Source organism: Ruditapes philippinarum, unplaced genomic scaffold (assembly GCF_026571515.1).
Source record: "Ruditapes philippinarum isolate M1 unplaced genomic scaffold, ASM2657151v2 ctg397_1_1_1_1, whole genome shotgun sequence".
Lineage (NCBI taxonomy): Eukaryota > Metazoa > Mollusca > Bivalvia > Venerida > Veneridae > Ruditapes > Ruditapes philippinarum.
Genome location: NW_026857638.1, coordinates 87832 through 159920, shown reverse-complemented (window position 1 = coordinate 159920; position 72089 = coordinate 87832). Strand labels below are relative to the sequence as shown.

The window sequence follows — 72089 nt, the reverse complement described above, 5'->3', positions numbered from 1 at the left end:
TTTGCGACCAGCATGGATCCAGACCAGCCTGCGCATCCGCGCAGTCTGATCAGGATCCATGCTGTTCGCTATCAGTTTCTCTACTTGTAATAGGGTTTGTAAGCGAACAGCATGGATCCTGATCAGACTGCGCGGATGCGCAGGCTGGTCTGGATCCATGCTGGTCGCAAACCCATTATGTTGGTTTTGTCGTGACGCGGCTCATATATAATTACAATGTATATTAGAATCTGAATAATTAACTTTGAAAAAGTGAGTAAAAGGCTGAATTCTCAGGCAGAAATGTTGAATTTACAGAACTATTTGTTGAAACAAATATTTACACATTATTCCTATTCCATATATAAATTTGAGCATGTATTGGACATAATTTGTACACACATTTAAGTTTCTGTGTTTAACACTAAGGTAGTGTTTCTAAATTTGAGAAATAATTTGAGGTAGTGTTTGGTTACTGAAATAACTTAAGTTTTTATTTTATAGAATATAGTACTGTACGTAATTTTGTCATAATAAGTGTGGTCGGTGGTATAAGGTTATGAGGAATGTTACGTTTCTGATTGTAGGAGACGTCTACGATATTAAGACGGTATGTTGAGCTGTGTAACTATGTTCTCCTCAACACTTTCGCTGCTTCACAATCAAGTCATTCATATACGCTTAAAACTTCTTACACATTACATAATCTGATCTATATCTCATGTTAATTTCTTGTTTACTGTTAAACCTTTTAAATTTGTGTAATGAATTTGCGTAATTTTGAATTTTTGAATTTGATACAGTTCATTGAAAGTTTAAAGGAATATAATAACAAAATATAAAAAGAAACACTGTATAGAGTTTTGTTAGGCCACACAGATGTGCAGGCTTCTGAATTTTTCCCAGTGTCACAATGGGTGAGAATATCAGACCCATTCCCAATGGCAAATATGCTTATTTTTTTCCCAATCTTTGGAAGAAATTCCTAATCAAACTGAAAGTCCTAATATCCAAACGAAGTTCATTGTGGTATCTAACCAACAGTTATGCTATTATTGATATTTGTGTTATTTAGAATAAACATTGTGCCACAATTCAAACACTGCACCAAAAGAGCCTGAATGGAGGTTTCAAATGGTACCAAACATGTTCCCAATTAAGCAATTTGTAACACAAAATTTCCCAAATGGGGCTAGGTACTTTTCCCCCAAAAGAGCTAGGAAAAAGGCCTTCAGACTTGAATGGCTCTGAACTGGGGGGCAAAATGCTAAATCACGTTCCAACAGAATAGGGATTAAAAATGGAAAATAATTTCACTTTCATTGCTTGTACATTCATTAGTGTATTTAACACATTATCTTCTAAAATTTGTGTGAGGAAAGACAATTTATATTCTCTTTATTTTTTTTGCTGGTACTTGCTAATCTATTAATAAGTTAATAGCATCAGATCATTATTATAATCATTCTAATTAATGTGATTTGATTTTATCTTGATGAGAAATGGTTTTTACTATGTGTGGCAGTGGGTAGGACGTGTTCTGAAACATATTTTTTATAATATCAGGTTGTCTTCTTTTTGTGTGATCTCTTACATGACAACATTCCATAAGAAATTAGATGCACTTTTACTTGTGGCTTTAGATTTCACTTGGTAGAAGGTTAAATCTGATGTGTAGTGATTGAATTATGGAAGAACATTGCAATATTAAGCCTGCTTCAGCTAAGACATAAATTATAGTATTTTTGAAATGTCAATTTTTATGCCACCGCAGCATCTGCGATGCGGTGGCATATAGCGATTCACCTGTGTGTTTGTTTGTGTGTATGTGTGTGTGTTATATAGATTATATAGTGAACTTAAAAAATCTTCTTGTGAAAAACCACTAGTCCAATTTCAACCAAACTTGGCAGGATTGTTCCTTGGGTGAAGACCTTCCAAAGTTGTTCAAAGAATTTCATTCCATGCAGAATTCTGGTTGCCATGGCAACCAAAAGGAATTATAAGAATAAATTAAAAAAATCTTCTTGTAAAGACCCAAAAGGCCTAGAGCTTAGATATTTTGCATAAGGCATTGTCTGGTAGACCACTACCAAGATTGTTCAAATTATATCCCTGGGGTCCAAATCGGCCCCGCCCCGGGGGTCATTGATTTTCACTTTATGTACATATAGTTAAAAATTAAAATACCTTCTTGTCTGAAGGTGCCAGGCTTAGAGGTTTGATATTTGGTATGTGTTATTATCTATAGGTACTCTACCAAAGTTGTTCAAATTTTGCCTCTAGTGTCAAAATTAGCCCTGCCCCGGGGGTCATAGGTTTTCCTCATATGTATATAGTAAAAACTTAAAAAATGATCTTCTCTAAATTGACAAAGGCTAGAGGTTAGATATTTTGCGTGAAACATTGTGTAGTGAACCTCTAGCAAGATTGAACAAATTATAGCCCTGGGGTCAAAATTGGCCCCACCCCCGGGGGTCATTGATTTTCACTATGTACATATAGTAAAAAATTAAAAAATCTTATTGTCCGAAGGTACAAGGCTTAGAGCTTTGATATTTGGTATATGATATCATCTATAGGTACTGTACCAAAATTGTTCAAATTTTGCCTCTAGTGTCAAAACTAGCCCTGCCCCGGGGTCATAGGTTTTCCTTACATGTATATAGTACAAACTTTAAAAAATCACCTTCTCGAATTGACAAAGGCTAGAGGTGAGACATTTTGCAGTTAACATTGTGTAGTGAACCTTTAGCAAGATTATTCAAATTAAAGCCCTTGGGTCAAAACAAAAAAATGTGTTCCTACATTACTATTTTAGTGTTGTATTTATGCGGTGGCATAGCATTTTTTACAAATGCAATCTTTTTTTATCAGTATTAGTAATACAGATTTTTGACATGTTATATGGCCCTTTTAAAAATATAAACTGTTGTTTGGAGGGTTATATCACAACCAGCAGTTACAATTTGGCCAAAATCTGAAGAACAAATCTATGATACAGTAAATTTTCTTGAAGAAAAAATGAAATTACCTAAACAATTGACAGTTGCCATGTATAAAGTCTATAGAAACATCAAGATTATTCAATGGAAAGCAACATAACAAACATGCAGTGTTATATGGTATGAAAATGGTATAAAAATATTGAACATAATCTTTCTGTATATTATTAAGAAGAACCGAAAGTGTGTGTTATTATGCTATAAAATCACTGTTTGACGTTCTATATTTAGACATGTGACGTAATCATTATACACGTGACGTAACCACTAAAAATGTGACGCGCTGACAATAAGTACGGAAACAAATCAGACGCAATTTAGCTAATTATCATGTACGGTAGCATTTATTTGTTGATGTCGTGTTAGAATCGAAATAATATATCCAAATCGATGATTTTATTGCTTGATAACATCACTGTTTGTCGTTCGGATGCGCATCATTATATCACGAGTTCCCCGCATCCGAACTCCAAACAGTGATGTTATTGAGCAATAAAATCACAATTTGGGATATATTATTTCTTAAATATATAATCGCATATATTTTCAAATGAGTCAAATTTCTTGTTGTAAACAAAGGAAATATAAACAGACTACTGTTATAAATGTTTTCTGAATCTGATACTCTCTTTATTTTTTGCATTCAGATATTCTTAGTGTTTTGTTTCAAATTGGTTATAATATGGTAAAGGGCATTATGCGTTGAAAGAACATCATGTCCCTGTCATATTAAAAAAGCTATTTTCACAACTAGCTGATTTTTAGATTTTATGTTTTTGCTAGAAGTAGAAAACAGAACATCTTTGTTTGATCAAGCCTTCATTGAAGCTTTATTGTTAATGACATGGTTAGATCCCTATAGAAGATTGTCATATTGAAAGGAAAGCTCTGACATTCTATGCATACAAGTTTTTCATGTAGTATTATAAAGTCTTTACACTTACTTAACACTGGTAGTAAATTGTTTGATTTGTTTAATTTATATGAATGGGAATTAATTACAAATTCAGCTAGCTTACGGAACGTCGGTGGTTCTACTCAGGTGCCCGTTCGTGCCTGCAATAATGCACGGAAGGGCACCTGAGGTCTTCCTCCACCAGTAAAGCTGGAACGTCGCGAATTAACCTATGTGACGTAAAACCCAAAACAAAAAAACAAAAAAAATTACAAATTATCCATGATGTAACAAACGTAAAGCCAGCAAAGTTTTTAGAGTGATCATACAAATCTTTGGTTTACTCTTGCATATTTTTTACACATTTGTTTCTTTGCAAAAGTCTTGGTTATTATGATCAAAGTGTGGTCAACATTTTCAACATACAAATACTTGCTTATCATGACTAGGCTTAGTTGTAAATTAAAGGGCAGTATTCTGAGACATATATATTTGGAGTTATACCCCTTTTTACCTAAAATGTCAAATTGCTTGCTAAGCACATGTTTACGATTGGTTTCAACTTTCAAAGCTATGAGAGTTATCAACATGAAACTAGGAATCCTCGATTATCATGACGAGTCACAGTTGTAAATAAAGGGGCATAAGAGTTATGCCCCCTTTTAACTTAGAATGTTTGTTGGCAGATGGCACATCTGTAGAACAATGCACATAACTAAATCACAGTAAATGATCAATATATGTTATGATCCCTTTTTATGTGGAACATACTTAAACTTCTCTATAAGTATCAATATCTTGAACAATCATAATGACAAAGAAATTCCTTTCATGGAGAAGTGAAGTGCAGGGTTGTCATTAAGAGGCGGCAGGAGGCCAAAATGCCTGTCTCAAATGCATTATGGGCCGCCTCAAAATTAAGAAAACACTCTTTGTTATGCATGATAAAGACAGAAATGACCGCCTCAAGTTCAAAACAAACCTTCTGCAAAAAATGTTAATGACAACCTTGGAAGTGCATAACAGTTATTAACACTCTTCACTATCGGACAAGCATTAACAATGCATGTGGTGCTCTTGTTATATGCTTTACTTCAAGAAGATATAAAATTATGTCAGATGTTTAAAAATTATATCAGATTATTTTCTTGTTATTGTCAATATGATTATGATGTCGCCTTTAACATCTTGAAAGTAGAATAACATATGAATGAAATTTGTGTTTGATTGTGTAGTACTAGTAGTACAGTGTACATGTACATGCTTTACTGAAATAACTTATAACTTAAATATAAGCATAATTTGTCTTTCCATTTCAGTGATCAAGAGATGGAGTAACAGACATACTTAATGAGGAATTTCCTGCATTCCCTTTGTACATAGTTTACTGTTTATCATATGTTTGTAAATGTCACATGTTTGCTTGTTTAAAAACTATACTCAACGATACTCGACATGGAAAACATCACATTGATCTGAGAGATATTATACAAAGAAAAACTACACATTCTGTTTGGTGCATATGTGTATTGTATTTTATGACAAGACATCTGGTTCCATCCCTTCCCGGGCATCATTTTTTAGTTTTTCATTTACTTGAATACTTATGTTACAAGCATCATGCTACATTAAAAAAAAAACAGTTATGAGAATCTTGGTGCACATACGGCATTGTATTTTATGACAATACATCTGGTTCCCAGCCTTCCAGGACATCATGTTTTTTAGTTAAGATACTTGTATAAAGTTTGTGACAAACATCTCACTGGATTGAAAAAAGAACAGTAACAAGAAACTCTTTCCTTCTTGCTTGACATTGAGGAAATGCGGGAAAATTATACATGCATGTAACTTGGAGAAGACGAAGAGTGGAAGTGTCTTGAAATTGACACATGTTTAGTGTATAGTGTATACATTTGTGTAAAAGCAGCAAGTTAGATATTATTATCTTTAACATTATTTTGTGTTTATATTCTTTTCTTGAAGTTTTAATATATCGCAAAATGGCATGTGTATATTTTTGTGTTTATACAGTGAAATATAAACTGTATTTCTCAGTTATGTAACTGATTTTTATTTTTTTGTGACTGTTAATAGGTTCAGCCAAAAACCTTGAAATAATTGTAGATTGTTTTCTTTTTTCATTATGTTTTGCTAGAATTGAATACTGTGATAGTTAATATTGAACAAATGTAAAGGCATGAGTTGCAAATAATGGTTATTTAGCTTAAATACACATGTACAGGTACAGTTTTACTGCTCATGTATTTTAATATTTTTACCCCATATGATTATAATTAATATTACAACATTTTTTCTTGTCTATATGTTTAATGAAACAACCAAACTGAATGATACCTTATTTTCTTTAAATGATTTTATACCATTACAAATTATGAAGTAAATTTCAAAAGAAGTAAACAGACATTTTTACTTGGATGACCTTCATCTTTAATTGAAACATTTTTTTGCTTTGTTTGTTATCATTATTTAAATAGACTGAGTAAAGGTATAATCTGTTTTTAATTTTGGTGTGCATGAAAGCATCTAAAAATCTGCCATTGGACAGCCAGGTGTATATTGTGTTTCAAGATGATGATATGATTATGTAATAATTAGACCCTAATAAACAATTAAACAATTTAAACAGCTCGAAAGGAATGACATAGGAGTAACTGTGGCTGTTTAAGAAGTATATATTTTTTTCTTATTAGCGGCTGTATCTAACATACTTAGTTATTGACCTACTTTTCATAGGCGTAGATTTTTTTCAAGTAGACATTTAATTATATATTTTAATAAACTCTGTTGAAGACAATTTTTTGCAAAATAGTCTGTTTTAGGCCTTTTCATTGGAGGAAAAATTATGGCAAAAACTAGAGCACCAGTTATTGTACGGTTTAAGTGTATTGATATTATATATGATTCCAAGGGTAGTTTTCTTCCTGTAGAAAGAAAATTGTGTCCAGCAAAGTCGCAACTTTAGATATTTGCTGTAAACTGTAGAAAAAGTGGGCTGTTTTTTTCAGTTATAAAACTATCCAGTTTGAAATCCTTTCCAGATATTAGCCACATCGATTGCTCATACACCTAATGTTGATATGTTTTATTTTAAGAATTATTTTACAACTTTCATGTCCATTTATAACAGTTTTAGATATATGTTACAGTTTTATAACTATTATTGCAATATTTGACCTTCTGTACTTATGCAGATATAAACTTTATTCTACGAAAAAAAATTTTTTGTAACATGAAAGTGCAGAACTATTTTTTCATAACCATTGTTTGTTAACCAGGTTTTCAATTTTGAAAATCCTGGTTATTAGATTGGGGTATGGCGGGCGGATGGGCGGATGGGCAGATGGGCGGATGGGCGGATGGGCGTCAAACGAAATTGTGTCCGCTCTGTAACTCTTCAACCCTTTGAAGAATTTTGATGAAACTTCAGACAAATGTTTACCACATCAAGATGACGTGCAGAACGCATGTTCCGCATGGCTGGCTCCAAGGTCAAGGTCACAGTGACATTAACATTGAAAATCCTGTCCGCTCTGTAACTCTTCAACCCTTTGAAGAATTTTGATGAAACTTCAGACAAATGTTTACCACATCAAGATGACGTGCAGAACGCATGTTCCGCATGGCTGGCTCCAAGGTCAAGGTCACAGTGACATTAACATTGAAAATCCTGTCCGCTCTGTAACTCTTCAACCCTTTGAAGAATTTTGATGAAACTTCAGACAAATGTTTACCACATCAAGATGATGTGCAGAACGCATGTTCCGCATGGCTGGCTCCAAGGTCAAGGTCACAGTGACATTAACATTGAAAATCCTGTCCGCTCTGTAACTCTTCAACCCTTTGAAGAATTTTGATGAAACTTCAGACAAATGTTTACCACATCAAGATGACGTGCAGAACGCATGTTCCGCATGGCTGGCTCCAAGGTCAAGGTCACAGTGACATTAACATTGAAAATCCTGTCCGCTCTGTAACTCTTCAACCCTTTGAAGAATTTTGATGAAACTTCAGACAAATGTTTACCACATCAAGATGACGTGCAGAACGCATGTTCCGCATGGCTGGCTCCAAGGTCAAGGTCACAGTGACATTAACATTGAAAATCCTGTTTACATGATTTTAACTTGATTTGGCAGTCAAAGGTCATATCATCTTTGGAGGTAATTTAAAAAAGATATGATATATAATTTCATGTCTTCTTTGTAACTTGTTTTTCATTATACAGAATTATCAATATAATTATAGTGAACAAATTCTTCTGTGCTGAACTCGTCCTACATTTCTCAACGGATTTTGTTCAAACTTTCACAGAAGCTTTGTCATCAAGCACCCTGGCACATATTGTCGGGGTTTTGTGATTGGATAGTTTTTGACCTAATTATGGCCCTTTGTTTTTTTCCTTATACATAATATTATAGTGAACACTTCTTCAGTGGCAATTCCTCCTACATTATTCATGTTTTACATTGCACATAGTTACATTGTTTGTTGCTTGTATTTGTATTTCAAATACAACATATTTATCTACAATGGTGATAATTGAAAACCTGGTTTCATGGCATTGCCATGTTTCTTGTTTATAGTATTGTTTGATTTAGATACATGAAAAAATTGCTAAATCAAATGATACTTTAAGTGTAAGCAATTGATTGAAATATAGTTCAGTTACTCCGTAACATGAACATGTACTTCTTAACAACTGTTTAAATTTACATTTCAGTGTATCATATATTTTGTTTGCTTACCTATGTTTACTTGAATTGTGTCATGATTTTGTCTTGCCATATTACTATGATTTCTTACTATTTTGTTAATCAAGCGATGGGAGTAAATTTTTTGTTAACTGTTCTACATAACTGTATTGCTAAGACAAATGATCTTAAGTTTGTTTGTGGGCTATTGTTTTTCAATGCTGCTTTACCTTACTTTTTGGAAATTAGTTAGGGTTCGTTTTTAAGGCGTTTTTTTTAGAACTTACTTTGCAAAGTTTAGTAATTAAGGGAAAACTGACACTTATTAAATGCAAAATTAAGTGATTTAGGGCAAAAATGAGTTGTGACAACAGTCTATCTGTGTAAATTTTCTTTTATTTTATATTTATTTACACCAATTTGGAAAAAAGGAGATTTCTTTTGACTGGGGACAGGTCTGTTTACTGGATCGGAAAGTCTAGAGAAAGTAAATAAATGTATAAATAAAATGTAAAATACCTTCAGGCATATATTGTGGTTGCATTTTTGCCACTTAATATTCATACATAAAGATGAGTTTATTTTTTGTTGATAACTTGATAAATAAATCTTTACTGATGAGTGATATACAAAGAATTATATCAATATATTTCAGCATTTTATTGGTTGCATTAAGTGTCCGCTATTTGTTTCAGTACTTGCCGGTACTTTGTTACAATTCAATGGTACTTTATGACCAGAAAAGTCTTACTTCAGAAGTTCTTTGTAGATCCCTTCTTTGTATTACAGTTTGATTCACGATGTAGATTAGTGTATACTGTTAACTAGGGTTATAGAAAGCAAAGTATGTAACAAAGTTTTTATAGTTTTTACTGTAGAAGTGCTGTTCCAAGTTGATTTTTTAATGTACATGTATTTACATAATGGAACATGTATATATGGTATACTTGGACATGTTTCAAATCTGTGGAAATAATGTAAGATAGTTGCTTGTGTCAAAAATATCCATTATACAAAAAGTAACATTTTTAGTAGATAAAAACACAGAAAATATCATTCTTTGGTTACCAACACATGTTTGCTATTACTTCTGTTTACTGTATTAGGTTATGCAGATATGTTCATTTTGCTTCATGGAAGTGCAAAAAATAGTGTACCAGACTATCATTATATCACATAGCAGAATAACAGACTCTCCCCAGATTTAGTACTATTCATCATTAAAGGTACATTATGCCTCAGCAACAAATAATTTTTAATTTCTTTAGAAAGGTAAAATATGAATTTTGTAATGTTGAAATAATGGTTTTACAGAATGTTAGATGCTTGTTGTCCCTCGCCTTTTCGAAGAAAAAGGGGGGATATAGAAATAGGCTCCGTCCGTCCGTCTGTCCATCCGCACTCACAGGAGAGTAACTATGTGGCTAGAGGGACAATAGGTAACTGTTCTTTCTCTTTGATGTCATTCATTCCGTAATGCTTTTTTGTGGCTCTTTTCTTTTGTGTGGCTAAAAAGAATTATATAGAGAACACTAGAGTAGCCACATTATTACTGTCCCGTGAGAATGTCCGTTCGTCCGTCCGTCCGTCACATTTTCGTGTCTGGTCCATAACTATGTCATTTATCAAAGGAATTTTAAATAACTTGGCACAAATGTTTGTTATAATAAGACGATGTGTCATGCGCAACAACCAGACCCCTACCTCCAGGGTCAAGGTCGCACTTGCTCATTCAAGGTCAACATTGTCTATTTGATGGTATATGTCGTGTCCGGTCCATAACTTTCTTATCTTTGAAGGGATTTTGTAAATACTTGCCACAATTGTTCACAATAATGAGACGATGTGTCATGCGCAACAACCAGTCACCTACCTCCAAGGTCAAGGTCACACTTGGAGGTCAAAGATTAACATAGTCTTTTACAGGGTATATTTTGTGTCCAGTCCATAACTTTTTCATAGATCAAAGTATTTTGTAAATACTTGCCACAAATAGTCACTATAATAAGACAATGTGTCATGCGCAACACCTGCATCCCTACCTTCAAGTTCAAGGTCACACTTAGAGGTCAAAAGTTAACATAGTCCGTTTTAGGGTATATTTTGTGTCTGATCTAGAACTTCTTCAGGATTTTGAAATAACTAGGCACAAATAGTCACAATAATAAGACAATATGTCAGGTACAACACCTGCACCCCTACCGGCAAGGTCAAGGTCACACTTAGAGGTCAAAGGTTAACACTGAGTCTGTTATATGGTTTATTTTGTGTCCCGTTTATAACTTCTACATAGTTCAAGGGATTTTGAAAATACTTGGCACAAATAGTAATATTAATAAGACAATATGTCATGCACAACACCTGTACGCCTACCTCCAAGGTCAAGGTCACACTTAGAGGTCAAAGGTTAACATGATAGAATTTTAAATTCTGTGTTTCATTTTCCTAGTATTTCTTTCATAAATTTATTGTTGCATTAGAAGATCTAACATTGATCAAAATTTTGGACTGAAAGCCCAAAAATCCATACCTCAATCTTTTGAAATACGATTAAATGTTGCACAATTTTATGCTTCATATAAAACTTCCCCGAGGCGGGGGATGTTGGTAACTCTGTTACAAATTCTTGTTACCTAAAGGAAGTAGCAATAAACATGAAATATTTTGTCATAATAGTACCAAAAGTAGTACCATACAAAAAACTAATTCACTGTAACTCTACTTAGCCAAAAAGCAACAGATGGAAAAGTTGATTCAGAAATTGGCTGATGTGTAACTTTTTGGATACACCAAAATTAAAAAGCTTTTGACAAATAAAAAGAAAAGCATTTCTGAAGCATAATGGGCCTTTAATATCGAGGGTAACAAGGTAAAAAAAGGTCAAATTGACCTGTTAACAGTATAGAGGGTGTGGTCTTACTACATGGAGGGTGGGGTCTGGGGTAAAGTGGGTGTGGTTTGAATGCACAGACATGTGGACTGGTCTTGTTTATATGCTGGTGGTATTGACATGTCATTATTCCCCAAAACTGCTAAAAATAGATGTACATTTAGTAGTTTAGAAGTACATTCAGAATCTCGCTTGGCACCAAGCAGTTGTTAATCATTGTTTCATATCATGTTTTTTGTGATCTCAGTTTTTCACATTGTCATTTTCTTTTATACTTTTGACTAATTCTCTTTCTACTGGCTGTAAATTTCTGCTTGATTCTGCTATATCTTTAAAAATTCATCTATCCACCTGTTCTTTATACTGTGACGAAAACAAATGAGCCGCGTCACGACAAAACTAACATAGTGTGTTTTCGACCAGCATGGATCCAGACCAGCCTGCGCATCCGTGCAGTCTGATCAGGATCAATGCTGTTCGCTATCAGTTTCTCTACATGTAATAGGGTTGGTAAGCGAACAGCATGGATCCTGATCAGACTGCGCGGATGCGCAGGCTGGTCTGGATCCATGCTGGTCGCAAACCCATTATGTTGGTTTTATCATGGCACGGCTCAAATTATGGATTGAAAATGTTTCAATTTTGTTTTTGTTTATTGCTTATGTTTAATCTACGTATCAATTAGAATACTTTGTCAGTGTCTTAATTATTGTTTATTTTCATTATTGTAAGATTTGTTCTGGTAACAAACAGAAAAGTTGAATTTTTAACTGTAAATACATGTACTTATTTTGTTTATTTGTTTTTTTTTTCCCATACATATGTTGTTAATTAAATTGAAATAGGAGGATAGAACTTAAAAGTGGGTCAAACAGATATTGTAGTGAATTGGGTAATTTCTAGTACATTTAGCTTTTTACTTCCTTACTGTAAGTTAAATAAATACATTGTACATGTACATTGTACTAAAAAAAATCCAAAATTTATATAATCCCAATGTTGTCATACCATAGGAATCACAGTAATATTATGCCAATAACTAACAAACATTTTTTTTCTCAGTTTACATACATTACCATAAGTAGAATAGAATATTTCCGAACTAAATATCGCATTACTATATCAAGTGGGTTTAGCGATGTTTTTCCGGCATGAAATTCTTGCTCCACAAGACTTAACAAGCAATAGTCTTTCCAATTAAGTAAGATTGTTACTGCAATTCCAACTATTATCATGCCATTTTCAGACAGCCCAAAAACTGTGAGTTGTTTAATTTGTTGGCATGAAAACATTTTTTTATGTCAAAAATTACATTTTTTGTGGGTTCTTTAATTCACGGATTGTTTTTGCAAAAAAGTGTAAATTATATCATAAAAATGTTCGTACAGCAAACAGAATAAAATTTCATGGGATCATAAATTTATGGATTGGCCTATTCATGAAAGCCCAGTGCCACAAATAATGATGATTTTGCAGTATAGCTTAATGCCCTTTAAACAATGAAGCTATTAAACTGCAGAAGTCTAGGTTTTTGTACATGTATATGATATGGAATGCTTAAAAGTTGTGACAAGTATTCCAACTTGGAAACTTTTTCATGGCCTAATCTTAAATGCTTTGTTTTATTTTTTTCTATAACATTGGGAACATAACTACATATTTTGTTGTTGTTATTACATTTAGTTTTTAGACATTATGTTGTTTTAACTTTGCTGTTTGTATATTTGCAATGTATTTAGCAAAGTGATGTAAGGATTTTTACTGGATGATAAAATTTTTATGTGTAAATATTGGAAATATTTGTATCCTTTTGACATTTCACTCCAGTGTAATCAAAATAAAGTTGTTTTTCTGACATGAAAGTTTGTCTCTTATTTTATGGATTTGCCTGAGAACTATACTTCTTATCAATTCACAGGATGTTTTAATTCTGCATGATTGTAAATTTGCTTTTCAGTGCATAGTCACGACGTTTATATAATTTTATATACATGGTTGCTGTCAATTTATGATAAAATCTCACTTTCCTCGCTAAAAAATGATGCTTGCTGCACAAAATGGTCACCAGATGTAAAAATAGAAAATCCTTGTCCAGCTTTCACTGGTCAAACTGCAGGCGGAATTTTGACGAAACGTCACAGTACCAAATAAATACCAAATCTAGTTGTGCATATTACCAGAATGTTTGGCTTGGCTGCACAAAATGACTGCCAGAGCTAGAAAATCCTTGTCTGGCTTTAACATATCAAACTACTGCCAGGATTTCAATGAAACTTCACAGGAGTTATCAGTACCAACCCTTTTAATGAATATTCAATGGGGGATCTAAAGTATCCTTAAGTTCATCAAAATTAGCAAAATTTATTGTCATATAAATATAGATTTTGCATTGAAGGTCAAGATCATACTAGGGAGTAAAAATAATCTCATATCATGTGACATCATTACGCCTGCAGATCAGACTTTATTATGTAAACATCAAACACCATGAACCAGCCAGTTAGCTAGATAGGTCAATAAGCATTGGACTGTAATTCAGGCGACCTGGGGTTTGAATGCCGGATGGTGCAAGTCACTTTTGTTGTGATTGATCATGAAATCCTTTCTTCGCACATTCACACTGGACCTTTGCTCTAACATGTACAGAAGTTATCATGTCCTTGAGAAAGTGAAGGCAACTAATTCTAGTAAACTGTTTGGCAGTCTGCCTAAGAATGATGCGGTGACTGAAATGTGCTCTTGTAAATTATATGTGGCTTTCTGCCTTGTTCTGGAGAGTAAACTTAAACACCACAACAATTAAACTTCATAACATTGACTTGATGTGTGATAAATCTCATAATAAACACTTCAACAAAGATTTAATTTTCTCTTTTATTTCTTTAAACATTTTACAATTATACAAAGCTTTTATAAATAAAATTTTACATCAAAGTCATTTGAAGTTCCTAAAGAATTAACATGTAAAATGAAGGCAAATTTCATTAATTTTCACATGAAACATTGCAAATGTGCAAACTTATATGACACACCTAGTGTATAAAAAAATTCATAAACTGTGTATGAAACATTCATTAACACTCTTATATACACATCATGTGCAATAGAATAATCAAGAAATCGGAAAATGTTGGTTTGTTCCAAATCTATTCCGGAAGTATAAACAAACTTTTACTGGTATTTAATGATTATTATCGCAGCCGCATTGAAAACTCTTTTTTTGAATGGTTAAACACAATGAAGCTATAATGGTAAAAGTTTGTTTGTGTCACACCAGATTGGTGGAGACCAACCCACATTTGTTGAGTTACGGATAACAATTACTTACTACACACATTCAGATTTTAATGATTTTCATATGGATTTCAATGTATATAAAATGATTCATGCATAATTCTCCACAGCACAAATATTGAAAACTAACAAAATGGATGAAATGACAATTATACTTACTTTCTATACCTATTTTAATTATCCAATCACATGTTTCCTTTACAACATGTGACCAAATATATGACAGTATTAACTGTATACAGGTGCATATGAAGTCCAGTATATTGGTATTTTTAATACAAAAATTTTTAAGGTTAAGCACTCTTTTGCAACTGTTCAACTGTTATGATACGTAGCAAATCTTGTGAAAAGGTTCCTTAATCAGACTCAAATTATAAGATAACCTTTGCATATCATTTGATGAAACAAGTTGATTAAAGTGACATTATGCCCATCCAAGGGTATATATAGTGAGTGAACAAGTGAAAGTCAAAATAAGTTTTCATTTTGCGATAATTCCTTTCAGTTTTAAAGTTTTCTTCTGATGGACGATAAAAAAATTCATGTGGTCCAAGGAAAGTTCTATAAACATTTATTTGATTTTACCTTATGTTACATTCAAATTAATAAAAGAGTGAGTCAGTCTTTTTATATTTTAAGTAGCATGCTAATTTTCATGAAAATTTTGAAAATGTATTTAAAGTAAAATATTGTGAAGTGAATAAAGAAAGTAATTTACTTATTGCAAATGGTACTTACAATCCAGTTAATTACCAAAAAGAGATAAAAAAAATACATAAATACCTTTTTCTGTGTTAGTAATGCAGTAGAATTATAGTGATTGATATGGCAAAATCAGTCACTAATCGCTCATAACATGTAAATAATTAAGTGATATTGAATCTTTTTACTTTTCTTAAGATCTTAATACATTTTTCTAAAGATTGAATTTCTTGAAATATTTTGGCTATCTGGAGACGTGCAGCTTTAAGGCAGATTCATATTTTATCCTATACATTTTTCAATATCAACCATTGGTCAATCACTGTTAAAACAGTCAATCTTTTGTAATATATTGTGAATTCAGCTCAACTTGACTATGAAAATATGGGTATAATGTCACTTTAACGTGTGAATACCTTCAATAAAATAGGTATAGTATAATAACTGTTATAACACAATGTTCAGTACAACACAGGAATACATCTACAGAATCACGAGACTAGCCTTGCAGCTTGTTTATTATCACAGCAAGGTATTTGTCCAACAGAACATATTAACCAACCCAATATTATTTTTTCTGTATCTGTAACATTCTGTTTTCTCTCTGACTTTGTTCACATGTAACGAGTTTAACAATACCGTATAAAGCAACACTCACTGAACGTGATTCATACACCCACCAATGTCTTTGATAGAAGGTGACGTTGGTAGTTGGAAAGGGGATATAACTTTTGTAGTATAACAGCACATAAAAAGGAACAGTCTCTGGTGCAATAAATAAATCATTCTTCAGCTAAAAGTACCAACAGATTTTAAACCTTCAAACAAAGTTTGAAACAGGACACCTTAGACTGTGCCAATTAATTGAAACAAGCAAAAACAGTGAAGTAATATAACTGAATAAGTTCATTTAATAACATTTAAAATTTGAAGTGAATATCTATTTTGGTTTCAGTGATATTCAAATTTTATGGTCAATTCTCTAATGAGTTGTAACATAGAATGTCTCTGTTATTCAACATGCATGAATTTTATATGTAAACAGAATAAAATGTTCAAGGGATAAAATATTATTCTACTATTTTAAGTAGGGTTTCATATGTTTAGCAATCATATCTTGCATGCACCGTTTGCTTTTAATGCAATTACTACCATATTTGTTTCATACAAGCATTTTCAAAATTAAAACAATACTTCCAATAGTTTTTGCAGCAGACTATACACTTATCTTTTAAATACTAGTTATCACCCTTACTTGTCTTAGAGATACTCAAATAAAAACTAATTTCTTAAAGAGGGTACAATTTATGTCAAAAAGCAATAAAGGATTTTGTAACTCGGCCTACTGAACATTTTTGTGACCCTCTTAATATAATAATAAGTTCAAACTTAATAGCTGAAGTGCTTAAAAAAATATTAAAGAAAAACATTTGTTATGCAACAAGACAAAGTGATTCCAATATAGCACCCACCACACTTTGTGTAGTGGGGGTGTATTTAGTCAAGTTAAACAAGATAATTACATTTATAGAAGATATCTTCAAGCATTATATTCCAGTTTGACTTTACCCATTTTTTCCTCTGAATACTCTTGTTGCTCTACTCTTCTTCTTTTTAGGAAGATAATGTATGTGTGACTTTGCATTGCTTAACACTGTTAACTATTAAATATTTGCAAACTGCCCCTTTGTGATTGAAAATATACTTTCCCAGCATTACAATAACTAAGCCGAGTAGATAAATGTACGAACATTGTACTTCTATTGTCAAGTTGTATAACTTGCTGTATCTGACATGTATCCTTTATTTATTTTTTATTAGGCACTGTTTTCATTATGTGTTTCTTCCGAAACTTCAAAAATTCAAGAATGCTCTATAAATAATATTTGTAAAAAGAAATAACGCAAATTCAAGCTTATTTAAACATCATAACTTGAGGACTTTGGTACATGCAGATATAAGCGTCACAAAAAAGTCGTCTCATATGTTCCGGTAGCGTTTTATCTTCCGGGTACTTCATAATGTCACTGTAACATTCGTCGGATAACCAGCGCGGGATATCGCTGCATTCGCGAACTTCCGGTATATTATAGCCACTTTGTTCACCTGTAATATACAAGTTGATTCTGTATAAAGTCATTGTAAAGAAAATTTTAAACATGGAAGATGGTTAAACGCGTATGAGTGTGAAATATGAACAAATAGTGAAAAATCCACAGCATATAGTCTTTACATTGTTTAAATATTGACCCTGCATTGCTTTGTTAATAAGAGAATAACACACATGTTTTTACTTTATCAACCACCAACAATGCATAACCCTTATTCCACACAATAAAGTATGTCTCAGACCAATAAACTGTTGTCAGGCTTCCATATATAGGAGGCATTCTGATTGGCTAATGATAGTCAGCAGCCGGGAAATTAAACCAAATATGGGCGTTTACAAATCTCTAATAATCGCTTGGGACTAAATACTTTTTTGGTAAAATTGATTTTCCTTTGATCTATCAAGAGCGAATTGGGGATATAATGCAGAAAATGTTTGCTAACTCCTTCGCAGTCTTGACAGTCAAAAATGTTTGCTAACTCCTTCGCAGTCTTGACAGACGTACCATTAAACTTCAGGATTTCATCATAATCAAGTTAAAATAAGTATGTTTGATCTACGTCATCACAATCTTGTGTAAATAAAATTAATGAGCCATGCCATGACAAAACCAGCAAAGTGTGTTTGCGACAATTATGGATCCAGTCCAGCTTGTGCATCCGCCCAGTCTGATCAGGATCCATGATGTTTCTCTACTTTTTATAAAGTTTGTAAGCGAACAGCATGGATCTTTGATCAGGCTGCGCAGATGCGCAGGCTGGTCTGGATCCATGCTGGTTGCAAACGCAGTATTTTGGTTTTGTCATGCCGTGGCTCAAATATGTTCAAACTAGGTAACAGATTTCAGAGAAAGAAAAATAATATACCCATTCTATCCGCCATGGAGTCAAAGAAGATCCATTTAGCATCCCGACCTTTCCCAGTTTTTACAAAAGAGACATAGTGACTGGTCTGTATACAGATCACTGCAAAAAGTTCCATTTTTTCACGCGGTATAGGTACAGGTTTTCCCTCGTCCTTTTTCCTCATGTAATAATCATGGTAGGCTGGAGGTACACTTATCTTCCTACAGCTATGATTAACTCGCAATTTATGTTGATGACTCTATCGGAAACAGAAATACAAGAAAGTAAAAGATCTGTCATAAACATGGCCTATCAAAGCACAATTTTTTTTGCTGGGACAGAAAAGTACCAATATACCTCTTTATTGATGTGTGTGTTTTTTTTCTATCAGGAATCTGTGTAACAAATCTGTTAAATCACAACCACATAAGGCTTTGATACCAAAATTGAGCAAAGTGTCAAAAAATCAATCTTTTAAAAAAGGAAATTAAGAGTTTGAGAAATGAGAATTTTCACCAACTGTGATTTTTTTATAGGCTTTCTACAAAATATGACTTTTAATATTTACTATTTTCAATACCCTGTTTCTACCTTGCTGTGAATGTAGTTATGAAGTTTTTGCATTATTGGGTACATATTCAGTAAATTTTGTAGATTTCTAGTTTTTAATCACTTAATTTATTCACTTTTAAGGCTTTTTCTATTTAAGATAACAACACTTTCTAAATTTTCTTTAAAATTTGCATGCTGTTTTAAGGCTGTATCAAACTGGTTGATGATGACAGAAAACTTTCCTCAGAAGTGCATTACTACAAGATCAGCAATTACCAACATGTAAGTAAAATCATAAACAATATATTAGCAAGATGGAGAGCTTCCTAACATTCAACCTCAATAGCAGTATCTTAACCAGCAGTTGTTAGGAAATAAATTTTTCAAAGGCATCAGTTGCACTAATATCATATGATATAATAAGTATAATGTATTAATGCATAAATTCATGTTTATGTTAAATTGTTAATCATTTAAGTTTGTTTCACTGGAGGTGTCAGGAGAAAATCATTAACTTACATAATATATTAATACAATAATGCTTTCATCTTTACATAGTTTGAAAAAAAAGGCAGATTTTGCTTTGCAAATTGGTTAAGTACTAAAGCGGAATCAAGAGAAACTGGAAATAGGTAATGTCTTGCCAGTAAATGTCTAACATGCTTCACTTATACAAAACAAAACAAAGTTGGAAGACAGCAATATCTATACTAACCGTTCTCTTGCAACCATCACAAAAAGCTATAGTGTTAAGTCCTGCACCATGGACCTGGTAACATTCTTTACATTCATATGCAGCTAAATCTCCACATATAATACACTCTCTTGGTGCTGCAAGAAATCAACAGTTTTATATAATATACATAGAATTTAAATCGAAGTTAAAACATTACAGCACTAAGTGACGATTAGTGCCTTAAGTTTCAACCCTTCAGTTGTTTTGGAGATACCAATGCAAAAATGGATACAAATTTTGACAGCGACACCAATGCCAGGGTGAGTACAGTAACTCTCCTTTTCAAATAAGTTGAGCTTAGGAAAATAAACAGTTTCTGTAGAGCAACCCATTGTAGAGAACTTATCTCTAGACTTTACAAAATAAACATAACAAAATACTGTAAAACTGTTCGGACTTGACCAAAAGGCCGGTTTTCAGAGGATTACGGTTTTCAGAGGTTTTATACATTTATTGATAAGTGTCATGTGTTTAAACAATGACTTTGTTCAATCATTTTGTATTTACTTTTCAACCCTTTTGTCTCAGTCATATTTTAATTTCTTTTTGAAGGTGTGGGGTTTTGTCCACTGTATAAAATTTAGGTGTGGGGTTTTGTCCACTCTATAAAATTTAAAGGTGTGGGGTTTTGATGTGTAGGGTTTTGTCTGTCTTCCGCATTAGAAGCCATAATTCAAAGGTTCCCGTATTCAGAGGATTTTTGTCAATGAACATATAGGGAGAAAATACAGGACTTTTAAAATGGTCCAGTTTTCAGAGGATTCCGGTTTTCAGAGATTTTACTGTACAATAAATTTTACTTCTCAGAGCAACAACTCTCACCAAAATCTTTTGCTCCCAAAATGATTTTGCTCTGCTGAAGCTGTACTGTACCTTTGATCAAGTGTTATATTTCAAAAAAAATTACTTATAAAAAATAGCAGATGATAAATTTGTGAATTAACATATGTATATAACTTATCTAAACATTGAAAAAAAATAAAAAAATTTTGCCCCGGTAAACACACAATTTTAAATACTTTGTGTTGACATGAATCAGATAAAAAAAATCAGTTTACATAAATCATGCTGAACAAGTTTTAACAGCTTTGAAAGAAATAAAACTCAATCTACTGTTGTTTCCGGATTTGTATACAATAAAATTGTCAGAGATATTCAAAATAATCATACCATTTTCTAACACATCTGTAATATCAAGCTCAAGACTAGGAAGAATTCGTTTGTACATTTTATAATCCTTTCCAAACCTTGGCATCTGTATAATTAAACAAGACGGTACCTGAAATATAAAACAGAAAGAGATGAAGTTTTCCTAAATAAGTAAACGTAATTTTCTAGCATATAGTTAATAATTAAAAGTTTTCAATGGTATGTTTGTTTTGGTTTGTTTTATGACACACCAGCACAGTATAAGTCAAGTGGCACCTGAATAGGAAAGGTGATGTTGGACAAATTCAGGTGTAACAAACTTCAAAACAACACCAGGGGTCAAAACTGCAGTAGCTCAGAGTTGCATAGGCTCCAGTTTTTTTACCCCATTTAGTCGCCTCTCTTTTAAGATCACGCAGAAATAAAGGTAGTTTAATTCTTATGTCTTTACCATTAGAAGCAACCCCACCGCCACAAGGGACTTAAAGGTAGGTAAGCTCCTATAATGCTGTTATTATTTAATAAGTGTATGAAGTTTCAAGCCATCCCATTCAGTATTTTTGGAGATACCAACTAACACAAAAACTTAACCAAAGTATGACACACGCTTACACCTGGGTGAGTACAATAGGCTCTCTCTACTCTTTGTATAGGCAAGCTAAAAATTGGAGGAAAGATTGTCTCTCTTAGTTCAAATGCATGAATATTGTAAAGTTAACAGAATAAAATATTCCGTAATAAAATATTCCATTACAAATTTATAACAAGGGTATAGCATAATTATGCTAATAGCATTCACAAAACTTAACAAATATCATTCATTCATATTAAGGAATTTAGTTCAATCCTTATCCCTATTCAAACAATTACAATGCCAATATCAGATAACCAAAATATACGTTAACACCCTTGGTATTATTATGAACTAGTGATGGAAATCGGATGAAATTTGTTCCAATCGATCATCGGTTCAGTTGGATGGGACATAATCGATAACTTTTCGAATAAAGTCGCGTTAAAAAGAAATAGGGAAGTAACATTTCTTCCCAAGGCAGGTAATTATAGTCAGTAATATGAACTTCATTTAGCCCTTTTCAACACAGTTTTAACGTTATATATTCATAAATTTACGAAATAGATTTTATTTTTCAATTGATGACAAATAATAACGTTCACATCACATTAAATTACTTTTGTTCACATCACGTATTGATCCTGTTCAACTCCAAATTGTCTCTGAGATGATTGTTTTGCGATCGGCGAGGTGTTCATAAAAGAAAATTACCGTCAGAATTAATTCTCTTTGATAGTTTAAACATATTCGACGACGTCGCGGAACAAATTTTTGTGAATCGATTATTGTCGATTAACATAACAGTAACTGATTATCGGCGACTTGCGACAATCGGAACATCACTATTATGAACTAACAAAGAACACACAAACAAACCTCTTTTAACTTGATACCAATCTGTAGAAATGAAAGTTCAAATAATTGTTGTGTGGTTGGTAGAACTAGTCTTTCATCTTTCTCCATTATCAACTGATAGAAATATGTATGCTGAGTCTCCTGATTGTCTTCAGCACTGAAATAATGATATATCAATTGTTAAATCATGTTGTATTTCTATATTCTATTTATATTTTATGTTCTACAAACAAATGCTAATTGCCCCCCCCCCCCCCATCCCAAATGCTATTATTCATAATTCTCAAAACCTATTTATATTTGGAGTCCTGTAATAATTTTGAAACAAAAAAACAACAACAACCTAATATCGGCCAAAACGCTTAACCATCATTAAATTATTTTGATCTAGGGATAATCACTTAAAAAATTTTGTTGTCCATTATCGAAACTGTAACAATTTGGATATATTCAGACGAACTGCAAGGGGAATTTTATCAATCTAAATATATTTACAACTTTAGACAAATTAACATTAATTAACATTTAATAGTATAACATTTCATATTTCAAAATGTTTAACTTTTTAAGATATAAATATGGCAATCTCATCTATATGCCTTTTCACGTACTTTTCATAGTACTTCAATAATTGTAATGAAATAACATTTCATCTGTATCATTCACTGTGTTTAAACATAAATACTGCTTCAGTAAGTATCCAATCCCAATGACACTGAGTCATTTACTATGCTTTAACAAAAATATTGCCTTAGTAAAAGTGCATTAACACTCATACTATTTCAGTGATAATGAAATTGATTTAATACAGTGTATACATAATATTAATATCGCTTTAATCATTGGGCTAAAACATAAATTCTGCTTTTACAATTGTTCAATTAATTATTTGTTCATAACCTTCAACTTACCAAATTTTTAGGAACGGATCTGCTTTTGTTATTTCATTTAACAGCAAGTTTAAAAATTCTTCAGGATCTGAAATTAAAGAAAGTCTTTGACCCTGCACAATACAACAATACATATCATACCAAGCAGAAATAAAAAACAATCACTTCTAATTAATTCATATCATGTTTCAACAACTGAACAGAGGTTAATTCCATAAAAGCCAGGGATCATTTTTAACTAGCATTCACTAGAATTACTGAATATCATTTATATTTTACCCAGTAAATAATTTGCTTTCTTTCACACTTTATAAAAAGTAACCAATAAAGTTCCAGAGTTTGCACCATGTGGATGTTGCCATACAAATCATTATTGGACTTAGTTCCCCCCCCCCCCCCAACCCCACCTTCGAATCCAAAATATCTATATAAAATCCATATTGTACTAAATCTATCTTTGTTTCATTTCCAAACCCCAAAAAATTAACAAAACTCTGTCAAAAGTTAAAAACTTGTGGTGTGAAATTATACTAAGAGCAAGTCACTACAGATTACTATATACATGTACAATACCGATTCTATTGGAATAGTACACAGTTTCAAAATCTATATTGGACTTACCTAGCACATCATACAATATAGGTTTGAATCATAGGCTATATAATCATCCATTATATTTAAGCATTGTCCATTGTATTATAACCAGTAATATTTGCTTTAGTGAAAAGCTACGCTAATGACCTTCAACACTATTGGATAATTTATGTGCAATTAAATAGATCCTTATAAGGACAAGATTTCTTAGGATGTCTAAATATTTATTCGTTTTATTATTACTTACCTTTTTCTTCACTCATCATTCCGGGTATTTTACCAACTTTATCTAACAATTTTCTCAATTTCATCATTTTATCAGCTCTCACATAGTGATGTCTAAAATACAGGAAAAATAATGGACTGAGTTTGTTGTAACAATAAACAAGAAAATGTAGTTTAAAAGAAATCACACTGACATAATGTCTGTTAGATTGAACATACTACAATGTATTAAAAATTAAAATCTGCATTTTTCCCTCTCTTTTTATTTGGGGGGGGGGGGTTGTTCACTAATGGTTATATGGTGGTTTTCCAGCTTTACTGATGAAGGAATATCTCATGTGCCCCTCTGTGCATTATTTCAGGCACAACGGGCACCTGAGTAGAACAAATGACATGCTATCAGACATTTATTCATTATCATTAAATTTCCAAATAATAAATCTGAGAAGATAAAAACCCAACCAATCCATGCAAACTTAACAACACAAGTCTTACACAGGATTTCAGAGTCACTAAAGATAAATAGCACATATATCATCCTGAAACAATTTATAGAAGAATCTATCAGTAACATTTCATAATGGCTGTGAAGGTCATATACATTTGGGGCCCTTCTTATCAATGGTTGTATGTCCATTTTTAATTTTTTAATGTAGTATGATTTTGGGGGTGTCTTATCAAACATTGCAGATTTCCTTAATTGTATGATTATTGTAAGATTGTGCATTTTTTTCAACAATTGCTTAGAAGCAGTCACAGATCAAACAAAATGGCTGCCATGTTATAGTCTCTAATATCTCGCTTGTTTGTTTTGTTGGGTTGTTAGTTATACTGAAACTTCAAGGGTCACATGACAACTTTCCACGTTTACTTGAAAGGCAGACCTTAGGTACCTGCTTCATGCATTACTTCAGAGACCTTAGTGGGCATTTGAATAGAACCACCAATGTTCAGTAAGGTAGTTGAATAGCTTCCAAACTTGAAAGAATCTGTGATGGGATTCCAACCCCAAGCCATGAGGGGCAAGTGCTTGGAAATCAACAATCTTAACCATTCAGCCACAGACACTCTTCCCTGACATCCAGTTATAGTGCTTTCTTTGTTATATACATGTATTAACCCTTTACCTCATATATACGCGAAACAACGCACTTTCGACCCCCCCCCCCCCTTTTAGGCCTCAAACAGTGAAAAAATGTCCTGCTTGGGTCCCAAACACATGTTTTCGTTTGAGAAATGTTTTATAGCAACTTGCAACGGGAGACTTTTCAATGAAAACAGCCATTTTTACAAAAGGCTCATGAAGTAATGGGTTAAGGAGAAGAAAGTCTGTTAAAGCAGCACGCCTCCAGATTCATGCTAATTTTCATGAAAATATTGAAAGTGTATTTCAATGTATATTAATGTGAAGTTACCAAAAGGAAGCATATACACATTAACGATGACACTTATTACCCACGTTCATTACCAAAAAGTGGTCAAAATATACATAAATAGCCCTTACTGCGTTAGTAACGCAGTAGAAATATGGTTGTAAAAACTGAAAAATAAGTCATTAACCGCACATAAAATGTAACATATTATTTGAATCTTGAATCCTTTTACTATTCCTTAAAACCTAAGTTTGATTTTATTGAAATATTTTGACTCATCTGGAGGCATTTTGCTTTAAGAAATCCACATACATGTATATTACAACAGTCTTATATAGGCTAATAAGCCTTTAATGTCAAGCTGACATAAGATATGATAATAACTTTTATAAGTTAATATTTCCAGTACAATAGTAGATACACTTTATAGCATTAAAATCATTAGTAAATTACGGTTAGTAATATTAGATCTTCAATATAATTATTTCTGACATACGATATATCCTATTCATAATTAATGTTTACATGCAATTTATACATGATTAAATTCAACTCTAAAATACTGCAAAATACTTAAGATTGTAATGTGATTTAATACAAAAAAGCCATTAACCAATAACAAATTCATGGATACTGGATATAAAAATATATATATATCAGCAAGAATTTTCGCATTGTATGGCCTGTGAGAGAATTCATGAGAGGTCAAATCAGCATACTTTTCACAGGTCAAGACCACCTGACCTAAAGGTCAAACATACAAACAAACCTTATCATATAATACTGCAAAATCATTATTTTTTGTGTGGCACTAATTTTCAAAGTTACTTGAATCCACAAATTAAAAAAATTCCAATGAAATTTCATTTCATCTGCTGTAAGGTTATTTTGCAACCCATTATTTACATTTTACCTTTTGGAAAAATGAACGGACAACAAATTTAAGCACCCATGAAATTGTTTTCTGTGACAAAACAGCAAAAATCGGTGTCCACGAAATTAAGTGAATTCACAGTATTTACACATTTAACTTTGTCTATCTCTTAAAAAAAAAAAATGTTATCAATTCTAAATTACCTTCTTAATGGATTCACAATGCCTTCTTTCAACACTTGCTGAACCTCGGTATATTCCTTTAAATCGGCTGACGTTTTTGGACGATGTAATATAGAATCAAATACAGTCGTAAAATAGAACATAGCTAAAAGTGTAGCGTCCATATAACAAGAATTATGATGACCTTGAATTCCACGACCTTTCCCACAGACAAGACTTATATTTTCTAGGGAGGTAGGGGGCGAAACAGTTCCAGGTAAATCGGGAGTCTCTGTGCTGCCAAAGTTAATACTTCTGTCCGCAGAAGGACTTCTCATTTGACGTTCATCCATGAAACGTTTATCTTTGCGACATTTATATAATGGTACAAATAATCCTTTACGAGGGGGACAATTAAATAACCTATGGCTTCCGAACGTTCCGTCTGTTCCAGCGGTCGTCTCTTCCTCCTGAAATTATAATGTAACAGTTGAGAAATTATAATGTAACAGTTGAGAAATTATAATGTAACAGTTGAGTAATTATAATGTAACAGTTGAGAAATTATAATGTAACAGTTGTGAAATTATAATGTAACAGTTGTGAAATTATAACGTAACAGTTGAGAAATTATAATGTAACAGTTGAGAAATTATAATGTAACAGTTGTGAAATTATAACGTAACAGTTGAGAAATTATAACGTAACAGTTGAGAAATTATAACGTAACAGTTGAGAAATTATAATGTAACAGTTGAGAAATTATAACGTAACAGTTAAGAAATTATAATGTAACAGTTGTGAAATTATAACGTAACAGTTGAGAAATTATAACGTAACAGTTGAGAAATTATAACGTAACAGTTGAGAAATTATAATGTAACAGTTGTGAAATTATAATGTAACAGTTGTGAAATTATAATGTAACAGTTGAGAAATTATAACGTAACAGTTGAGAAATTATAATGTAACAGTTGAGAAATTATAACATAACAGCTGAGAAATTATAACTTAACAGTTGAGAAATTATAACATAACAGCTGAGAAATTATAACGTAACAGTTGAGAAATTATAACGTAACAGTTGAGAAATTATAATGTAAACAGTTGTGAAATTATAATGTAACAGTTGTGAAATTATAACGTAACAGTTGAGAAATTATAATGTAACAGTTGAGAAATTATAACGTAACAGTTGTGAAATTATAACGTAACAGTTGTGAAATTATAATGTAACAGTTGAGAAATTATAATGTAACAGTTGAGAAATTATAATGTAACAGTTGAGAAATTATAATGTAACAGTTGAGAAATTATAATGTAACAGTTGTGAAATTATAATGTAACAGTTGTGAAATTATAACGTAACAGTTGAGAAATTATAATGTAACAGTTGAGAAATTATAATGTAACAGTTGTGAAATTATAATGTAACAGTTGTGAAATTATAATGTAACAGTTGAGAAATTATAACGTAACAGTTGAGAAATTATAATGTAACAGTTGTGAAATTATAACGTAACAGTTGAGAAATTATAACGTAACAGTTGAGAAATTATAACGTAACAGTTGAGAAATTATAATGTAACAGTTGAGAAATTATAACGTAACAGTTGAGAAATTATAATGTAACAGTTGTGAAATTATAACGTAACAGTTGAGAAATTATAACGTAACAGTTGAGAAATTATAACGTAACAGTTGAGAAATTATAATGTAACAGTTGTGAAATTATAATGTAACAGTTGTGAAATTATAATGTAACAGTTGAGAAATTATAACGTAACAGTTGAGAAATTATAATGTAACAGTTGAGAAATTATAACATAACAGTTGAGAAATTATAACTTAACAGTTGAGAAATTATAACATAACAGCTGAGAAATTATAACGTAACAGTTGAGAATTATAACGTAACAGTTGAGAAATTATAATGTAACAGTTGTGAAATTATAATGTAACAGTTGTGAAATTATAACGTAACAGTTGAGAAATTATAATGTAACAGTTGAGAAATTATAACGTAACAGTTGTGAAATTATAACGTAACAGTTGAGAAATTATAATGTAACAGTTGAGAAATTATAATGTAACAGTTGAGAAATTATAATGTAACAGTTGAGAAATTATAATGTAACAGTTGAGTAATTATAATGTAACAGTTGAGAAATTATAACGTAACAGTTGAGAAATTATAACGTAACAGTTGAGAAATTATAACGTAACAGTTGTGAAATTATAACATAACTGTTGAGAAATTATAACGTAACAGTTGTGAAATTATAATGTTACAGTTGTAAAATTATCACATAACAGTTGAGAAATTATAACGTAACAGTTGAGAAATTATAACGTAACAGTTGAGAAATTATAACATAAAAGTCGACATACCACCTAACATTACCATATAGTAACATAGAACTTGACATTACTTTAGACTACCTGACATTAAAATTAATACTTTCTTTATAAACACTCTCCACACTACTTTATACTACCTGACATTAAAATTAATACTTTATCAACACTCTTCTTCATACTACTTTATACTACCTGACATTAAAATTAATACTTTATCAACACTCTTCACACTACTTGAGATTACCTGACATTAAAATCAATACTTTATCAACACTCTTTCCACTACTTTATACTACCTGACATTAAAATCAATACTTTATCAACACTCTTCACACTACTTTAGACTACCTGACATTAAAATTAAAACTTTATCAACACTCTTCACACTACTTTATACTACCTGACATTAAAATCAATACTTTATCAACACTCTTCACACTACTTTATACTACCTGACATTAAAATCAAAACTTTATCAACACTCTTCACACTACTTTATACTACCTGACATTATAATCAATACTTTATCAACACTCTTCACACTACTTTATACTACCTGACATTAAAATCAACACTTTATCAACACTCTTCACACTACTTTATACTACCTGACATTATAATCAATACTTTATCAGCTCACTTCACACAAATAAATACTGCCTGACATTAAAATCAACACTTTATCAACACTTTTTACACCACTTTATACTAGCTAACATTTAAACCAAACACTTAAAACGTCTGAAATAAATATCATATCTTGATATTAAAATCAAGATAACAATTCCTCAACAGTCTTCCAACACCTTATTTCCTGACAGTTAACAAACACATAATATGTTATCTGACATTACAATATTCAATTTACAAACATATAATATACTACCTGACATTACAATATTCAATTTACAAACATATAAAATACTACCTGGTTAATTATTGATTTCCATTTCAAATGAAAATATTCATACTTGTAAGTTGAATGAACTGCTTTAAATAAAATGACATACCAAATTTACTAGGTACTCTAGTAATTATGAATCTTTATGCTTGCCTAGCATAAACATATACATATATACATAATTTAATTTTGTATATGATGATTTTATTATAACCCTTAAAGTGACATCATGGTCATTTTTTAAGTGTCAAGTTGAGTTGAAATAGTAAATTATTTCAAAAGATTGTTATTATCATGATGTTTGGCCATTAAATGATGATAAACGTGTATGATACAATATAAAACGACCTAAAATTATAAAAAAGACAGTCCCAATTTAAAGAATTGAGCATTATCGATACATACTGAATGATAATTATAGAAATTTCCGTTTGACACATGGTTTTTTTTCCATAGTCAAATATGAAATTGCACACAATTATTGAAAAATGTTTTTCTTACATTTACCAGTTTATTCAGCATTTACACTTGGATGAGCATAATGGTAATGTCAGTTTAATGCAATGCAAAATCAATGTCAAACAAATATCATGTGTACATGTATTTCCTATTGTGAAAAATATTCTTAAATGAGCCGCGTCATGACAAAACCAACATAATGGGTTTGCGACCATCCAGACCAGCCTGCACATCCGCGCAGTCTGATCAGGATCCATGCTGTTCGCTATCAGTTTCTTTACTTGTTATAGGGTTTGTAAGCGAACATCACGGATCCTGATCAGACTGCGTGGATGCGCAGGCTGATCTGGATCCATGCTGGTCGCAAACGCATTATGTTGGTTTTGTCTTGACGCGGCTCAAATATATATACCATTTCAAGTCCTGCTATCAATTTTTTTGGTTCTTTCTGGTCTGGTAGATGTCCAATCCACTTGATCAGGCCATAAAGCGGCTTTGTGGACATGACCTCCACCAGAGAGCCTAGTCCTAGCTCTGGGTCCGGTTCAGGGGACGGCTTGTGACGTGAATTATTACCTTGAGATCCTTGACCTGTCAACACTTCACCTAGACCCTCGTTCAAATACTCTGAAAAAATATAGATGTTTAAAATTAACAAATAATCATCATTATATTGAACTTTTAAAGCTAACTTGTTTTGTTTGTTTTTTTAAAAAGATTTTTGAAGCACCCTTTTTTCTGAGATAAACAGATTTATAGCTGTTGATGATATTTTTAATGTTTTTAGATGTCTTGAAAGATCTAGAAATAGCCACCTTAGTTCAGAAATAGGATAACACCTTATATAATTTAATAGGAATTAACCCCCCTGTTATTACACTAAAGTGACAAGATTTGAAAACCCTTAAAAGTATTTGAACAGAACTATAAGAACATTTTAAAGCATTATCGGATACAGTTAGTGATCATTTATATAAATATACTATAATAGTTTCACAAAAATACAAATTCATATATATTTGTAGTGATGGCATATAAACAGAAACAAGAGGGCCATGATGGCCCTGAGGTCGCTCACCTGTATATAGGCCCCCGAAGCGGAGCCAGTTTAAACCCCAAGGCTTTTATTTGAACAAACTTGGAACACCCATTAGAAGATGTTTCATGAGTTTCATAAATTTTCACTACACACATATAATGAAGAACAATGACCTCCTTCTCCCCCCCCCCCACCGGCAGGGCCAATTTTAACCCAAGGGTTTTCATTTGAACAAACTTGGTAGACACCCATAAGAAGATGTTTCAAGCTAAACATCTAAGCTCTAGCTCATTGGGTTTTTTAAAAGAAGATTTTTTAAGTTTTTACTATACACATATAGTTAAAAACAATGACACCCCTGGGGCGGGGCCAGTTTTGACCCCAGGGCTTTTATTTGAACAAAATTTGTAGACACTTACTAGAAGATGTTTCATGCTTAATATCTAAACTCTAGCTATTTGGGTTTTTTCAAAGAAGATTTAAGTTTTTGCTATACACATATAAGGAAAATCAATGACCCCCGGGGCGGGGCCAATTTTGACCCCAGGGCTTTTATTTGAACAAAATTTGTAGACACTTACTAGAAGATGTTTCATGCTTAATATCTAAACCCTAGCTATTTGGGTTTTTTCAAAGAAGATTTTTTAAGTTTTTGATAAACACATATAAGGAAAATCAATGACCCCTGGGGCCGGGCCAATTTTGACCCCAGGGCTTTTATTTGAACAAACTTGGTAGACACCCATTAGAACATGTTTCATGCTAAATATCTTAGCTCTAGCTCTTTGAGTTCTTTAAAAGAAGATTTTTTAAGTTTTTACTATATGAATATAGGGAAAATCAATGACCCCCTGGGGCGGGGCCAATTTTGACCCCAGGGCTTTTATTTGAACAAACTTGGTAGACACTCATTAGAAGATGTTTCATGCTAAATGTCTTAGCTCTAGCTCTTTGGGTTCTTTAAAAGAAGATTTTTTAAGTTTTTACTATATGCATATAGGGAAAATCAATGACCCCCTGGGGCGGGGCCAATTTTGACCCCAGGGCTTTTATTTGAACAAACTTGGTAGACACTCACTAGAAGATGTTTCATGCCAAATATCTAAGCTCTAGCTCTTTGGATTTTTAAAAGAAGATATTTAAAGTTTTTTCTTTCGGTTGCCATGTCAACCAGAGTTCTGCATGAAATTAAATTCTTTGAACAATTTTTAAAGGTGACCACCAAAGGAACATTCCTGTGAAGTTTGGATGAAATTGGCTTAGTGGTTTATGAGGAGATGTCATTTAAAGTAAAAGTTTACGGACGGACGAGGGAAAGGAAAAGGACGAAAAGCGTTTACAAAAGTAAACCCTGTATTTTTGTGACGGGCGGCAAAAAAATAAACAGAATTTAAATTTGGGAAAAGTAAGAAAAATTTATGTGATATTTTTTAAAAATTCAAAAATTTTGAAAAAAAATGCATAGAAGTATCATACAGTGTTTCTTTTTTACCCTTACAATTCTTATGACTTCTCCTTTAATTATGCTACTGGCTGATTTAAGAAGAAAGTGGTCCAGTAAGACACCAGTGAAAATAAATAGAGGATATTAAATAGTGAAAAGTTAATACTGAATTTTTTTGGGACGGGGTTGAAAAAATTTTTTATTATGCGAGTTGGCGACCCATAATATTGTTTTTTTAAAGGATTTCAAAAAAATTAGTAAGGAATTATACAAATTTTAATTTTTTTTTATCAAAAACCCGAAAATAAAGACCTTTTTTAAGGGTTGAAAAAAGATCATTTTTTTTTTGAGGGCCCCCTATAGTTTAACGTTATCATTTAGCGGCGTCTTGTAAACGCAATGACTTAGTAAATATTTTCAGGGGGCGTGCAATCCCTTTATTTACGGAGTCAAAATCGGACGGGTGTGTGAAAAGAAAAAATTTTTTCCCCTTCATTTGAAAAAAAAAACCCGGTTTAAACCCAGGTGATGCCCCCCAATTTTTTGGGACAAAAAAAAGTTCCCTTTTTGTTTCAAAATTATTTTCCTGTAAAATTTCCCAAAGTGAAAAACCCAAAATTTAGGCAAGAAGGAAATTTTTCGCACTGCTCATCTTCCCAAGTGATATTTTATCTTACCTACAAAGTTTCATATAAATATCTTCTTAATTGTTTCAGAGTTATTTCCCATGGACAAAGTTAAAGGGTAAAAATGAACAAAGGCAATAACTCAAAAATTAGGAAGGCAGAGTTACGGTTTTTCTTTAAAAAATACTGGCAATTACCCATAATTATCATACAAAAATTTCATGATGCAGTACCTTTGTTGTTACAGTTATGTTCCGGGACAAGGAAAGCGGGACAAGATGGACAGACAAAGCGGCGACTAATTTGCTCACCCTTTGGGGAAGCATAATAAATTTAAACAGGTAAAAAAACAGAAAAAATGAAAAATTGCACTTTGTTCTTCATTCAATATTTCCCTAAACAAAATTATTTATTTATAAATAAGTATATAATAAAGATATCTCATATTTTCTAAATATTATAATAATATACTTATATAAGATATCACTTTACCTTGTTTTGATTTGAATATTCAAAAAAAAGGGAAATTTACCCCCTTTGAATCGGGGTACCCCTTGCGGGCGGGCAGGGGGCCCCCTTTTTTTAAATTTTTTTTGGGCTGGGGTTTGAACCATAGCATCCCAAACAATTAAAAACGGGTTTTTTTTTCTATTTTTGATATCTTGTTTGCTGGTAACCCCCGTCGGGCCGGGAACCGGGGGATTGCTGAAGACGTGTTTTCCGCCAGATACGTCTCTGTTTCTATAATTTTTTTTGTGTTTTCCAAATACCCCCAGTTTCAGTAAATGAGCAAATTTCCCCGGTTTGGGTCATTTTTCATTTTGAAAAAAACCATTATTTTTCTTTATAAAAGGAAAAAAAAAATAAAAGGGATAATTATAATAAAAAAATTATTTGGGGTCTGTAAGTGAGGGGTTTCCCCAGGGGACAAAGGCCAATTTTTTTTTTAATTTAATTTTTTGTTTGTTTTGGGTTTTTATGCAACCCAAAAGATATTCATAGGAAAAGTTCCGTTTACGTGAAAGGGCCCTAAAGGTGCCCTTCTTTTTGATTTTTTTTATTAATGTCGATAAAAAAGGGCTTTAATATGGTTCATTATTTTTTTGATAATTTTTTATCCCCAGTAATAAACCCATTTTATAAGGGGGATTTTTAAAAAAGGGCAGGGAATGACATATTTAAAAAAAAGGGAAAAAAAATTTTGCTTTACTAAAATTTTTGGGGAAATAATTTTTTTTACAAAAACAAAATTTTCATGTACAAATCTGATACGAAAATTTTTTTCAAAATTGACATTTTAGTTTTAAAAATTTTTTGGTCATTTAATGTAATAAATTTAAAGGGCCCAATTTTTTTCCCATTGTAAAAAATTTCTTAATAAATCTTTTTTATTATTTTTTTTTTTGGTTTTGCTGTTGTTTTCTTCTTTTTTTTAAAGTTTTAAACATCATAACATTTAAAATAATGTTTAAATGAAGTCATTAAAAAAAAATTAAAATTAAAAAATAAAATTGTATCACAATAATAAACTATGGCAGTATTTGTATTGCAATTCTTTGTATTCAATATTTCATAATACACTTTATTTATAATTTATTTATAATTACATTAACACATTGAAACCTAACATTTCAAATATTTAACATTCATTTCCTTGTTTCAGTTTTGGGTATATAATCATTATAATATTTAACATCAAGCTTTATCTATGTAATTTTAACAACATGCACTATTTTTCTTCCTTTATACAAAAGTACCTTTTTCTGTTGTATGGCTGATAAAATGCTGACCTCTGTCGTAATATAAAGAGATGGGGAAAAAAAACAAAACAACCAACAACTATTATTTCACAGTTGCAAATTATTTCTGTTAAACAAATGATTAATAGTTGTTAAGTACAATAGTGTAACATAGTTTGGTGACCTTTCTGTTGAAAATGTGTCAAGAGTAAAATTGTATACATATGCATGCACACAGCATTAAATGGAATACAGGTATTAGTTACCCGCACTCCAGAGCATGCCCAATGATTGCTATTTTTTGCTGGGGTTTACTTATTGTTGACAACAGAGTAAAAGGGATAGCGGGGATAGTAATATAATATTCAGATGCTCGTTCAATTTTGGTTTACTTTTTTTTTTTCTGGGGTTTTATATTGTGACAACAGAGAACGCGTTTATCTGTTTTTTTGCTTATGATAAAAAAGTGAAAAGAACATCCAAAAACACGCCCCCTCGTTACAAATCAGATTTGCCTCGTATTTCGATGCTCTTTCTATTATGTCTCTACAATTTCAATATCCCTGAGTAACATCATCAAAGTGTTAGTTTTACAGAGTTTTACAAATAAATATGGAAAAATGTCGGAAAAATATTTTTTTTTGAATAATAACTGAAACATATCGATAGTGTGAAAAGAGGCAGAGAAAAAGTTCAGAAATAATTTGATTAGTTTTGTCTTTTTGCCTTAAAGGAACACCACAGAGGTTCAAAAGTCTAAAAACATAAAATTTAATTTTCTTACATTGATCAGCTGAGGCACTTAAAACAGCAAGGTATGCAAAATATTATTAAAAAATATATACAGGAATAAATTAAAAATCGTATTTTTAAGTTATTCTTAGCCCATATCAATTTTTAGTCATTTTTCACAATTAGAATTATTTTTCTGAAAAAAAAAAAACAGAGTGAGTGAATTATCAAAAATTTACACCCAAGTTATTGATCTAGATCTACATAAAATGGAAATTAACTTCAAAAAAAATTTTGCCAGTCTTGTAGTTTCAAAAAACTTCAATGGGAGTTCCCTTTAAAATTGTTTTAAAATTTCAATATCACTTTTTTTTACATCATTCTAATTTCTGAGGGGTTTACAATGAAATGGTTTAATAGTAATATCCCCTTTAATGGGCCAAAGGCTACTTTAAAAATTTTTTAACATTCTTATGTGGCTGTAGTCTATATATGTGTTACAAATTGCCTAATTTAAGAAATGACCTCTTGTAAACATAAAAAAAACCCCCTATAACCCAAAAATTTTTTATGTTGGTAATACTTTCAATATAGGATAATCTATGCTCATATTTGAAAATAGTGATAATTGAGATAAAATCTTTTTGTAAATATAAAAAAAACCATGCTTTGTTTAAACAAATAGTAGATATAAAGTTTTTTTTTAAACCAATTTTAAACTGTAAAATGGCCCAAAATTTAATTTTAAATTATAGTGTTTTTTAAAATGGCATTTTTTTTTTAAAGGGAAAGACCAAATTTACTTAAAATCGGAAAAAAGGAAAATTTGAATTCATCAAATTTTTTTGTAATTTTTTTTTCAAATTTGACATTTTTCTGTAAAAACTTCAAAAATTTCAAATTTAAAATTTTTGTAAAAAAAAAATATTTTTAAATCAAAAAGATGGGGCTAGTTTAACCCGTAATTTTTTTCCCGTATTTTAACCAGCTTAAAATAGGGGGTTTCCCCCTGACTATAAATTTTCCCCCCAGAATTTCCCTTTTATTTTCCCCCGAAAATTTCCCCGTGCCTTTTTCACCAGAGAGCCAGGGCTTAAAAGCATCTGAAATTTTATATCAGGCTAGTTTATAAATTTAATTGACTGACTGAAAAAAACAAAACTGTCCTTATACATGCCTCTGCTATGTACATGCATGTTAAAATTAAAATGAAAATTTTTTATAAAATTAAAGAATTCTCAGTTGTTGGAATTTGATTTCAGATTTCCCACTTTTCTGATTATCACGTTATATTTCCCCTTCAGACAGCCATGAGTTGTTTTGAAAATTTGAAAAAAATCACTGGTATATCTTTCAAATTTGGCAACATAATTACCACTATTGGTTATCATGTGCATTTACCATATTTCAAAATTTCATAACAAGATTTTTGCCAAATCAAGACTAGATTATAAAGGCTGTCTCTGAAAATATACCTACAGACCAGTTGTTACCAATATCAGCATCTTAGTTTTCATTTCAACCAATTTTATTTCAAAATCTTCTTTTTGATCAATCAACAGTCCTTTTACCAAAAAACAAATAAATTTTCCAAAAAAAAGGGTTTTTTATGGGTTGGGAAGGGTTTTTTATCCAAAGATATAAACCCGCTTTCCCAAAAAATCGCAGTTCTGGTTTACCCAAAAAGATTGCGGGATTTTAGGGGTCAATATGCATTTGGGGCAAAAATATAGCTTTTGGAGGGGGAAACAATCTTTTTTTCGGTGTAATTTTAAAGGGTAGAGTTGCAAACCCCCAAAAACGAAAAATGTGCGTTTTTCAAAAAGCATGGTCCAAAACCCGCCTGCGAAACAGCACAGTCTGATTAGGATCCAAAGATGTTGGCATGTCTTTTTTCTTTTACTTTTTAAAGGGGTTTTTAGGCGAAAACCATGGGTCCCGATTCCAAAATGGGCAGAAAGCAAAAAGGCTGGTCTGGATCCAGGCTGGAATTTCAAAAGACTATGTTAAATTTTTTTAAAAGGTGCGGCTTCATATATACAATATTCAAATACCTGGTCTTGATTCATTCATATACTCCTCCTCTTTCATTAAGCCCAGGATTGGAACAAGAGATGCATGGTTCTGCTTCGCTGTGAACAATCTTTGATCTCTATATTTTCCTGTACCAGAACCCACCGGATTATCCTACAAAATATTCAGCAAAAAAATACACATACTGTTACAGACAAAATATAATGCAACTGTCAATCTATCATAACTCAATGACTTTCAGATTTATCACAATTATCAAATCTTTTGTGTTTTCATAGAAAAAAAGATATGAGCCAACTGTTTGCATCAACACTGTTAAACATAATTATTAAAGAAATCATAACCAAAAAGGATTAATTAAGGAACTCAAAGACCCATTTTTGTAAAAGTTTAAATTTTTTAAAGGTCATACTATGGGAACATTGATAAATTTTGTTGAGCATTCAACTTCAAGATAAATTATCTCCAATATTCTAGTGTCAAAATTTAATGTACTAGAAATAATATTATAAAATAACAAAATTGCTTTCATTAGCTAAGCTTATTCTTTACTGGCTTTAATAAAAAGAAAATTAAGATTAAATAATTTTTAGAAAAAAAAAAAAACGAATATTGCTTTCAAAGTTTACATTTTTTAAAATCATAAATAATTTATTTAAGTTTAAATTTTATTATTAACAAAATCTTCAGATTAAAATTTGTTTTGTTTAGAAATTGAAAATATTTCAAAACGTTATCAAAATTCTTCCGACAGTTATGTCATTATTTCAGTTGAGTCTGTGTAGAAGTTCCAATCCACTTACAAACCCCTGTTAGGGCCATCGTCACTTTATCCAAACAATATTTATCAAACCCCTTTTTAAGTCCATATGCATTTGCTTTTCCATATTGACTGTACACGCTAGTACCACAAGCCCCAGCCGGTTCAGACTGGCGCTGTGGTGGTGGAAGACCTTTGTGTTGACGTATTCTGTGGAGACCTACAAATAGGGCTGATTCTGAGGAACAAGTGAAGTATCGCTGATTTCTGAACAATCCATCACTGTGGCCTTGACCTTTATTGTACTGAAATAAAACATTATAATAGAATGATTATAATTACTATGATTCGTTTTTTTTTTTAAATTGCCAACCATGTATTGACACCCATTAACATTAATGTTATTGTCATAAATCATTTACATCAAATTTAATAGATGCAACAGTTAATTTCTTACCTGAGATAATAAAGAAATGTCTTTTTCATTGTTACAATTTGCCATAAAAATTAAGTAACTTGGTACCCACGAGGGACATCCTAAAGGAACTTTATGTAGGACCATACTACTACTACTTAGTACTAGTCACAAAAAATTTCATAGGTGATATCTTTTCTCGGTTTGACATAGAACCTGGGAGCATGGGCCTAGTGGTTAAGGTGCCAGCTCTGCCTCTCAACCCAAGGATCATGGGTTCAAGCCCTAATCGGGTCACAACCATGTTTCTTCATATGATACTAGTACTGGTTGGTTCCAGGAAGTAGAGTCGAAAATGATCAATATGTAAGTTGCAAAAACTTTTTTCGCAATCAAGCATAATTAAATAAATATGTTTAAACCAATATAGAACAAAAAAAGTCTGTAAAATGCGTCAACTATAGACTAACTGGTATCTTACCACAAGCTCAACGCCAAAGTGAATTCCACTAACACCTTGTACATGGCCCCTGTAACGTAGAATTCCTATTAAATCCTTTGCCGAGGCTTTATCATAAACTTCTACATAATCTCCAACTTTTAACTTTTGTCCTTCCTGCATCCATTCTTTATTCAGAAAGATTTGATACCGATCAGCACATGTTGGTACACTTATCAAAAGTTCATATTCTTCTTTGCTGATCTCATTAAAGTCATCACGGTCACAAGTCACCTCTACATCTTCCTGGTCTAGAGTTTCTAATACAAACTGTAAATGATTACTTGAATTTTTGACAATATCTAAAAACAGTAAAAGTGTGCCTGGCAAAATTTCAACCTTTGATGTGGATGATTTCAGTAACTTCTTCTCTTTTTTCTTACCAAGACATTTTGCTAACAAAATACAAAATCTTTCACTGGACATTGTATAAATCAATACTTTCTGAAAATATTACACATACACCTAAATTAGGCACAGTCCCATCATGATAAATCCAGAGGAATTCCAAAAGGAAATTCCCAATTCTAAATATAGATTAGTAACAAGAGTAAAGGCGGAAGACAGTTTTCAAGTAATATTTCGCTTAATTATCTTATTATCCTTGTGTTTTAATTTTTTTTTTGTTACGTTTACACTTTTTTAATCTTCCTGAAGGCATCAGCATAAAAAATCATAACGATTTGTTCATTTACTTCTGAATAAAAACGGGACGTTTGAGTTTGATGACGAAACAAATGTAACAAAAAGCTGAAAGCGTCTGTCGAACGGAGATGATTCAACGTGGAAAAATGAATTCTTTGTTGTCATATTTCGTGTTTTTGACAGTTTCTTGTTTATCGATAGAAACAGTATGCATGTTTATTACTATTAGTTGAATATTGTGACTTATTAAATAATAAGTGAGAAGAACTTGTCTGTAGTAAAAAGTATCCGAGTTGATGATTTTTTTTAATGTTTCGCCCTCGTACCATTTCACCACAAATATATTCCCACCTTGTAGTCTTGTCAACTTTTTAGGTGAAAAAGGCAAACAAATATTTCTTCACACCATATGTTTCAGGGTTCTTGGGGACGCTTATTTAAAACACATGTTTATTACAGCTGGACGCAAATATTTCAGAGCAAGGATTCCACGTACGCTTAATTTTGCCTGGGTACGCATAAACATTACCGATTGTTCACAACCACAAATTCACAAATGTGTCAGCGCGTGTCAGTCGATAGGTAGGCGGTCCTATGCACATCGACCCGTGAAGCGATTAGCCAATCAGCGATAACGGCATTAACGCTTCCGATCATTATCACGCAATAGTGATCAGACTAATGTATACACGCGCTGTACAGTACATGTAATTACCAGATATAACACAAGGTGATAACTTTATATCTTTGATCAATAGTTGATTGGAAATTAGCAAATTTTACCGACAAAAGGATAAAATTATCGACTATTTACGCCGCAAGTTTAAAGACTGTTTTCTCAAATTACAAATGATGAATGATTGTCATATATGTTCGGCATTATAATGATTGTCGAATATTTTCGGCATTTTCTAGGCACAATTTTGCTTCAGTTTTATTCTTGCAAAAACTTTCTACATGAGAATTTAAGATATTGTGCCGAAATGCCAGGTACACATACGCTTTTCTTTGAAAAAAAAAATGATCCCGAACATCGGCGATTTCACGTTCGCCAGAAACCCTAAAATTTCGCAAAAATTCTCGGTTTCCAAGCCAAACATGCGAATGAATTGTTTCTTTATTATTTAATCAACATTAAATCTTTAAATATCGATCTTCAATTTGCCCCCTTTTGAAGATATTTGCTAAAACAATTGTCGATCGGATGAATCTCTTACACACTGTGTGAAGCTGTACATGATTTTCCTATTCATTCCGCTAAACGCTGCCTATATACATTTACGTTTTTTTTACTAATACAAACTTTTTGTCTTTAGAGTGGACTTTCTTAACCAGAATAAAATTACATTTGGTATAAAAGTGAGAAAAAAAATGATTTCCATGTGTTGATGCATTATAATGAAATAATTTCATAATAAATATTAACAACAAAACAATAATAATTATACTATGTAGTTCAGAGTTTCTTTTGAATAACTATAAACCTTGGAAGTCTCTTGAAGATAAAAATATCAGCAATGCTATTGTGAGCATTGAATGACTAATCTGTATATTGCGACGCGCTTTTGGACTCCAACTTTTTCATGGTTGGGAGTCCATGGACTCCATGTTTTAAAGTCCTAGTGAGAACCCTGATGTTTTATGAAACAAAATTGTAGGTTTAAGGTTTTATTAAAGTTTTATCACCTTTAAATTAGGGCTGTTATTGATGGACAATTTTGTATTGATATATCGAGAGACAAATATCGACGATATATTGATAAATCTACTTTAACTGTAGATTCAATTAAAAACCTTTAAATGTGTGTTATAAATTGTGTTCATGGTGTTATGCATGCTTGTGTTAGACTACAAATACTACAAACTAACAGAAATTTTCTTTTTTCTGTTATTTTTGCCACTGACATTTGAAAACAGAGTTTTTAAAGTTCAAGTTAGCCTAGAAAACTGGAAAAAAGTGACTTCTCTTATAAGGCAAAATTGAGAGGAATATATTTACTAACAGAAATAAATAAATTTTGGCTTGTATCCATATTTGAAAATGTGTATAGATATTGTATCGGATGATAAATATCGATGATATATCGATATAGCAATTCAATATCAGCCCTACTTTAAATAAGAAAATATTTGAATTTTACTTAAACATTTGTAGGCTATTTGGTAGGAAATACAGGTTAATATTAGTCAAAATATATTGACGTGCCGAAGCTTGATTCTGAGATATTTTCGTTCTGGGTCAGAATCTCGCTATTACAGTAGAGGCGAGATATTGCTGTCACAAGGTGAGGATAATGTGCAGCATGACCGGGACTCGAACCCAGGACCCTAGGAATACCGTTCTGCAGCTCTACCGACTGAGCTGTCCGGCCGCTTACACATTTTCTCCCCAATCAGTGAACAGTTCTGAACCTAGACATACTCCCCTGTAGGGGTGTAACAATACGGCAAAATCCGTATTGCAATATATTGCCTTTTTTTTCCAAAGCGTATTGCAATATATTGCAATACCTACATTGTATTGTCATAAACCGCCTCCGTGGTCGAGGGGTTAGAGTCGATGACTTCTAATCCAGTTACCTCTCTGGCGTGGGTTCGATCCCCAGGAGATGCTTTGGTAGTTTAGCGCGGAGGAAGGTAGTCTAGTACTGGTGTAACTCTCCAGGAACGATGATTAGGAAACTACTCGCCTATATGACTGAAATACTGTTGGAAAAAGGCGTAAAATGAAAACAAACAAACAAAAACCTATTGTCATGTATATGTTTTGATGTGAAGATGGAGTAACAGTATAATTATATTATTATTATATGTATATATTCTAAGTAGAAACTTAATAAAAATGTAAGAACTAAATAGAATGTAAAGTGTCACACAATTTTTTTGTCCCCGTCATAATAGGGTCAGGGATCCATCCGCTATTTCACCTTACAAGTTTTCTAACAAACAATATATACAATATAATATACACAATATGACAAGGACAACATAATTATGTAAATTGTAAATAATAATTATAAAAATAATGCATGGGCTATAAAATTATGACATGCTACTTAATAATGCAACAAGATTAATAGATATAATAAATATAATCAAATACACATAAGTATTTGTTTTTTACTCATATATGAGAAAAGATATAATTATATTAATATAAATTCACATTGAAAAAAAAAAAAAAAAAAAAAAAACACCAAAAATATTGTTCGTATAGAGGCCTGTATGTACGTTTCTCATTTAGGTTGTCTGATTATATTTTAAAAATCTTTTATGTTGCTATAATTTCCTTATCAGTATTCTGATATAAAATTTAAGGTTACTCATCATCAAGGGATAATTTTTGAATAAGATTTTGCCACAAATTATGAAAAGAAATTACATCTCCATTTAAAAAAGCTATATATTCTTGCTTTTTTAATTGTTTTTTTATGTATATTAAAAACGTATTTATATTTAAGTAATTTTGACAGTTTTCTCTAAATTTTGTTTTATAAACATACTATTTTGCTAATAATGTTACAAAATTCAAAATATAATGTTTTCCATAATACGAGAACAGTATGCCTTTAATGTCAGAAATATCAAAATCGACAAAACACTTATCTCTAAGCCAGTCTTTCAATTCTAAAAGAAAAATATTGGTATACGGGCATTGATAGAATAAATGTTAAATCGTTTCTCTATCAATGTTACAATATGAGCATAAATCATTATCTCTAATACCTATTTGATGTAAAAATATATTTGTTACAAGAATTTTTTGATTAATCTTATACTGAAAATCTTTCAACTTTATTTCTTTCACAGTATTAAAGCTTGTACAATAATTTAAAAACTCCTTCTGTGATATAGGTCCTACAGAATTTACCCATTTGTTAGGAACAACTAAAAGTGTCACACAATTTGATAAACAAAACTAGTTGTGTGTGACTTTACACATCTGGGCAGCTTATGTAAATAATGCGGCCACTTATTGACTTTTAAGTGTACTAGTTGTCCGATATTTTTATCTTACGTTAGCGCCAATAAAATTTGCCAATATAAGATTTTATTCGCAATTTGTACGAAATTAGAAGGCAATTAATTGAAAATTATGCTTTTTATAAAATAACATTATTCCAAAAATCGTACGGCGGTACAAAATTTATTTTTTCATATTGCAATATATCAGTATACCAGTAAACCTTTACACCCTTACTCCCCTGCTATATTGAAATTCGTCCTCCAATTTCACAGAGTTACAGAGCAATGTAAATTAAACTATGAGCTATATCAGTCACGGCCCCACGTTGGGCACCATATGTCACAGGGTGGAAAAAATGTGCTGCCTAACCGAGACTCGAACCTGGGACCCTCGAAATACTGTTCCGCCGCTCACATTTTCTCTCCTAATTAGTGAACAGTTCTGACCCGTGACATTGTCAAGACACAAAATAGCACAATGTCTCATCATGCAGAACAATTAGTTGGACAAAGGTTAATATTTGCAGCAGAAATCAATAATGAAGATGTCACAGGGAGAGAAAAATGTGTAGTCTGACCGGGACTCTAACCCAGGACCCACCCAATACTATACCACGGCTCTACCGACTGAGCTGTTCAGCCGCTTATATATTATATCCCCTAAATAGTGAACAGTTCTGAACTGCAACAAAGATATTTAAGGATAATGAGGTGATAAAGAACAATTGAGCCGTGTCATGACAAAACCAACATCTGCGCAGTCTGATCAGGATCCATGCTGTTCGCTGTCAGTTTCTCCACTTGTAATAGAGTTGGTAAGCGAACAGCATGGATCCTGATCAGACTGCGCGGATGCGCAGGCTGGTCTGGATCCATGCTGGTCGCAAACCCATTATGTTGGTTTTGTCATGACACGGCTCAATTTATTTATTGGTGAGACATTGTAAGGGCCAGGTAGCTCAGTCTGTTAATTCTGGCACCATACTTAGAGCTGTGGTAGCACATAGGTCTAAGTCAATTCACAATGTTGCCATTCTCCTTAATGGGAAAATAGAAATTCAAGTACATATTTCGGTATAGCAAGGGAGTATGTCATGTTATTGATAATTATGCTCACATGATTAGGAGAATGTAAGTGGCACAGTATCTACATGTAAGAAGGGCTACTTGTTCCAATAGACCTTGTTTAATATGTTTATCATGAATTTATGATTCACATGAGAAATTTTAATTGTCAAGGACACAGAACCATCTAAGAATAATTTCTTAGTTTGCCATTTACTGTCTAGTCTAGCCCTAGGTTGAATATCTCTGCTAAGGTTTGAGCCTTACTATAAATTTTAAATTGCTCCAACAATATTTGACAGAATTTTTTGTAGAACTTAATGACTGTCTTTTATTTTTAATCTATTGTAGATTTGCATATAGTAACCTAACAATGTGTCACCTAGTTATGATAGTAAACCTGCTAAATTTTTGTAATGGATTTGTTCTGCTTTAAATTTGGAACAGTCCATTCTGAGTTTATTGGTTTACAATCTCAAAATTTAAAGATAATGAGATCCTAACAGGATAGACTCTGATTACTAGACTGCACGTTAAATTTAGTGCAGGTGGGCATGGTCAACATGTAGATCATAAAATACTTGTTGTAAAAGACATAAGAAAAAGAATTCTCAATACATGATGAAGTCATTCGTTACAATTACATAATAAATGATTGATTTTTTTTTATTTCAGAGAGCAGAACAAGCTCAAGTGACAGATGTTGTTTATTTTGATATAAGCATTGGCGATGAGCCTGCTGGTAGAATTGAGATTGGTTTATTTGGAGAGATTGTCCCAAAAACTGTTAAAAACTTTGTTCAACTTTCTACATATGAGAATGGTTATGGATACAAAGGGAGCAAATTTCACAGAGTGATAGACAAGTTTATGATTCAAGGTATACCTTTGAATTCAATATTGTATTGTAATTTTACATGAATTATCTTACAGTGTGAAAAATTGTTTAGGAAGATTAAAGAAAAATAAGCAAATTAATATTTTTGAAATTTAGTTTTAAAACCCCTTTGGAGGAGTAAGATGTCATAATATGCTGCTCTTTTTTATGCCCCCACAGAGTGGGAGCATATAGCGTTGCACTTGTCCGTCCGTCTGTCCGTCCGTACGTCCGTCCGTACGTCCCGAAATCTTGTGAACGCAACTCCTCTTAAACCGGATGGCAGATTTTGCTTAAACTTTCAGGGATGAACAACCTTAATGTGTAGATGGCAGTAAAGGAAGGAATTTTTGCTGCAACCAAATTTAACAGAATTATGGCCCTTTGTTGATTTTTAGCTCACCTTGCACAAAGTGCAGGTGAGCTTTTAGGATGGCCAACCAAATGGCGTCCGTCGTCTGTCGTCCGTCCACATTTTAGATATTCTAAGGACATCTTCTATGATACCGCAAGGCCAATGTTAATGAAACTTGGCAGGAATACTCTTTGTATGAAGCTCTATCAAGATTGTTCAAAGAATTCCATTTCATGCAGAACTCTGGTTGCCATGGCAACCGAAAGAAAAATCTTTAAATATCTTCTTTTAAAGAACCCAAAGAGCTAGAGCTTAGATATTTGGCATGAAACATCTTCTAATGAGTGTCTACCAAGTTTGTTCAAATAAAAGCCCTAGGGTCAAAATTGGCCCCGCCCCAGGGGGTCATTGATTTTCCCTATATGCATATAGTAAAAACTTAAAAAATCTTCTTTTAAAGAACCCAAAGAGCTAGAGCTAAGATATTTAGCATGAAACATCTTCTAATGAGTGTCTACCAAGTTTGTTCAAATAAAAGCCCTGAGGTCAAAATTGGCCCTGCCCGGGGGTCATAGATTTTCCCTATATGCATATAGTAAAAACTTAAAAAATCTTCTTTTAAAGAACCCAAAGAGCTAGAGCTAAGATATTTGGCATGAAACATCTTCTAGTGAGTGTCTACCAAGTTTGTTCAAATAAAAGCCCTGGGGTCAAAATTGCCCCGGCCCGGGGGTCATTGATTTTCCCTATATGCATATAGTAAAAACTTAAAAAATCTTCTTTTAAAGAACTGTAAAGCTAGAGCTTAGATATTTGGCATGAAACATCTTCTAGTGAATGTCTACCAAGTTTGTTCAAATAAAAGCCCTGGGGTCAAAATTGGCCCCGCCCCAGGGGTTCATTGATTTTCCCTATATGCATATAGTAAAAACTTAAAAATCTTCTTTTAAAGAACCCAAAGAGCTAGAGCTAAGATATTTAGCATGAAACATATTCTAATGAGTGTCTACCAAGTTTGTTCAAATAAAAGCCCTGAGGTCAAAATTGGCCCTGCCCCAGGGGGTCATAGATTTTCCCTATATGCATATAGTAAAAACTTAAAAAATCTTCTTTTAAAGAACCCAAAGAGCTAGAGCTAAGATATTTGACATGAAATATCTTCTAGTGAATGTCTACCAAGTTTGTTCAAATAAAAGCCCTGGGGTCAAAATTGGCCCCGCCCCGGGGGTCATTGATTTTCCCTATATGCATATAGTAAAAACTTAAAAAATCTTCTTTTAAAGAACCGTAAGAGCTAGAGCTTAGATATTTGGCATGAAACATCTTCTAGTGAATGTCTACCAAGTTTGTTCAAATAAAAGCCCTGGGGTCAAAATTGGCCCCGTCCCAGGGGGTCATAGATTTTCCCTATATGCATATAGTAAAAACTTAAAAAATCTTCTTTTAAAGAACCCAAAGAGCTAGAGCTAAGATATTTAGCATGAAACATCTTCTAATGAGTGTCTACCAAGTTTGTTCAAATAAAAGCCCTAGGGTCAAAATTGGCCCCGCCCCAGGGGGTCATTGATTTTCCCTATATGCATATAGTAAAAACTTAAAAAATCTTCTTTTAAAGAACTCAAAGAGCTAGAGCTAAGATATTTAGCATGAAACATGTTCTAATGGGTGTCTACCAAGTATGTTCAAATAAAAGCCCTGGGGTCAAAACTGGCCCCGCCCCGGGGGTCATTGATTTTCCTTATATGTGTATAGCAAAAACTTAAAAATCTTCTTTGAAAAAACCCAAATAGCTTGAGTTTAGATATTATACATGAAACATCTTTAAGTAAATATCTACAAAGTTTGTTCAAATAAAAGCCCGGGGGTCCAAAACTGGCCCTGCCCCAGGGGTGTCATTGTTTTTTAACTATATGTGTATAGTAAAAACTTAAAAAATCTTCTTTTAAAAAACCCAATGAGCTAGAACTTAGATGTTTAGCATGAAACATCTTCTTATGGGTGTCTACCAAGTCTGTTCAAATCAAAGCCCTTGGGTAAAAATTGGCCGGGGGGGGGGGGGCTATATACAGGTGAACGACCTCAGGGCCATCATGGCCCTCTTGTTTCACTAAATACTATGTAGAAATGTTGTGTACGCAACTCCTCTTAAACCGGATGGCAGATTTTGCTTAAACTTTCAGGGATGAACAACCTTAATGTGTAGATGGTAGTAAAGGAAGGAATTTTTGCTGCGACCAAATTTAAGAGAATTATGGCCCTTTGTTGATTTTTTCACTATATACCATATAGAAATTTTGTGAACGCAACTCCTCTTAAACCAAATGGCAGATTTTGCTTAAACTTCCAGGGATGAATAACCTTAATGTGTAGATGGTAGTAAAGGAAGGAATTTTTGCTGCGACCAAATTTAAGAGAATTATGGCCCTTTGTTGATTTTTTCACTATATACCATATAGAAATTTTGTGAACGCAACTCCTCTTAAACCAAATGGCAGATTTTGCTTAAACTTCCAGGGATGAATAACCTTAATGTGTAGATGGTAGTAAAGGAAGGAATTTTTGCTGCGACCAAATTTAAGAGAATTATGGCCCTTTGTTGATTTTTTCACTATATACCATATACATGTTGTCAGTGGGGGCATCCGTGTCCTTTGGACACAGTTCTAGTTTATCTTTTAAAGCAATAAGTTTATAGGTCTTTTTGTTGGTTTGTTAAACACTTATTTTCTTATTTGCTGCAAGATTGAAAACAATCAATGATACAGTGCAACCCCTGTATAGCAACACCTTCTAGGAGACAAAGATTTGGTTGCTGTTTCTAATTGTGATTACCAGCAGACAAGTGGATTTGTCAAGCCCTGTAGAGCAATACCCTTTGGGAGGCATTGAATATGATTGTTGCTTTAATAATGATGTTGTTCAACAGAGGTTGAAACAATTTGTTAGGTCTTTAATTAGGAAAAATTGTGCTGTTTTTGTATGGAAGAGATTGCTCTATTGAGGGCCACTGTGTTGTGGTTGTACTGTATATCATTCAAACATTGTCAGAAATAAATGATCAATTCTGTTGAACTTGAAGTAAAGACCAATATTGAATACTGTTTGGACAGTAGATCAATTTTGACCTATTAACTCAATGACCCTGACACTCAAAAATGGGAAATTTATTGTCACTACTCACAGTTTCACTTATTTATAGTTAAAACACCAAGTGGAAAATATTCTCACATGCAAGTGCTCAAACTTCGTACTAGGCTGTTTGCCTATGGTCAGCTTATGGGGGACATTATAATGTACATGTGTAACCATGACCTTTATAACACTACATACCCCAATATATAATGGCACCAGGAATACATAGTTTTTATTGTTTTTAGCTCACCTGTCACAAAGTGACAGGGTGAGCTTTTGTGATCGCTTTTCGTCCATCCGTCGTCCGTCCGTAAACTTTTACTTTAGATGACATCTCCTCATAAACCGCTGAGCCAATTTCATCCAAACTCCACAGGAATGTTCCTTTGGTGTTCACCTTTAAAAATTGTTCAAAGAATTTAATTCCATGCAGAACTCTGGTTGCCATGGCAACCGATAGAAAAAACTTAAAATATCTTCTTTTAAAAAACCCAAAGAGGTAGAGCTTAGATATTTGGCATGAAACATCTTCTAGTGAGTGTCTATCAAGGTTGTTCAAATAAAAGCCCTGGGGTCAAAATTGGCCCCGCCCCAGGGGTCATTGATTTTCCCTATATGCATATAGTAAAAACTTAAAAAATTTTCTTTTAAAGAACCCAAAGAGCTAGAGCTAAGATATTTGGCATGAAACATCTTCTAATGGGTGTCTACCAAGTTTGTTCAAATAAAAGCCCTAGGGTCAAAATTGGCCCCACCCCAGGGGGTCATTGATTTTCCCTATATGCATATAGTAAAATCTTAAAAAATCTTCTTTTAAAGAACCCATAGAGCTAGAGCTAAGATATTTGGCATGAATCATCTTCTAATGAGTGTCTATCAAGTTTGTTCAAATAAAAGCCCTGGGGTCAAAATTGGCCCGCCTCAGGGGGTCATTGATTTTCCCTATATGCATAGAGTAAAAACTTAAAAAATCTTCTTTTAAAGAACCCAAAGAGCTACAGCTAAGATATTTAGCATGAAAGATGTTTAAATGGGTGTCTACCAAATTTGTTCAAGTAAGAGCCCTGGGATCAAAATTGGCCCTGCCCCGGGGGTCATTGATTTTCCTTATATGTGCATTGCAAAAACTTTTTAAAAAAATCTTCTTTGAAAAAACCCAAATAGCTAGAATTTAGATTGGCCCTGCCCCGGGGGTCATTGATTTTATTTATGTGTATAGCAAAAACTTAAAAAATCTTCTTTGAAAAAACCCAAATAGCTAGAATTTAGATATTAAGCATGAAACATCTTCCAGTTAGTGTCTTCAAAGTTTGTTCAAATAAAAGCCTTAGGGTCAAAATTGGCCCCGCCCCGGGGACATTAATTTTCCTTATATGTGTATAGGAAAAACTTAAAAATCTTCTTTGAAAAAAAAACAAATAGCTAGAGTTTAGATATTAAGCATGAAACATCTTCTAGTGAGTGTCTTCAAAGTTTGTTCAAATAAAAGCCCTGGGGTCAAAGCTGGCCCCGCCCTAGGGGTGTCCTTGCTTTTAACTATATGTGTATAGTTAAAACTTAAAAAAATCTTTTTTAAAAAACTCAACGAGCTAGACCTTAGATGGTTAGCATGAAACATCTTCTAATGGGTGTCTACCAAGTTTGTTCAAATAAAAGCCCTTGGGTTTAAAATGGCCCCGCTCTGGGGGCCTTTATACAGGTGAGCGACTTTAGCGCCATCATGGCCCTCTTGTTTTCTTTTTGCAAACATGGAACTTTTTTTTGTAATTTAAATTTAGGGGGAAAAAAAAGATTACTTTAAAGACTTTTTTCTGACAGGAAAATGCAAGTAAATGGATTTACAGTAGAAAAAAAGAAGTGCTGTTCCAAGTTCTTGAATAAACAAGAAAAATATTACATACATTCGTATGTAATATAGGTACGATTGCATACTACTTTTTGTGAAGACTTTATGTTTGCTGAATTAAAGGTGTAATGTAAAATGAACAAACATGTCATGAGATATTTTAATCTTTAAACATTTTCATGGAATGTAATTAATGTATCATCATATTAAAGTTGCATGCCTTCAGATGAGAAAAATGATTTCAAGAAAATCAAAATATGAAAAGAAAATTCACGGTCAATTGACTGCTTTGAAGCATTATAAATCACAAAATAAAATTACAGGAAATTAAAAAACCTTTTTAATACACTTAAGGTAGAATTTCATTGTAAATCATAGTCACAGATTTGAGATATAATTATTTATTCATATTAACATCATTATTGGTTATATATTGATAAAAAAAAAACGAAAGACACAGCTTGTAAATATTTATTACAATAAAATATGAAAAAGGTATTTTCCATCCTATGCGACGCGCCGAGGTTAGCTACAATTAAAATTCCCGCGCAAAGTCGCGGTGGTGCTTGGGATAATCACTTGATACTGTAAATGGCAGCCATTTTACGATACGAAAATGCCTGGCCCTCCTCGGACAGTTTATCCTGCCGAAAAGATATGAAAAAATACTTGCAATTCAAAGTTTGTTTGCTACATAAAGATTATCGATTTACTCTTTGCACACTTTTTCTCTACCTGATTGTAATCATATTGATGTGTTTTCATTGACTTAAACCATCACGTTATCAATACACATAAAGGTGTGACCTAATTTCGTGTTCATTAAAATTATTCCCTTAATAGACATATAACAATCTTATTTACAAATGAATTAATAAAACAATAATCCCAGAAGCATTTAAGATAATACTAATCATTGGAAAAAAATAAATGCATATAAATTGTAAATTTGTGTATGACAACTCACCCCCTAAACAAAACATAATAGACTCAACCAAAACAAGCGCCTGCTTCTTCACCTAACTATGTAGTTGCATGACCATGATTAGCAATACAGTAGCAAACCAAATATAAGAGATAAACCTATTGTAAAAATAATACTATGACCACAGCAGATTTCGTACAGAAAAAACTTTTTAATATGTAAAAGCTTACATATTTGAATTACATAATAGCTTCACAGAATATTAAGAAAGTCTTTCTCATGCTTTAGAATTATAAGAAATCTTTGGATATTGTTTTAAGATGATATGTATTGGTATATATTGTATAATGATTTGCAGGTGGTGACTTCACCAATGGAGATGGCACTGGGGGTAAAAGTATCTATGGGGACAGATTTGATGATGAAAATTTAGTTGATTTAAAACACTATGGCCCAGGATGGGTCAGTATGGCTAATGCAGGTATGTTGTCATAATTTAGTGAATCTACTATACAGTGTACTGTGTAAAAAATTTAAAATGCTATAGAGTGGTCATTTAAGTAAATAGAATGCTGATCTTTGCTGAAGGTTTAAAATGATTAAATATTAAAAAACTGGATATTGTAGTGCATGTATGATGATCTAGTCTGATATAATGTGAAATACTTAAAATACCAGACAAAAAAGAAAGGTTTTTATGGTTTGATTCTGGCATCAATTTTCACTAAATAGTCAAAACCTCTGTTTGACTGACAGCTCTTGAAAAAGTTTATGTTTACTTAAAGTAATAGTTTAGTATATTGGCTTTATAAATGACACTCTTATGTTCTATAAAACATATTGTCTGGCATAAAATGGTTTTAATTTTCCTTATTATCCCCAGTGAGAAGTTGAATTGTTTTGACATTGTCAGTGTTTATTATAAGTTTTAACTATTCTAAAAATAGGGAGAGCTATTGTACCCACCCAGGTGTCGGCATGACACTTTGTTAAGTTTTGTCCTGAAAGTTGGTATCTATAAAACTACAAAAGGGAATGGGTTAAAACTTCACACACTGAGGTCACTGTCCAAGACCTATAACTCTAACATGGATTTTGACAGAATAATAACCCTTTTTGGACTTAGAAAATTCTATATCATCCAGGCTCTTGTTTTACCATCAAGCACCACACTGTCCTATTGAAGAAAATTCTATATTATCCAGACTCTTGTTTTACCATCAAGCACCACACTGTCCTATTGAAGAAAATTCTTTATCATCCAGGCTCTTGTTTTACCATCAAGCACCACACTGTCCTATTGAAGAAAATTCTATATCATCCAGACTCTTGTTTTACCATCAAGCACCACACTGTCCTATTGAAGAAAATTCTTTATCATCCAGGCTCTTGTTTTACCATCAAGCACCACACTGTCCTATTGAAGAAAATTCTATATCATCCAGACTCTTGTTTTATCATCAAGCACCACACTGTCCTATTGAAGAAAATTCTATATCATCCAGACTCTTGTTTTACCATCAAGCACCACACTGTCCTATTGAAGAAAATTCTATATCATCCAGGCTCTTGTTTTACCATTAAGCACCACACTGTCCTATTGAAGAAAATTCTATATCATCCAGGCTCTTGTTTTACCATCAAGCACCACACTGTCCTATTGAAGAAAATTCTTTATCATCCAGGCTCTTGTTTTACCATCAAGCACCACACTGTCCTATTGAAGAAAATTCTTTATCATCCAGGCTCTTGTTTTACCATCAAGCACCACACTGTCCTATTGAAGAAAATTCTATATCATCCAGACTCTTGTTTTACCATCAAGCACCACACTGTCCTATTGAAGAAAATTCTTTATCATCCAGGCTCTTGTTTTACCATCAAGCACCACACTGTCCTATCGAAGGCTACTTGTTTTCATTCCATATGGAGTAATTTGTAGTTAGATAATTTAACAAAAGAAACCCTGTTGTAATAGAAAATCACAAAAAAACCAAACTGTTTTATTTGCTTATTTCAGGTGAAAACACTAATGGCTCCCAGTTCTTTATCACAACAATAGCAACCCCCTGGTTAGATGGCCACCATGTCGTGTTTGGCAAGGTTTTGTCTGGCATGGACGTGGTGAGGAAAATTGAAGCTGTCGAAAAAGATGTGTACGATCACCCAACAACTGAAGTTATTATCAAGGACGCAGGCATTGTAGCTGACAAGAAAGCATTTAAGACCGATCTAGTGGGGGTAGAATAGTCACTGACAGCCATGGTTGTAAATTGATATGAAGCTATGCAACATTGATGGAAAAACGAAAAAAAATAAATCTTAGATATTTTGAGTAATGAGTGCATTTGTTTTATTTTTTTGTCTGTAGGATCTATGTTCTTAAATATATTTTTTCAATGTCAAAGGTGAAACAATTAATTTCATTTCAAAACAAAATGTTGTAGTGAAGTTTAGAATGAATTGAATAGAATGCAATGGGAAAAAAATTGTAGTGAAAAGAAATTAGAAATAAAAGACAAAAGGAATTAGAAAAAAACATATAGAATTAACATGTTACCTATATAGACATACATTTTAGAATGTTCTTTTTTTTTAATTTTTGAAAAGTTACCACCATATCGACACACTAAATATGCAAATTGTGTTTCAGATCTTTCCTTATATAAGTCATTTTCACAAAACATAGTTTATTATAAATATTGATATGTTCATGTACATTCTAAAGATGTATTGGCTGCTAGTGTAAAAACACTTACTGCGAATTCACTTATATTCGTTGGCATGAAATTTCGTGGTTTTATCAAAACCCGCATTTTCGTGGGTTCTTAAATTTGCGGATTTTCAATTTTTTGTAAAAAAAATAAAATAAATAACCTAATGCAAAGTAATCTTACATTAATCGCTGTGCATTTTACTTACTGTATATACATATCTTTACGTGTCTCACAGCAATTGTGAATAAATTTAATCATTACCTCTGGGCATTCATTACATAAAATCGTTGGAAAAGCGCCAATGCATGTTTGTAATATATAGAATAGAGACATGGCAAGAAGTATTTGTTGGGATAAAATTTCGTCGGATCTTAAATTCGTAGATTGACCAACACACGAAAACCACGAAAAATTTGTGCCCCACGAATGATAATGATTTTACAGTATTTAGATTAATTATTTCTTTGATGCCCTTTTTATGTTTTTACTGTCAAGATCTGATTAATTACTTATTTCTGAAAACAGTTTCCTCGCTGACTCGGGGGATTATGTTGGGACTTATACAACGGGACAAGCAACATTACTGGAGATAAACAGCAATTTATCTTTTCGTCCAGTGTGTCGCCATTATTTCCTGTTGATTGTCTTTTTTGTCCATAGTAAACTTGGTATGCAAGAGAAATATAAGTCTACTGGCTTAAGATTTTAACAGCCATTTTGTATTTAAAATGTCTTAATATGATGTTATGAAAATCTATCAATCTAACCATTTTATAATAAAACCATTTAAACACTTTGCTTATCAACCAATATACTTTAAATTGAATGCCAGCATAAGACTGTTTTATTGAGTCGTTGCAGTTGCTTGTTCCTTTATATTGTGCCCCAGGATTATGACATAATCAATATAAAACATGATTTTAATGAATAATGTAAGCAGTAGATAAGGTTGTTGTCTTCAAACCACTTGCCTCTCACCGATGAAGGTTTGAGCCTGGCAAGTGGCCTCGGAGTCTTTCATGTGAGAAAGCTATCCAGCTAGCTTACAAAACATCAGTGGTTCTACTTGGGTGTCCGTTTTTGCCTGAAATAATGCACAGAGAGGCAGTTGAGGTCTTCCTCCACCAATAAAGCTGGAAAGCCGGCCTTTAGTCTATACTGTTTTGGTGCAACGTAAAACCCAGTCAAAAGATAAAAAGATAGTAGTAGAAGAAAGGATTATACCTATTTGTTATCATGTATATATTTTGCATATCATATTACATGTATCAGACATCTATGCAATTAGTAAAACCAATTTATACAATTCCATGCCTATTATATTTCAGGTACTTTGTAAAATGTTCATATCAAACCTATATTTTGTATCAAATTATTTTTGTCTTGCATGGCTAGAATCGGTCATGCCACATTTTTTTTCACAAAATTTTGAATATTATGATTGTGATTAAACCTTTTTATATGTTGAATGATAAATGGAATTGCTGTGCAAAAAGTTAAGTGGTGGATTATTGGTTTAGAGGTCTGTCTGTCAACCCAGGGTTTGTAGGCTTGAGTCTTGCTTGCGTCATAACCATGTTTCTGCATGTGACACCGGAACTGGTCAGTTCCAGAAAGGACTCTCAAGAAAGGTTCCAATAAACTTAATACAGGCTTTTTACACAATTAACTGTAATATATAATAGATAAATCATATTTAAACTAAAAGTGCCAAACATTTATACTGCTGATATTTAAAATAAAATATTTTATATTTTTTTTAGTATTTTATACACCTTATACTTTCAATTTTGTAACCTCCTTAATGCATGTTGTGAACTATCTTTGCATGGTGACTTGTTTATATTGAGGCAAAAATGTCAATGTTTCCAATGTTAGACAAGGCTTGTTCTTAAATGCTGTAGATAACATGATCTTTTTTCATTACAGGGAAATAATTCTGGAATACCAGATTTTAATAAACTTTTTTGAGTTACTTTCCTTTAGATGCATTTTATATAATTATGATACTGTTGCACTGTTGTATATCTTTTATATGGTGGAAAGTTTTTGTTGTCGTTGTGAACATTCTAATTCTCTTATCAGTTGATTTAATAATGACATATATGTTCATAATAGCAGGCATATCATGTCACAATGTCCGTCCATGTACAGCAGACAATCGTTATGCTCAACATTATATATGAATTTTGTTATCATTCAAAACAAAACAAACTTGATCGTTTAAGTTAATTGACACAGGCTAATGTTTGGTTTAATTAAGACAGCACTGTTTCTGGTTTTTGATTGAGAGAATACAGTGTTTGATTCAATTAAGACAACACTGTGTTTGATTTAATTAAAACAACACAGTGTCTGGTTTAATTGAGACAACACAGTGTTTGATTCATATGAGTCACCACAGTTTTTGATTCAATTGAGACATCACAGTGTTTGATTCAATTAAGACAACACAGTGTTTGATTCAATTAAGACATCACAGTGTTTGATTTAATTGAGATAACACAGTGTTTGATTCAATTGAGACATCACGTTTGATTTAATTGAGATAACACAGTGTTTGATTCAATTGAGACATCACAGTGTTTGATTCAATTAAGACAACACAGTGTTTGATTCAATTAAGACAACACAGTGTTTGGTTCAATTAAGACAACACAGTGTCTGATTTAATTGCCAACACAGTGTCAGATTTAATTGAGACAACACAATGTTTGATTTAATTGACAACACAGTGTCTGATTTAAGTGAGACAACACAGTGTCTGATTTAATTGAGACAACACAGTGTTTGATTTAATTAAGACATCACAGTGTTTTATTCAATTGAGACAACACAGTGTCTGATTTAATTGAGACAACACAGTGTTTGATTTAATTGAGACATCACAGTGTTTGATTCAATTGAGACAACACAGTGTCAGATTTAATTGAGACAACACAGTGTTTGGTTCAATTAAAACAGCACAGTGTCTGATTCAATTATGATAATACAGTTTTTGATTTAATTGAGACATCACAGTGTTTGATTCAATTGTGACATCACAGTGTTTGATTTAATTGAGACAACACAGTGTTTGATTCAATTAACACAACACAGTTTTTAAATCAATGGTCGGTTAATTTGAGAGTTTGTGACAATACAATGTTAGATTCAATTAAGGCAACACAATGTTTGATTCAATTTAGACAACACTGTTTTTAGTCTATGTTTGGAAATACCATTTAATTTAATAGCTCTTTTGTCCAATACTTTGTCTACTACTTGAGTTTATTTGTAATATTCTCGATTCCTGTTCTCTAAGTTTGGGTGTAACCTAAACAACTAATCAGTTTAGGAAGAAAGAAATGGTAGCATGTGAAAATAGTATTATCCTGCTGTTTTAAGATTGAAGCTCTGTAAAGAAAAAATAATATTCATCATGTTTTTTATGGGATAAGTACTCTAAGTACATTTTAGTAAACAACGAATAATAATTTTCAGGAATGGATAAAAATTTGTTTTGGTACATGAACTTACATGCAATAATATCTACTGCAATAGCATGCAACGTTTGTTCATATATTTTCTAGTCAATTTTGTTTTCATGTAACAACAGCTTTACTATATTGTTTTGTAGCAAATAAATATTTTCTGCATTGCTGTGTTCTTTATTTTTTTTTGCTCACCTGATTATGACATTTAATATTATGACATGTAATGAGGATGAATCATATGTATTATAATGATGATGATTATGCTGATGATAATCAGTTTACATAACTAATCATGAGTAATCTCTGGCTAATGATAAAAGGTATGATAATAAAACAGATAATGAGATACTAGTTCGACAGCATTACCAAATAATTGCACTCGCAATTCATATGACAAAATTTTGTCGTCTGCATTTTTAGCTCACCTGTCACAAAGTGACATGGTGAGCTTTTGTGATCGCTTTTCGTCCGGTGTCCTTCTGTCCGTCATCTGTCCGTAAACTTTTCTTTAAACAACATCTCATAAACCACTTAGCCATTTTCATCCAAACTTCACAGGAATGTTCCTTTGGTTGTCAACTTTAAAAATTGTTCAAAGAATTTAATTCCTAGCAGAACTCTGGTTGCTATGGCAACCGAAAGAAAACTCTTAAAGTTTGGTTTACTTGTAATAACAGCTTTTCTATATAGTTTTGTAGCAAATAAATATTTTCTGCATTGGTTTGTTCTTTATTTTTAGCTCACCTGAGCTTAAAATATGTCCTGCAAAGAACTTTTTTCAAAGGACTTATCCTCTGAAACCACTAGATCAAATTTGATCCTAGCATGAGGCTCTACTAAAATTGTTCAAATGATTCTGTTCTATTGAACATCCGGGTCAGAAGGGCTAAAAATAGATTTTAAAAATTAAAATATTTAAGTGCAAGCCCTAGTCTCTCTTAGAAATTTGCTGTGTAGCATCACCTTAAGCATGAAACAATGTCCAGTATACCTCTACAAAAGTATTAAAATTATAACCCTTTCGTCAAAATAAGCTCCTCCCTAGGGTCTTCCTTATATGTTTATATTAAAAACATAAAATTTCTTCTTCTTTTAAACCATTGAGGCTAAAGCTTAGGTATTTGGCATGAAACATAGGCTATAGGACCTCTACCAAGTTTGTACAATGTATAGCCTTGAGTCTAAATTGGCTCAACACCGAAGGTTCATGGATTTTTAACCAGGTTTTCAACAAAAACTGGGTTATTGTGATGCCGAAATCGGCTGGCGGGCGGGCGTCAACTTTTGGTTTCCGCTCAATAACCTAAGCCTATTGACACCAAACTTGGTGTGTAAGTTGTTTATATCAAGAGGCAGCTTAAGATTGCTACCCAGGTGTCTGTGATCAAGGTCAATTTCACTGTTACTAAAAATAGAAATTCAGTTTCCGTTCAATAACTTGAGTCTGCTTTGGCCTATTGACACCAAACTTGGTTTATGGGTAGGTTATATCAAGAGGCAGTTTGGGATTGCTACCCAGGTGTCTGTGATCAAGGTCAAGGTCACTGTTACTAAAAAAGATTCAGTTTCAGCTCAATAACTTGAGATTGCTTTGACCTATTGACACCAAACTTGGTGTATGGATAGCTTATATCAAGAGGCAGCTTGGGATTGCTACCCAGGTGTCTGTCATCAAGGTCAAGGTCACTGATACTAAAAATAGAAATTCAGTTTCAGCTCAATAACTTGAGTTTGCTTTGGCCTATTGACACCAAACTTGGTGTATGGGTAGGTTATATCAAGAGGCAGCTTGGGATTGCTACCCAGGTGTCAGTGGTCAAGGTCAAGGTCTCTGATACTAAAAATAGAAAAACAGTTTCTGCTCAATAACTTGAATTTGCTTTGGCCTATTGACACCAAACTTGATGAATGGGTAGCTGATATCAAGAGGCAGCTTTGGACTGCTACCCAGGTGTCTGTAATCAAGGTTTATGTGTTCAGTTTTCACGTAATAACTTGAGTTTGCTTTGACCTTTTGACACCAAACTTGCTGTGTGGCAGCTTTGGATTGCCACTTTGATATCTGGGAGCAAGGTCAAGTTCATTTGCTTACAATAGAATTTTCAGCTTCTACTCAATAACTTCAGTGCACTTTGATCTATTGATTGCTGTCACATCAAAACTTGGTCGCATCGCGGCGCTTCTTGTTCTTATATATAAATTCATTTGATAAACCATAATTAATATCCATGAAAGCAAATACCTAGATATTTGGAATGAAATATTGTCTAGTTGACCTCTACCAAGTGTGTTCAAACCATAGCCGCGGGGGTCTAAATTGGCCCCACCTCGGGGAGACTGGCTTCCTTATATGTATTTAGTAAAAACTTCTTCTCTAAAACTAATGAGACTAAAACTGAGTAATTTGGCATGAAACATGATCTAGTTGACCTCAGCCAAGTTTATTCAAATTAAAGTCGTGAGGCTCAATTGGCTCCTTCTATAATGGGGGATCATGTATTTTCCTTATGACTTTCATTTTGCAACCATTGATTTTCCGTAGCAACCATTGACTTCTATAACCATCATTGGCTATTCATAGTAACCAGGGACTTACATAGCAACCAGTGCCATAACAACCTAGGGCTTTCATAGTGACCACTGACACTGACTTTGCATCCTACTTGAGGCTTAGAGGCTGGTTTTAAGAGTTAAGGCAACAAAATAGCCACCATTTTTTCCTGCTTGATAGTAAATTGAAATACTGCATCTCTATGCATCTCTTAGCTTCAGCAGGCGAAGTCGTTTGACCCCTGGTGTTGTTGTACGCTTGTAACATCCGAGGTTAGTCAAAATAAGTGTTCCTGTTTCGACGCACCGTGACCTAAATTGTGTTGGCGCACCCTTAAACCAAAGAAACAAACAAACCAGCGAAATTTCATAGCGACAATTGACTTTCCATAGCAACCAGTAACTTTAATAGCAACCAGTGATATCCATGGCAATAACTGACTTTTCAATAGCACCCAGTAATTTCCGAAGCAATCAGTTACTTCCAAAGCAATCATTGACTTTATATAGCAACCAGTGGCTTCTATAGCAATAACTGACTTCCCAAAGAAACCAATGACTTCCATAGCAACCAGCAACTCATTATAGAAACCATTGACTTTCCCTAGCAACTACTGACTTTCCATCACAGCCGTTGACTTTCAATAGCAACCCTTGACTTTCCATAGCAACCAGTGACTTCCATAGCAATTATTGACTTTACATAGTATTCATTGACTTTCCATAGCAACCAGTGACGTCCATAGCAATCACTGAATATCATAGTAACCACTGACTTCAGATATCAACCAGTGAACACTTAAGCCAGGTAAGCGACAAAGGGAATTTCATGGCCCTCTTGTTTTATTTTACCAGTGATGCTAAGCTTGACTTCCTTAGCAATAACTGACTCTCTGGTAACAAGTGACTTTCATAGCAACCATTGACTTTCCAAAGTAACCAGTGGACACTTCAGTCAGATGAGCGACAAAATGACTTCTTTATTTTCTCATTGATGCTAAGCTTGAGTCAGATGCCGTGTGGCAGCTGTAAAAAGTTACCCCATACTTCACTTCAGAGATATATTTTTCTGTCCTTGGGGATCATTGCTTCCAATCCAGCACGTTACGTGTTGAAAATGGAATACAGCCCAAGCTAGTGCTGGGGGGGGGGGGGGCGTAAGGAATGTTGAACTTTACCGTTATCACTCATTAACAGAATCAATCAAACCGAGTCTGCAATTCTCATTTCATTTGTTGTGATTAATGCTTCCAAGGGATTGCCCTTTTTATATGAATTTTGTCACATTAAATCAATTATTGTAACTTCACTGTCGCTTTTAATTTCTTGTTATAAGGGTCATCACTTGTTTTAATTGACCTATTTGCAATCTTTTCTTGGATAAAATTGTTGAGATTAGATTATTCAGTGTAGATCTCCAGCTGTCTGACTAAAAAGAGGGAACTTTTAAAGATAAAAAATATTTGTTATTTATATATTTAATCGGAAGACTTGTCTTAAAAAGGAAGCGGACAAGCTGATTTACGCTATGTGTGAAGAGAAAGAGAGAAATGCTCGCTCCTTAATTTCACTGTAAGGTTTTATTTTCCAGGCGCGTAGCTGCCTATACGCGAGTACGCAGCTGAATCCACATTATTTTGACCAAAAAAAATAATTTTTTAATAAAAAAAATGTGGTTTGAAATTCAGCCGCGTTCGCCAGATCTGATAATTACCACACTGAATACTTTATAAATCATATAGCCTAAATCGTACACCATACCGTAGTATTTTTTTTGAAAAGTTGTCGGCCTTTGCAGCTCTTCAAAGTCGGAAGTTTGCACGCGCCGTATTTATGGATTTTCGTTGGTCAAGAAAGCTCTCCGGAGGCCCCAAAACGCACCAAATTGCACCATTTATTTCACAATTTTCAGGGGGGGGGGGGGGCATGCCCCCTGACCCCCCTAGATTATTTTGAATCCACATTCTTTATAGGCTAGCTACGCGCCTGTTTTCTGTATATGCCCTAGCATGTTTTTCAAAAATTTGAAATTTTGTTTAAGTCTTAATTTACTCTGATGACCTCTATCAAGGTCGTTGAGACTAATGAAATATAAAAGTATTGTCTTAGCTCAAACAAGTTAATGTGATAGATTATACAGTTTACAGAATGCATGTACTGCAGTTACGTCAAAAAAATTATTGCAGGAAAGGAGCCAATCAATTTTCTAAAAAGAAAATTAGCAGTTTATTATTCAAATATATATATGTAATTTTATTCAGTTTGATATACTGTTTTCCAGTGAACTGTAAGGTATTTCTGAAAAAGATATTTACGTTAATAACCATATATTTTTATTTCTTTACTCATAAAACTCTTATTTAGAGTAAATCGAGATAAAAATAATTTGCTCAAATTAAGTGGTTCTCTGTCTTAATGCCGTTCATTTGTCCGAATCAGAGCCCTATATATTGCCATATTTAATCAAAATCTATAATGACGCCCGTTACTTGGTCTTGCTGTTTATGGATACAAAGATTACTGTAAAAATTAGTAATAATTTATTCCACGTACTTTTATTATATATATAACACGTACCAGTAATTTATAAGATTGTTACTTTACTTTGGGTAAAGGCAAATATTTGTATGTTGTTGAAATGTGCTTATTATCAGTTGTGTGGGATTTTCTTCCGGTAACGCCGGGATACTTCTATAACAAATAAGACGTAAATCACCACACGCAGGTGGTCAAAGGCCTGATTCTTAACAGATTTCCCATCCTTGTGACTTTATTATCTAAGGAAACACTGGTAATTGACTTATAACCGCAATTTTTGTATTTCAGGAAATATAGATTGCATAGTTCACAAGTCTTGTACTCTAATAATTGTCATTGTACTTTTTAGTTATAAGTATAACACATTTACTTTATACAAAAACATGACATTCTCTGTTGTCTGGAAACAATACCAGTTTTGCTCCGAAATATGTAGCACGACTATACGGCATTTTCTAGGTTATATATGCCAGCTTTTCTAGATGTAATATGACAGTCAAATAAACACGAAGAAACGGCCGTTCTTAATCAAACATCCATTGGATTAATGGTAATTCTTATAAATGGTTTGGCTTCAACGTAAAAACGGCAATATTTTTTATAAACAAAGACAGTAACAAAACACAAACTTGACAAGATCTTTGAAGTTCACAAATCTTTGAAACACAAATTATTTTAATTAATAACTGATCAAAAACAACTATTTACAATGCTGCATGGAATTTTTTTTTCTGATAGAGGTCAATTATCCATAGTTGCATTTGTAATATTTCTATGAGTGGTTGCTTTAGTTCAACCCATGCAATTAATCAGTGATTAAACTTATTTCTAGACACAATATTTTGCAAAGTCATATCATCCTTTAATTGTTTTGTCGTTGTCCAGCTCACAGGTTATGAGAAATTTGATCATATTTTATGGAGGAAATGTTATATATAAATACTAGCTGTGATACATGTACGGCACAGTGGTTTAATTATCTACGTCTACTTAATATAGTTTCAACTGGCAAAGAAAACAACGAAAAACAACAAAAACCTCCATAACAAACAAAAAAGTAACACTAAGGTCAGCTAGTACGCGTTTTTCTGTAACAATTATTGGCTCCGGTACAATCATCTTCGCCAGAACACTTCAAAATAATAGTATAAACACGTAGTTACTTTATTGTTCAATTTGTTAGAAAATATATGACAAATATGATACAACCCCTGTATAGCAACACCCTTTGGGAGGCATTGAATTTGATTGCTGCTTAGAGATGTTGTTCAACTGAGGTTGAAACAATTTGTTAGGTCTTTAATTAGGAAAAATTGTACTGTTTTTGTATGGAAGAGATTGCTCTATGGAGGGCCACTGTGTTGTGGTTGTACTGTATATCATTCAAACATTGTCAGAAACAAATGATCAATTCTGTTGAAATTGAAGTAAAGACCAATATTGAATACTGTTTGGACAGTAGATCAATTTTGACTAGGGATGGCAACGAATACCAAAATCAATTCTCGAGTACTCGGTATTTCTTCCGATCGAGTACTCGGTTACTCGGACGATTTCCAAAGTTTATCATACAATATCAACACCGTCCGCATCCTACTTTCGTTTTCTATTTACATTCATAGAATTTGTAACTATAGGTAGGACTGCAAAGGAGACAAATTAATTAAAATTAAATCAACGACATTATATTTTAGAACATATTTATTAATGCAATATCAAGTTTAAAATTGAAACATCTTTTTCTTCTTGTAATAAAATAGACTAATCGGCGGCAACAAAAGTTTACCCGGGTCTAAATACTACCTTAATTATCATATCATAATAGCAATACGGCCCTTTGTTGTTTTCAAAAATGTTACCTTAAAAAAAGATTTGGGGACAAACTGCACTGTGTTACACAATTACAGGTTACTAAATATCATAAGAGGCCGGATGACGTAAGCGACACATGTGCGCGTGTCAAACTGTTGATCGCCTCATTAAATATATGGTATCATTTTCGCACCTCTGCAAGGAAATTGTGATTGCATTTAACAGGTATTTACGAAGGTATATGCACATCTCCGAAATTCTGAAGTAATTGGATACATTTATTAAATTTAATGTCTAAATAGCAAATAAAATAGAAATTATACATTTTTTTCCGAGTAATCGAATATCAATTTTGTTCACCGATATACGGACGTTCGATCGAGTACTCGGTTAACCGGTTACTCGTTGCCATCCCTAATTTTGACTTATTAACTCAATGACCCTGACACTCAAAAATGGGAAATTTATAGTCACTTAATTCTCAGTTTCACTTATGTACACTTAACACATCTTATTAGTGTGCATGTATAAATGGTTTCATAGGTGTATCAATATTTGCCCGATCATGCTGAAATTTTCAATAAATACAGAAAAGAGACATGTTATCATTTTTATTAAGTATTTTTTTATTCAAGATACAAATTTAAAGATTTAATTTCTAAAAAAATGTGAATGTGTGTCGAAAGTCGATGTTGCAAAATGTAACAGTTGTCCTTATACTGTGTGTGCCCACTCTGACTGTGTATTACAGCCCGGCATCGTCGTCACATCAATGTTACATACCGTTGTAGATAATTTTGGGGTTGGTGAGGAAGGTTACCAAAGAAGTTGCTCTGTACTTAATGATAACCCTTCTTAGGTAGTTTGGTGTACACCCATGCCAGGCGCAACCTACAAATGATACATACAAGTAATTACTAAATAGAAATATGCATTTTATGTTCGTCTTTGATAGAAACTGAATTTAAATGATTTTCGGCTTTTAACAATGCAAAGGAATTAAAATAATTATTTAAACAAATAAATTATGTTACCAACCTCTGTTTGGTGTATACCAGCGTTGACCAATCTTAGGGCTATGCCACGCTGTTGTATAGATAATCTACCCATGTGGTGTTTTTCTGATATGACGATCTCTATCGTATCCGAGAATATCATGCGTAAATCTTATTTCACCCATTTCTCACAATTTTTTTCGTGCATTGTGTGAATAAATTTCGCGTTCGTTCATGGTTTGAACGCACCTCATAATTAAAAATTGACATGCTTGAGCGCATGAAATGTGTGGAAATGCAGCCAATAGTCAGAACACAAAATTTTGTAAAAAATATATTGATAAACGAAAAAAGTTATAAGGACATGAAAGGTGCACACTTATAAGATTTGTTAAGTGTTATAGTTAAAAAGTGGAAAATATTCTTACATGCAAATATAATTTTCTACGTTTGAAGTATGAATTAGTAAAGAAAAATTATTTTCCCTTGTATATTGATAAGTCTCCGCTAGGGGGAGTATGATTTTGCAGGGGAAATTTTAAATTTTGGGCGGGTTATAGTATCTTTCCCGGGTTTGAGAAAAGCCTCCCATTAAACACGAAAATTTACATTAAAAATTTTCAAAAAAAGGGCCCAAGTGGCCCTTTCCATTTGATTTGCGGGTTAAATGGGGATACGAAAGTAAAAAAAAAGAGGTAAAAGTTTTGAAAGAAGAAAAAAGGGGAAATTTTTTTCAGCGTTTTCCAGCGAGGTGAAGAAATTAAAGGGTTGGAAAAAAAGGAAATTAAAGGGGAAAAACCACATGGAAACCCAATTCAATTTGTTTTTAAATTCACCTTAGAAATGTAAAAAAATCAAGTTAAAAGTGGGCCCACTCGACCCGGGGAAAGTTGGAAATCCCAAAAGATTTAAATTTTTCAAAAAGGGGCCGAAAAAATTTTAGAAAAGGGTAACAAACCATTAGAAATTGCAAAACGTGGGGAGGCGGGGGGGGATAGTTCGTCAAAAATGAGCCCAAATCCTTTGCTGTGACTCCGGGGACGAGTCAAAAAAACCCCAAAGCGGGAGAACCGGGCTTTTAAAAAGAGAAATTTCAAGCTTTTAAAAAAAAATTTTTTTCTTTTTTTTTTCGGGGGCCCTGTTGGCTTTTACGGGAAAAAATTTTTTTTCCCGGGGAAGAGGTGGGGAAGGTTCCCCGCTCAAATTCCAAACAGGGCCCGGGCCCTTAAAGGGGTAAAACAAATTTTCGTGGTTTAAAGGGAAAATTTACAAACCCGGGTTTTCCTCAAAGGGCCGCAAGCAAAAACGGGCCGGGTTTTTCCTTTGCTTTTCCCATTTTGGGGGAAATGTAAACACTTCAGGAAAAAATTTGCCCTTTTACATCACAAATCAAATTTCGAAACCCCCCCCAAAACAGGGAAAAAAGGGAAATTCTACTGATTTTTTTTAAAAAAGATGATTTTTTTTAAAACTTTTTATTTACAAATTTTACAAACGATTATTACGAATACGAACAAGGGCATAAAAACATTTTAGTTAAAGGCCGATTAAAGAGAAATTTTCAGTTTTGGCAAGATATAAATGCCAGTGATTTTGTTGTTAGATTACATTTATAACGGGTATAAGATACCTTTTTATTCACTTCCTGAGTCATGTATTTTGAAAAAATAACAAGTCGGCATTAAATCAGCATGATTTTTGTTAGTGAGGCATTAGTGACTTGTTAGATAGAGGGCTTATACAAACATGCTTAGTACGTCCAATTGTTGTAAATCCATTGAGTGTTTCAATACAAAGTAACGGTAAGAAACGATTGATCCTTGATCTTCGTTCAGTAAATAAACACTTGTGGAAACAGTCGATAAAATATATGATGATTTAAAAATAGCACTTTCATTTTTTGAAACATGGATTTTTCATGATAAAATTTGACATCAACAAGTGCTTATCATTTTTATTGATATTTTTGAGGCACATACCGAATATTTAGGGTTTTCATGGGAAGATAATCAAGGCAATACAAAGTTTTACAAATTTTTAGTTTTGCCTTTTGGTCTGAGTACTGCCCCTTACATTTTTTGTTAAGGTAACCAGAAACTTTGGGTTAAGAAGTGGAGGGGAAGGGTAAAATGGTACTTATGTTCCTTTGATGATGGCTTTGGGTGTAATACAAATTTTTGACAATACCTCTGTTATGGCAGCGGATATCAAAGAAGATCTTTTAAAATCTGGTTTTGTACCTAAAGCTGAAAAAAAAACATTTTGGGTACCAGTTCAAAATATATCGTTTTTGGGGGTTGAAATAAATTCAGCTCAAGTTTTATTTGTATACCGATCAAAGGTTAGTTAAAATGAAACAAACTTTAAGTACTTTAAGGGATAGTTTAAAACTTCATAGAAGGGTCCCTGTCCGGAAATTAGCTAGTTTAATTGGTCAAATTATTTCCATGAAAATTGTGATAGGTGACATAAGCTTTAATTATGACGAAAATATTGCAGTTTAGATATTTTAAGTGCAGTTTCATGGGATCATCATATTTAAGCTTTCTTTAGGCAGTTTGGAACAGTTAAAATTTTGGGAGCAAAACATTGATTCTTTAAAATTTGAGAAAACTTTTCGAATCTCAAACATTTTCACGCATTGTGTACAGCGATGCAAGTTCCAGTGGTTACGCTGGGTATGAAGTTAATACTCTTAATGGTGTTTCTCATGGAATATGGAATGGGGAGGAAAGGTTTAAAATCCTCTGCCTGGAGAGAACTTCAGGCAGTGAACAGAGTTATGTCCTCTTTAGTTCATATTTTTAGAGAATCACAATGTTAAATGGTTTTACAGACAATCAAAGTGTAGCTACGATAGTACACAAAAGGATCTATGAAACCCGATTTTACAGTATATTGCTTGTCAAAATTTTTAGTTTTGCATGAGGCATTCTATTTCATTGACAGTGGAATGGATACCTAGAAAAGAAAACGAACGGGCTGATTATTTGTCTAAGATAAAGAGAGAGATGATTGGGGAATTTCTTTTGAAATCCTGAAGATAATTTCTAGGCGATGGGGAAAATTAGAGGTTGATTGGTTTGCTTCTGAACATAATGCTAAACTTCCTGTTTTTTATTTCAAAATTTTGGAACAGAACATGTTCTGGTGTAGATGCATTTTCATTTAAGTGGTCAGATAAAAGGGGTTTGTTTGTACCTCCAATTAGCTTATTAAAATAGCGTTTTAAATAAAATGAGAAGAAGATAAATCTTGTGGTGTGTTTAATTGTGCCACATTGGGAATCAGCTTGTTTTCTGGCCATTATTTGTGTCCAGATGGAGAAATGTGTAGTGTGTTAAGGATTGGATTTATTTACCAACTGAAAAGAATTTTTACTCATGCTGTAAAAATGGTTCAGGAATATTTGGGGTAGAAAATCTAAAATTTCAGAATGTTGGCTCTTAACATTTGTTTTAAGTAAAATAAGTAAACCAGCGCAGGAATTTTATTCCTGGATTTATATTGTCTCAAGTATTTGTTAGATTCTGCGCAGGAATTTAATTCCTGGTATAACTTTTTTTCCAAATGTCTGTTGTAGATCTGCGTAGGAATATGAATTCCTGGAAAAGAATGTTTAAACATTTGTGGCACTGTAGCACGATTGTTGTAAGATGACTGTATTTTTGTGTAACATATTATCGAATATGTAATAGAAATTCGGCAATGTTATTTTTATATATACAATGCACTTCTATAGTAAATGTTACAGGAATGTATTTTTAACTTTTATTTGACAAGCATGTTTCAGACGTTTTTAATTTAAAATTGTGTTTACACATTTGTTTTTTTTTCAGTCACATCAGGATGATATTGACAAGTTCCGGAGGTTTTGACGGGAAAGGTGGCTCTTCTTCCCCGAGCTGTTACAGGAGTCAAGGGCGACAAGCACGGGCTACTAAGTATAATAATGGATTTTTAAGGTGGAAACGGTGGGCTCTAAGTAATGGTTTGGGGAGTGGAGAAATTTTACCCGCCAAAATCTTTCCGGTTACGTTGTATTTCGCATCTATTATTCAAAGTGCAAATAGTCCTAGTTCCAGTTAGTACTGCTTTCTAAGTAATTCAATGGATGCAACGAAATAAAATGGATTTATTTCTCCCACAGTTTCTAGTTTAGTTAAAAATGTTTTTGAAGCAGGCAAGCGAAAACTTTCTAAACCGATTATATAAAGAAAGAACCTGTTCACTCCTGACATGCTTTGTGCTATTTATTCTCGTCTCTATGAAAATGGAAATTTGAAAAATCAACGTATTTTATGCGCAATTTTTATTAACTTTTGCCGGTTTTCTTAGGAGTTCAGAATTATTTAAGCATTAAATGTTCTGATGTGAAATTTGATATTATGTATATGAGTATATTTATTTGAAAGTAGTAAGACTGATAAGTATAGAGATGGAGCCTGGATTGTGATTTCTAAGACTGATACGATTTTGTGTCCTGTTATTAATTTACACAAAATATATAGATTGGGGCAATTTTGCAGATGATGATTACATATTTTTGTAATTTAAGTAGTAACGTCAAAAGGTTTAAGCCACGAGATCGGAAATAAACCTATGCCGTATTCCACTTTAAGAGATTTTGTTTAGAAATGCTTTGAAAACCTCATGTTGATAACATTGAGAAATTTTGTTTACATTCATTGCGTTCAGGTGGCGCTTCAGCTGCCGCCTAACACTGGAGTTAAGGACAGACTTTTTAAGCGTCATGGACGCTGGTTAAGTGATAGAGCAAAAGATGGATATATTAAAGATGATTTAAATGAAAGATTAATTGGTTTCTCAATCATTAGGACTATAGATATTTTATTAATATAAACATATTAAGTAAATGTTGGGTAATATCGTATAATTGAATAATAAAATGAATTGGAAATAATTTTATGATAATTTGTCCCGTTCTTTTAACTTTCATAGTTTGTTTTGCTCTCTCAAGCGCTCTGAACAAATTAAACACTAAATTTAAATTGTTATTGATTTTTGTTGTTTTTGGAGACGAGGTGTTATAAGGGAAATATAATTTTTCTACGTTTGAAGTATGAATTAGTAGAGAATTTATTTTCCCTTGTATATGATAAGTCTCCGCTAGGGGGAGTATGATTTTGCACGGGATTTTCAGTTTGGCGGGTTATAGTAGTCATTCAGCGTTGAGAGAGCCTACCAGTTAACACGTAAATTTATTTTCAAATTTAATTATTTCCAGTTCGTTTGATTATGAACAATAGCATGTATAATTTTAGGAATAGTTTGTAAATTAAATATTTTGAAAACAGTATCATGTGATTAGATACTTCAACATTTTGATTAATTATATGCTTAAATATATGATTTGTCATAGTGATATGTGAATGTGAAATGTATATTGATTTCATTTATATATAATGATATATAGTTTGTTTTTGCTCTCTCAAGCGCTCTGAACAAATTAAACACTAAATTTAAATTGTTATTGATTTTTGTTGTTTTTGGAGACGAGGTGTTATAAGGGAAGTGCTCAAACTTCGTACTAGGCTGTTTGCCTATGGTCAGCTTATGGGGGGACATTATAATGTACATTTGTAACCATGACCTTTATAACACTACATACCCCAATATATAATGGCACCAGGAATACATAGTTTATTGTTGTGTTTTTGCAAACAGGGAAGATTAATTTATTTTTTTTTGTAATTTAAATTTTAGGACAAAAATGCATATATATTTAAAGACTTTTTTCTG

The 72089-nt window shown here is 32.7% G+C and overlaps 3 protein-coding genes across 7 annotated transcripts in view; 2 read left to right on the top strand and 1 right to left on the bottom strand.

Moving 5' to 3' along the window:
- The window catches only part of LOC132750439 (repressor of RNA polymerase III transcription MAF1 homolog), a 13613-nt gene extending 8234 nt beyond the window's left edge, over positions 1-5379 (top strand). The window contains exons 6-8 of one of the 4 annotated variants that reach the window (XR_009628547.1): positions 567-589; positions 5199-5287; positions 5319-5379. Coding sequence is in view for 2 of the 4 variants with exons in the window: in XM_060740426.1 (XP_060596409.1) it covers positions 567-585 (19 nt within the window). In the remaining 2 variants the exon portion in view is untranslated. Of the gene's footprint in view, positions 1-566; positions 590-5198 lie in introns of all 4 variants that reach the window. The other 3 variants (XR_009628546.1, XM_060740426.1, XM_060740425.1) reach the window with 3 other exon arrangements.
- An 8961-nt stretch (positions 5380-14340) lies between these two features.
- Positions 14341-39983, bottom strand: LOC132750443 (ubiquitin carboxyl-terminal hydrolase CYLD-like). The gene is made up of 13 exons (XM_060740432.1): positions 39410-39983; positions 38561-38818; positions 37774-37906; positions 35772-35788; positions 30552-30839; positions 26461-26888; positions 24033-24124; positions 23213-23279; positions 22323-22458; positions 20894-21002; positions 19703-19818; positions 18457-18694; positions 14341-17586 (listed from the first exon to the last, which is right to left on the bottom strand). The coding sequence occupies exons 1-13, from the start codon at positions 39851-39853 to the stop codon at positions 17396-17398; spliced, it is 2517 nt and encodes an 838-aa protein (XP_060596415.1). The 5' UTR covers positions 39854-39983; the 3' UTR covers positions 14341-17395.
- LOC132750438 (peptidyl-prolyl cis-trans isomerase 6-like) lies at positions 39881-58593 on the top strand. Of its 2 annotated transcripts, none has more exons than XM_060740423.1 (4): positions 39881-40001; positions 45779-45983; positions 52597-52719; positions 54259-58593. In XM_060740423.1, the coding sequence occupies exons 1-4, from the start codon at positions 39915-39917 to the stop codon at positions 54486-54488; spliced, it is 645 nt and encodes a 214-aa protein (XP_060596406.1). In that variant the 5' UTR covers positions 39881-39914; the 3' UTR covers positions 54489-58593. The 2 variants fall into 2 exon arrangements, with proteins under 2 accessions (XP_060596406.1, XP_060596407.1); XM_060740424.1 differs by lacking the exon at positions 39881-40001 and adding an exon at positions 40117-40278.
- Positions 58594-72089: the final 13496 nt, after the last annotated feature.

What these genes read in the sequence shown, in the direction of transcription:
- LOC132750443 (XM_060740432.1), bottom strand. Translation starts at nt 39,853, where the DNA reads ATGTCCAGTGAAAGATTTTGTATTTTGTTAGCAAAATGTCTTGGTAAG. An exon ending in GTGATGGTTGCAAGAGAACG is followed by an intron (nt 18,695 to 19,702) that starts GTTAGTATAGAT and finishes TGTTTCCGATAG; the next exon opens with AGTCATCAACATAAATTGCG. An exon ending in CTCCATGGCGGATAGAATGG is followed by an intron (nt 17,587 to 18,456) that starts GTATATTATTTT and finishes TGTATATTACAG; the next exon opens with GTGAACAAAGTGGCTATAAT.
- LOC132750438 (XM_060740423.1), top strand. Translation starts at nt 39,915, where the DNA reads ATGATAAATCCAGAGGAATTCCAAAAGGAAATTCCCAATTCTAAATAT. An exon ending in AGGCGGAAGACAGTTTTCAA is followed by an intron (nt 40,002 to 45,778) that starts GTAATATTTCGC and finishes TTTTTATTTCAG; the next exon opens with AGAGCAGAACAAGCTCAAGT. An exon ending in AGACAAGTTTATGATTCAAG is followed by an intron (nt 45,984 to 52,596) that starts GTATACCTTTGA and finishes AATGATTTGCAG; the next exon opens with GTGGTGACTTCACCAATGGA.